Source organism: Eubalaena glacialis, chromosome 7 (genome assembly GCF_028564815.1).
Source record: "Eubalaena glacialis isolate mEubGla1 chromosome 7, mEubGla1.1.hap2.+ XY, whole genome shotgun sequence".
Taxonomy (NCBI): domain Eukaryota; kingdom Metazoa; phylum Chordata; class Mammalia; order Artiodactyla; family Balaenidae; genus Eubalaena; species Eubalaena glacialis.
Genome location: NC_083722.1, coordinates 2,583,342 through 2,655,430, shown reverse-complemented (window position 1 = coordinate 2,655,430; position 72,089 = coordinate 2,583,342). Strand labels below are relative to the sequence as shown.

The 72,089-nt window shown below is 47.9% G+C and overlaps 1 protein-coding gene across 1 annotated transcript; it reads right to left on the bottom strand.

Annotated features, from left to right (window-relative positions):
• Positions 1-39,509: 39,509 nt before the first annotated feature.
• On the bottom strand, positions 39,510-66,995 carry FAM50B (family with sequence similarity 50 member B). Its single transcript, XM_061195649.1, is given in 5 exon segments — positions 39,510-39,833; positions 39,896-40,161; positions 40,164-40,280; positions 40,283-40,388; positions 66,753-66,995. Coding segments are annotated over 5 exon segments (1,056 nt in total).
• Positions 66,996-72,089: the final 5,094 nt, after the last annotated feature.

Sequence of the window (72,089 nt, the reverse complement as noted above, 5' to 3'; positions counted from 1 at the left end):
TATCCAACCTTTTTACATGTATACATTCCCTGTGGATTATTTTGAAGCAAATCTCAGCTATCACATTTTGTCTATAAGCACTTCACTATGGCCCTCTAAAATAGTAAAACTCTTCAAAAAAAATAAAATTTATGACAATATCACACCTAAAATAATTGACAATTACTTAGCATCATCAAATATCCATTCATTTAAAATATTTTTCAGATTGTCTCATATTTTTTTATAGTTCTTTCAAATCAGGATCCAAAGAAGGTCAAATCACTGTGATTGACTGATATGCCGCTTAAGTCTCTTCTAATCTAATCTCTAATTTCTCTCTTCCCCCCCCCCCCAACTTTGTATTTGTTGAAGAAACCAAATTATTTGTCCTGTAGGTCTGGGTTTTGCTAATTGCATTCCCATGGTATCTTTTAGCCTGTAGCTCTGTCCTCTGGATTTCTGGAGGTTAGAGCTTGGGTTCGATTGTTTGGTCAAGACTACTTCACAGGTGGTGTTGTGTGCCTCAACTGGGGGCCGCGGAACGCCTGGTTTTTCACGATCATTGCCGGGATTATGCTGTCATGCCGATTATGCAAAAAGGTGGTTTTCTAATTTTTAAAATCCTTTTTTCCTCATTTTGTTCACTGGAATGCTTCTATAAAGAAGCTTTCCCTCGTCGACTCTTTGATTACCTAAGGTACGTTTCATACAGGAAAGGCCAGATCCATGCTCCACTCTTTTCCCTTATTTACAAAATATTATATAGTATTATATACAAATATCCCTTATTTAATATTTTCAAAATATGTAGTTGGTTTCCTAGTATCTTCCAACCAGCGAATTGTCATTGCTGCTGTTGTTTCGAGTATCGGAACGAACACGTGGATTTGAACGTGGAGGTGTGTTTCCGTCCATTGCTGTTTTTATTCATATTGATGCTCAGATGGTCACATCTTTGCAAGTGGCAGCCCTGGAGATATAACATTAAGGCTGCCTTCCGTTTGTGTAGCTACGAAGTTACGTGCTGTTGTGTAGACGTTACCCAAGCTTGTCTCACTCAGAAGGGCCTGTCACACGGTGCACTGAGCGACTGTCTCTTGCGTGTAATGGACTGGCCAGATCCCACGCCACCGGGAACTGCCTTGTGGCCTCACTGCGTGTGTGTCTGCTTCCTTCACACAGGTGTGGTTCTGGGGAGGAATAAATGGAGGACCAAACCTCTGTGGGCCATTAGGCTGAAAGTCACATGACGTCCACTGCTCCTGAATGTATCTTGGGTTAGAACCGTTTATAGTCTTAATGAGGCACGAGGCCAGGGCAGTGAGAGGGAAGCAGCAGGCAGGAAGTTGGCAAAAGTATTTATCGAGCGCCTGTTTTATGTCAGGTAGGGTTCTAGTCACTTAAGGTATATGTGAATAAAACAAAGCCTAACTCTCATGGAACCTGCATTTCTTGCTGGGGAGACGCTCAACAAACCGTAAACATGATAAATAAAGCAGAGAGTGTTAGAGGAAGCTTGTGCTATGACGTGCTGTGGAGAATAGGACAACTAGAGTAAGGCAAGAGGGATGTGGATGTGGGGAGCTGCAGCTGTAAACAGAAGGGTCAGGGTGACGGCTTAGAAGGCCCTGAAGGAGGCGAGGGGGTGAGCTTTGCCGAATCTGGGTGGGGGTGTGTCGCACGCAGAGCCGGGGATCAGAGCCCCCGCTCTCGGGTGGGAGGTGCCGCCTCTGGGTGTCAGAGAAAGTGCTGTCACATTGTGTGTCAGTGCTTGGGACCCACTTCTGCATTCAACATTACGTTTCTAAAATTCACCCGTATTTGTGGATGTAGCTATGGCTCATTAATTCTCACTGCTGTTTAATATTCCATTATATGAATATACCATGATTTATTTAACCATTAATATTTGGGTGTCTTCTAGGTTTTTGCTATTATACAAAATGCTGCTATGCGCATCTTTTATCCGAGGGCACATGAGCAAGAGATTCTCTAGAGCAGGGCTATCTAGCTTTTTTCACATCGTGGTACAAGTAGAAAATGTACAAGTAGAAAGTGTACAATCTGCGTCACACACGGGGGTAAACTGAGGTGATACGAAGCCATCTACAGGGGTTTGGTAAAAAAAAATTCATTACATTTTTCAAATATTATCTAATTTCAATACATAATTATCTCCCTCTTCTCCTCGTCTGAGTTCTTCCTTCCTCTTTTCACCCTTTCCTTATCTTCACCAATAAAATTTCTGTTCCCAGGATGTCTGATCACAGGTAAGATGCTTGGTACAAAGTGACCTAAACAGGTGTTTCTTTGAGCGTGGTCTGTGGGCACCAACCAGCTCTACATTCATGCTCACTGGCTGATGGGAAAGGAACAGATGTAGACCTCGGTCACGCCGGCCAGACACTGAGGGGCATCACGGTCCCAAGGATGAGCAAAGCCCACACTAGTACGAGTGAAGGAGCGGTGGGGGGAGAGTTGGGTTTTTGTAGGACACACACTTCTGTCACAGTTGCTATAGCAACTTATTCGTGTTGGGCGTAGCTATTGGTTTCAGTAAAATGACGTCATTTGTCTGTTGCCTTAAGTTAATTTTAACAGTTAACTTTCATTGGTTTTGTAACTTTGTTCATAATTTATAAATTGGTTTTAGTTTTATAGGTGTAGAAGAACTATACACAGAAGAATATTATAATAAAAAGAAGTTCACATCCATTTAGGAATCTTTTTTTGGTTTTGTTTAGAAGAAGTTGACCATTACTGAAGTTTGAGAGAAAGTGACATAGTGGCCGACCCGGCATCTGTGACCTGTCCCTCTGTGCTTCCTCATGGGCCCGACTCGGTTTAGAGCTCCTGCCTCTCCCAGGCAGCTCATGTTTAGGGGAGACTTCACCACCCCAAGGTCCGGGTGGGTCTGAGCCAATCGAGGACCTCAGGAACCTGCCAGTGATTGGTTTAAACATGAGCAGGGGATGTAATTTTGTTCAATCTGAGACGCAAGGGATAGTCTGGCTTCCAAGATTTCTTCACTCTTAACCAGAGACACAGGGAAGAGGCGGCCCCCCTCTTGTTCCCGTGAAATAGTTGTGTCTGGACATCTCACTTGACACTGCTGCAGCCACCCTTCGAGCACACGGGGGACAGCCAGTGCCAGGGGAAGCAGACACGCCCAGGTGGAGGAGCCGAAGGAGGAGGGGACCCGAGTCCCGGGCGACCCTCTTAAACTCCTGCACCAGGAGCCCGTCCTCTTGACTTCTTGTTTCAGGAGATGATCCGTCTTCCCTGCCATGGATCCGTCAAGGGTGGGTTTCTGTCACCTGCACCTGAAAGCGTCCTCCCCAGGACAGGGACCTGAGGGGACCACACGAGGGTGGACGGCTCCAGGGTCAGTGGCTTTCCTGGCCCATCGTCCCCCCCAGGCCAAGGGCTCGTGCAGGTCCGTTTTCCCGGCACCAGGCATGGGTGTGGGAGGCAGTGGGGGCTTAAGAAATAGTCGCATGATGTGGGGATGAGTAATGGCATCAGAGAAGGGGCCTAACCTGTGGGCCACCCAGGACCTGGGCAGCCGAGGCCATTGCTATGTCCCCTTGAGCGGCGGAAGAGATGCGGGCGTCTGTCTTCTCACGCTGCGCCAGCCTGGACGAAGCTGCATCTCGGCACAAGTTACTAAACACTGGAAACCAGCAGAGTGGAGGCCCGGCAGTGAGTGGCAAGGCGTTGGCACCGCGAGGGGCAAATGAGAACGATTTATAAGGATGCGATTTCTGCAGGAATAATGGAGAGTAACGGATCAGAAATGAAGGACGGGGTGGAGCTGTGGGGAGGGTTACAGCCCAGCAGGCAGCCCACTAGATCACCGGTCATATCAACAGTAGTCTGAGAAAATGGGTGTGATTTTACAAAACAATGGACCTAAGTAAGCAGGCGTGTTCGTTTTCTTCATAAAAGGGAGAGGGAAGCCACAGCTGAGGAAGATGACTGACACTCTCCACTTCAGCAGAAGACTTCAGAATGAGGCCCAAACGAATTTTTATCATTTTCTTGTTAACTTGGTAAAATTTGCTTTTATTCCCTAAGCGGGGTGAGAACTATGATAGAAGGTGTTACAACTGTAACCAAAGGCATTATAAGAACTGCTTAAGAAGTTTCATAAAGCAGTGAGCAGGCAATTGATATTATTATTTTCCTTTCAGATAATACATGCAAAGAGAATGTGTGAAAGTCCAGCCGATGAGCCTATGGCTTTGTCACCATCATAAAACCCCGGTAGGGCCCTGAGATGAATCGTCAAACACCAGGGCCTCAGCCTCCATGCCGGCTTATGGAATGAAGCTCAACAAGGGGAAGAATCAAGAGCTTCCTCCTCGCTATACTGGGTCTTTTTAGTTTAAAAATAAATGATAGAGGCAAGTTTGCACAAGATACATCTGGAGAGTTGCAGACAAGACTTTGGGAGGAGCCCTGGATGAGGGCGGCCCTGGACCCTGGTCCCAATCATGTGTCCTGCTTCCAACCAGCCCCCGCGCAACCAACTGAAGGGAGGCGGGGTCCTGCCCTGTCCCTGAACGAGTCCAGCTGGCTGGGGGCTAAACACCAGACATTTAGTCCCTCACAATCTGGAAGCTGGAGGTCCAAGATCAAGGTGTCGGCAGCACTGGTTTCTCCTGAGGTCTCTCTCCTTGGCTGGTAGATGCTGCCTCTTCCCTGTGTCCTCACAGGGTCATCCCTCTGTGTCTGCGTCCTCATCTCCTTTTAAAAATTTTTACTTTATATTGGAGTATAGTTGATTAACAGTGTTGTGTTAGTTTCAGGTGTATAGCAAAGTGATTTAGTTATACATATACATGTATCTATTCTTTTTCAAATTCTCTTCACATTCAGGTTATTACAGAATACTGAGTAGAGCTCCCTGTGCTATACAGTAAGTCCTTGTTGGTTATCTATTTTAAATGTAGCAGTGTGTACATGTCACTCCCAAACTCCTAATCTATCCGTCCCCCCACCCCGCCCCACCCTTTTCCCCTGGTAACCGTAAGTTCGTTCGTTAAGTTTGTGCTAATCTCCTCTTATAAGGTCACCACTCATGTAGGATCAGAGCCCACCTGTATGACCTCACTGTACCTTAATCAGCTCTGTTAAGGCCCCGTCTCTGAGTACAGTCAGATTCTGAGGTGCTGGGGGTTAGGACTTCAGCATATTAATTTGGGGGACACAATTCAGTCCACGACCCACTCTCAAGGTTGATTCAGGTGGGGGTCTCCTCTAATGTGGTGCAGGTAGCGCAGTGGGCTGTGCTTTGGCTTCTGGTGATGGCAGCTGAGGTAACTGGCCCAACCCTCCCAGAAAAGCAAGACAGAAATCTTCTCTGTTTAAGACATCAGGGAGGAGATTGGTTCAAGATAGCAGAGTAGAAGGACGTGTGCTCACTCCCTCTTGCGAGAGCACCGGAAACACAACTAACTGCTGAACAATCATCCACAGGAAGACACTGGAACTCACCAAAAAAGATACCCCACATCCAAAGACAAAGGAGAAGCCGCAATGAGATGGTAGGAGGGGCGCAATCACAATAAAATCAAATCCCATAACTGCTGGGTGGGTGACTCACAAACTGGAGAACACTTATACCACAGAAGTCCACCCACTGGAGTGAAGGTTCTGAGCCCCACATCAGGCTTCCCGACCTGGGGGTCCAGCAATGGGAGGAGGAATTCCTAGAGAATCAGACTTTGAAGGCTAGCGGGATTTGATTGCAGGACTTCAACAGGACTGGGGGAAACAGAGACTCCACTCTTGGAGGGCGCACACAAAATAGTGTGCGCATCAGGACCCAGGGGAAGGAGCAGTGACCCCATAGGAGACTGAACCAGACCTCCCTGCTAGTGTTGGAGGGTCTCCTGCAGAGGCGGGGGGTGGCTGTGCCTCACTGTGAGGACAAGGACACTGGCAGCAGAAGTTCTGGGAAGTACTCCTTGGCTTGAGCCCTCCCAGAGTCTGCCATTAGCCCCACCAAAGAGCCAGGTAGGCTCCAGTGCTGCGTCGCCTCAGGCCAAACAACCAACAGGGAGGGAACCCAGCCCCACCCATCAGCAGACAAGCAGATTAAAGTTTTACTGAGCTCTGCCCACCAGAGCAACACCCAGCTCTACCCACCACCAGTCCCTCCCATCAGGAAGCTTGCACAAGCCTCTTAGATAGCCTCATCCACCAGGGGGCAGACAGCAGAAGCAAGAAGAACTACAATTCTGCAGCTTGTGGAACAAAAACCACATTCACAGAAAGACAGACAAAATGAAAAAGCAGAGGACTATGTACCAGATGAAGGAACAAGATAAAACCCCAGAAAACAACTAAATGAAGTGGAGATAGGCAACCTTCCAGGAAAAGAATTCAGAATAATGATAGTGAAGATGATCCAGGACCTTGGAAAAAGAATGGAGGCAAAGATCGAGAAGATGCAAGAAATGTTTAACAAAGACTTAGAAGAATTAAAGAACAAACCCCTAGAAGAATTAAAGAACAAACAAACAGAGATGAACAATACAATAGCTGAAATGAAAAATACACTGGATGGAATCAATAGCAGAATAACTGAGGCAGAAGAACGGATAAGCGACCTGGAAGACAGAATGGTGGAATTCACAGCCATGGAACAGAATAAAGAATGGAAAGAAATGAAGACAGCCTAAGAGACCTCTGGGACAACATTAAATGCAACAACATTCGCATTATCGGGATCCCAGAAGGAGAAGAGAGAGAGAAAGGACCCGAGAAAATATTTGAAGAGATTATAGTCAAAAACTTCCCTAACATGGGAAAGGAAATAGCCACCCAAGTCCAGGAAGTACAGAGAGTCCCAGGCAGGATAAACCCAAGGAGAAACATGCCAAGACACAGAATAATCAAATTAACAAAAACTAAAGACAAAGAAAAATTATTGAAAGCAACAAGGGAAAAACGACAAATAACATACAAGGGAACTCCCATAAGGTTAACAGCTGATTTCTCAGCAGAAACTCTACAAGCCAGAAGGGAGTGGCATGATATACTTAAAGTGATGAAAAGGAAGAACCTACAACCAAGATTACTCTACCCGGCAATGATCTCATTCAGATTCGACAGAGAAATTAAAAACTTTACAGACAAGCAAAAGCTAAGAGAATTCAGCACCACCAAACCAGCTCTACAACAAATGCTAAAGGAACTTCTCTAAGTGGGAAACACAAGAGAAGAAAAGGACCTACAAAAACAAACCCATAACAATTAAGAAAATGGTACTAGGAACATACATATCGATAATTACCTTAAATGTGAATGGATTAAATGCTCCCACCAAAAGACACAGGCTCGCTGAATGGATACAAAAACAAGACCCATATATATGCTGTCTACCAGAGACCCACTTCAGACCTAGGGACACATAAAGACTGAAAGTGAGGGGATGGAAAAAGATACTCCATGCAAATGGAAATCAAACGAAAGCTGGAGTAGCAATACTCATATCAGATAAAATAGACTTTAAAATAAAGAATGTTACAAGAGACAAGGAAGGACACTACATAATGATCAAGGGATCAATCTGAGATGAAGACATAACAATTATAAATATATATGCACCCAACATAGGAGCACCTCAATACATAAGGCAACTGTTAATAGCTTTAAAAGAGGAAATCAACAGTAACACAATAATAGTGGGGGACTTTAACACCTCACTTACACCAATGGACAGATCATCCAGACAGAAAATTAATAAGGAAACACAAGCTTTAAATGACACAATAGACCAGATAGATTTAATTGATATTTATAGGACATTCCATCCAAAAACAGCAGATTACACTTTCTTCTCAAGTGCACACAGAACATTCTCCAGGATAGATCACTTCTTGGGTCACAAATCAAGCCTCAGTAAATTTAAGAAAATTGAAGTCATGTCAAGCATCTTTTCTGACCACAATGCTATGAGATTAGAAATCCATTACAGGGAAGAAAAACATAAAAAGCACAAACACGTGGAGGCTAAACATATACGTTAATAAGAGGAAATCAAAAAATACCTAGAGACAAATTACAATGAAAACATGACAATCCAAAACTTATGGGATGCAGCAAAAGCAGTTCTAAGAGGGAAGTTTATAGCAATACAATCAAGAAACAAGAAAAATCTCAAATAAACAATCTAACCTTACACCTAAAGGAAAGAGAGATAGAAGAACAAACAAAACCCAAAGTTAGTAGAAGGAAAGAAATCCTAAAAATCAGAGCAGAAATAGATAAAATAGAAGCAAAGAAAACAATAGCAAAGATCAATAAAATTAAAAGCTGGTTCTTTAAGAAGATAAACAAAATTGATAAACCTTTAGCCAGACTCATCAAGAAAAAGAGGGAGAGGACTCAAATCAATAAAATTAGAAATGAAAAAGGAGAAGTTACAACAGACACTGCAGAAATACAAAGCATCCTAAGAGACTACTACAAGCAACTCTATGCCTGGAAGAAATGGACAAATTCTTAGAAAGGTATAACCTTCCAAGACTGAACCAGGAAGAAGTAGAAAATATGAACAGACCGATCACAAGTAATGAACTTGAAACTGCGATTAAAAATCTTCCAACATACAAAAGTCCAGGACCAGATGGCTTCACAGGTGAATTCTGTCAAACATTTAGAGAAGAGCTAACACCCATCCTCCTCAAACTCTTCCAAAAAATTGCAGAGGAAGGAACACTCCCAAACTCATTCTACAAGGCCACATTCACCCTGACACCAAAACCAGACAGAGATACTACAAAAAAAGAAAATTACAGACCAATATCACTGATGAATATAGATGCAAAAATCCTCAACAAAATACTAGCAAACAGAATCCAACCACACATTAAAAGGATCATACACCATGATCAAGTGGGATTTATCCCAGGGATGCAAGGATTCTTCCATATACGCAAATCAATCAATGTGATACACCATATTAACAAATTGAAGGAGAAAAACCATATGATCATCTCAATAGATGCAGAAAAAGCTTTTGACAAAATTCAACACTCATTTATGATAAAAACTCTCCAGAAAGTGGGCAAAGAGGGAACCAACCTCAACATAAGTCCATATACGACAAACCCACAGCAAACATCATTCTCAATGGTGAAAAACTGAAAGCATTTCCTCTAAGATCAGGAACGAGACAAGGATGTCCACTCTCGCCACTATTATTCAACATAGTTTTGGAAGTCCGAGCCACGGCAATCAGAGAAGAAAAAGAAATAAAAGGAATACAAATTGGAAAAGAAAAAGTAAAACTGTCACTGTTTGCAGATGACATGATACTATGCATAGAGAATCCTAAAGATGCCACCAGAAGACTACTGGAGCTAATCAATGAATTTGGTAAAGTTTCAGGATACAAAATTAATGCACGGAAATCTCTTGCATTCCTATACACTAACAATGAAAGATGAGAAAAAGAAATTAAGGAAATAATCACATTCACCATTGCAACAAAAAGAATAAAATACCTAGGAATAAACCTACCTAAGGAGGTAAAAGACCTGTACTCAGAAAACTATAAGACACTGATGAAAGAAATCAAAGACGACACAAACAGATGGAGAGATATACCATGTTCTTGGACTGGAAGAATCAACTTTAATCAATTGTGAAAATGACTATACTACCCAAAGCAATCTACAGATTCAATGCAATCCCTATCAAATTACCAATGGCATTTTCCACAGAACTAGAACAAAAAACCTTAAAATTTGTATGGAGACACAAAAGACCCCAAATAGCCAAAGCAGTCTTGAGGGGAAAAAAATGGAGCTGGAGGAATCAGGCTCCCTGACTTCAGACTATACTACAAAGCTATAGTAATCAAGACAGTGTGGTACTGGCACAAAAACAGAAACATAGATCAATGGAACAGGATAGAAAGCCCAGAGATAAACCCACGCACATATGGTCAACTAATCTATGATAAAGGAGGCAAGGATATACAGTGGAGAAAACACAGTCTCTTCAGTAAGTGGTGCTGGGAAAACTGGACAGCTACATGTAAAAGAATGAAATTAGAACACTCCCTAACACCATACACAAAAATAAACTCAAAATGGATTAAAGACCTAAATGTAAGACCAGACACTATAAAACTCTTAGAGGAAAACATAAGCAAAACACTCTATGACATAAATCACAGCAAGATCCTTTTTGACCCACCTCCTAGAGAAATGGAAATGAAAACAAAAATAAACAAATGGGACCTAATGAAACTTAAAAGCTTTTGCACAGCAAAGGAAACCATAAACAAGACGAAAAGACAACCCTCAGAATGGGAGAAAATACTTGCAAACGAAGCAACTGACAAAGGATTAATCTCCAAAATATACAAGCAGCTCATGCAGCTCAATACCAAAAAAACAAACAACCCAATCCAAAAATGGGCAGAAGACCTAAATAGACATTTCTCCAAAGAAGACATACAGATGGCCAAGAAGCACATGAAAAGCTGCTCAACATCACTAATTATTAGAAAAATGCAAATCAAAACTACAATGAGGTTATCACCTCACACCGGTTAGAATGGGCATCATCAGAAAATCTACAAACAACAAATGCTGGAGAGGTTGTGGAGGAAAGGGAACCCTCTTGCACTCTTGGTGGGAATGTAAATTGATACAGTCACTATGGAGAACAGTATGGAGGTTCCTTAAAAAGCTAAAGATAGAATAACCATTCATTTCTGAATAGAAAACCTATTCAGACTCAGGCCTTGTCCAGGACCAGCAATCCCACTACTGGGCATATACCCAGAGAAAACCATAACTGAAAAAGACACATGCACCCCAATGTTCACTGCAGCACTATTTACAATAGCCAGGTCATGGAAGCAACGTAAATGCCCATCGACAGATGAATGGATAAAGAAGATGTGGCACATATATACAATGGAATATTACTCAGCCATAAAAAGGAACGAAATTGGGTCATTTGTTGAGACGTGGATGGACCTAGAGACTGTCATACAGAGTGAAGTAAGTCAGAAATAGAAAAACAAATATCGTATGTTAACGTATATATGTGGAATCTAGAAAAATGGTACAGATGAACCAGTTTGCAGGGCAGAAATAGAGACACAGATGTAGAGAATAAATGTATGGACACCAAGGGGGGAAAGTGGCGGGGGTGGTGGTGGTGGGATGAACTGGGAGATTGGGATTGACATGTATACACTGATGTGTATAAAATGGATGACTAATAAGAACCTGCTGTATAAAAAATAAATTAATTAAATTAAATTTAAAAATTCAAAAAAAGACATCAGGGAGCTAAGAGGACATTGAAGCCAGGAGCCAGAAACCGGGGAGGTGGCCTGGAGGCGGAGGTGCTTCTCCAACTAGAGGTGCTGACTCAGCAAGGGGCACCATGGGGCCTCTGGGCGGAGGTAACGGTCTATTTCTTGACTTGCTGCTGGTTACACAGTGTGTTTACTTGGTGGAGATCCACTGAGATGGACTCATGATTTGAGTACTTTTCTCTTTATATGTTTTGCCTTAAAAAAAAAGTCATTTAAAAAAGGCTTTGGCAATTAACAAACTAGGGTTTGAAGCCCAGCTCTGCTGCTTGGAAACGTGCCCTCAAGAAAGTTCATCTTTTTTCAAAACCCAATCTCTTTAGGTGTAAAATGCAGAGTGTAAGTGACAGCCTCATGGGAGTGTTCTGAGGTGTAAATGAGAACTTGTCAAGTGTCCTGTCAGGTGCCTGGAAGCTGGTGGGGCTCAGAGAACAGCACCTCTGATGATGTGTTGCCTTTTTCTGAGAACCTGCTACGTCAGGTGCTGTATTTCTCTCTCACGCTCTGCGGTCTGTGCCGTTTCACAGAGAAGGACGTCAAGGCTCAGCGTGGTGAAGGCCTTGCTCTGGATAGTAAACAGCAAACAGCAGGGCTGAGATTCAGACTCAGGCCTTGTCCAGGACCAGGGCTGGGAACCCTTGTCTGTATGGCTGGCGGATTAGTCATTACATGGAGAATCCACTTCCAGATCCGGCCTCTGTTTCTGCTAAGTGAATACAATCTCAAGATTAACTTTTAGATTCAGCCTTGTTTCACAGTATTTCCAGTTTGCCCAGATTAAATGTACTTGTCCCAATGAACTCTGTAGAAAAGGGAGGCATTTAATCTCATCTCAAGGTGAAATTGAGAAATGCAGTAAATTAGATTGCAGATTCTATTCCAGAGTAACCAAAATAAATCTTTGCCAAGCTCAGAGGTAACTCAAATGTTCATTAGTCTTTTTTTTTTTTTTACATGTTACAATTTAATACTTGAATAATTGGAATTCATTTTTTGCAGCAAATATACATTATATTTTTGTATATTATTTATTCTCATGACTATGAAATCACACTTGTTTATGTATCCTCCATGCACCATACGAAATGCTTATGATCAGTGAATTCATATTTTTACTTTATGTAAATGTTCATTAGTCTTACAGAAGAGGGAGGAGGGGGAGGAGGGGGGAGGAGAGGGGAGGAGGGGGGGAATGGGAGGAGGAAAGGGCTTCCATTTTCCAGGGCCAGGATGGAGGGGGCTGCGGTGGAGGCTGGGGACGTGATGCCATGAGCCCATCCCAGAGCAGAGTTGAGGAAGCAGCTTCTGGAATGTGCTGCAGATCTCAGCCACGCGAGCCACGTTCTGCCTTGCCGGCCTCGCAGCCTGGAGAGGCCGAGGGGCTCGTGCGCTGAGGAGTTGCCGTAGTCAAGCCCGCCTTGCGGGAGGTTAGGTGTCTGTCCCGTCGCGATGAGGCATCTCCACTCAGCAAGCTAGTTCTTCATGTTTTTGCTTTTGTTTTTCCCTTGAGTTGCCTAGTAAACACTTCTACTGGAAAATTCCAACCTTGCCTTGGATGAACGAAGAGGAAAAGCAACGTGTCCACACCCAGGCCGGCCCAGCCAGGCAGGGCAGAGGCCCTGGGGACCAGCTTCGTCGACGTGGCCACAGCTGCAGCTCCAGCTGGAACTCGGGGGCGTCTGGACAGCGGCAGGGAGCGCGGTGGATCCCGGGGGCGTTGACATTGGCCCCAGACCCTCCCCACTGCTCTCTCCAGCCCTTTCGTACTCGTTGCTCTTGGTACAGAGTCTCAGCACTTATCACTTACACATCTGTTCTCCTGACTCAGAGCCAGAGGCCAGCCCTGCTCACTGGGCATCTCGGGGGCCTACGTGGCATTTATAGGTAATCAGCGCTTCTTGCATGAAACCAAATGGTGTGAGATTGACGTGGGGGACGGTCGGCACGAACCAGGACTGGGGGGGAGTGTCGCAGTGTGACATCCCTGGAGAGCGGGTAGGCACACAGTACCTGGGGGGCCCCCGCAGGCGAAATTAGAGTTATTCGCTTTTAAATGATTATTCTTTTGAACAAGTTGAAAGGATGTTGTCAAATATACGCTCCGATGCACTCGAATCAGATGATGGCGAAGGTTGGAGAGTTTGGCAGACGCGGGCTGGGAAGGGCTGCGGGGTGGGTGCCAGGAGGACCCTCGGGTCCGTCCACAAGGTGGCGCTCACCTCTCGTTCTCAGCTCCCATCCACCAACACTCTGTCCTTAAATCGCTGCAGGACAATTAGGATGACGCTGGTGTGTCGGTATCCGGTTTCAGGCACCACCCTCCCACCTGCTCTAGAAGATTTCAGACACTCACGTGTGGTCTCGTGTCCCCAGGAGCCTGGCCCTAGGCCGTTCCCCACCCCGCCGGCCCGGAACCGGCCCGGGTTAGCTCACGCACAGGTGTTTGGGTGGTGACAGGGTGTCTGCTTTGAGTAACTTGCTGTACTGGAACCTGTGGCCTTAGCTAGTGGGACCGTTGTCCTTAGTCTGTACGGCCGCTGAGGTGACCTGTCACACTGACCCGGTCACTGCAAACATGCCTGGGCTTTTCCCGTGCAAAAGTGTCAATTTACAAGAGAAAGAGCCTTGGTCTCTGAATTACACGAGAGGAGTTTTTAAAATGCAGACTGAACGACCCAGTATAAACAATGAGGAAAATCCTCCTTCTTTGTCGTAAACTTTCATACCATCCCCTTGGACACAAGGGGTGCGCTTGTACAATTGTTCCATTGTCAGAGAGAACGAACTTCATCAAGTTTCTTTCCTTCAAACGATCTTTCAAACTCCCCCGCAAGAAGTTGGCCAGGCATCTCACAGAACAATGAGACAAATTCCCCAGATGCTAACTCGGCCTCCTGACGAATCTCCAGATTCTTCAGGTTGAACCCAGTTTTCACCAGTTTTGAGAAAATTTGCAGTGACCATCCTTCCCCGCGTCGTGTGACAGGGCCGAGCATTGTGTGTCCTACTTGGTGCAGAAATCTCCATAAAAGGGGAAACAATTCCCAGCCCGAAAACATTTAAAACAGTGCGCCTGTGGGCAATCTTCTGAAATGTCACCAGCTAATGATAATAATCTGTCACGTTTCTGCCCTGCCTTACAGTCAATGCGCGCTTACACCCCGAGTAATCCCGTGGCACCCTGTGAGGGGTCCCGCAGATGGATTACCATCCCACCGCGGACAGGAGGAAATGAAGAGTCAGGAGGTCAGGTGATTTGCATAAGGTCACCGAACAGGTGAGTCTCAGATTCGGGACTGAGATCCACCCCGCCCTAGTCCCGGCCCCCTCTGGCTTCACATCCTTTGCTGTTTCCAGGAGCCAGGCACCTTCCTCGGTGTCAGGAACACAGCCGTGAACAAGATCAACAAAATCTCGGCTTTTGTGGACATCCTAGTGGGGGAATGTGGATGAACAAATGAGTCACAACGTAGGTGTTTTATTAAATGGTGATGGGGGCTTTGGAGAAAAAGAAAGCAAGGCAGTGGGGCACCCGGGGGCGGGGGGAAGGGGTCTGGTGCAGTTTTAAGGGGGCTCAGGCGACCTTTGAACAGAAGCCTGAAAGTGGGAGGGAGTGGGTCACGCGGAACCTGCAGGAAACACTCCCAGGCCGGGGGAACGGTGGTCACCCGGGCAGGGCCGGGGGCAGCGCAGGCGGGCTGGTGAGGTCAGAGGGGGGATGGAGGCGGCCTGCGGAGGGCGCGGGTAGGGGGCCACCGTCCTGGCTTCAGCTCGTCCCTGACCGAGATGGAGCCGTTACAGGGTTTCAAGCCAACGTGTGATACATTGCTTCCACTCTAACAGGGTCACTCTGGAAGTTTCCCTTACAACATAAATTTCCGATGAAATCCAAGAAAGCAGTGGTCCAGGTAAAGGTTGCTAGGCTTACTTTCATCGTAATCCTCCTAAATGGGATAAGGATGGGTGCCTGCTGTGGGAGTCCCTGGCAAGGGGCTCTCCTCACCCACCTGGTCTCATTCTACCCTTACAATCAGCCGCACGATGTAATGGGTATTACCCCATTTTACAGATGAAGAGACTGAGGCTCAGAGAGGCTGAGTGACCCGAGTTTGCAGGTGACCAGCGACATCCCTTGAGCTCAGACTAGACTCAGTTGCCTCTCTTGTGAACATGTGCTCATTAGTGGCTGAAAATGATCTTTGCAGTGGAAGAAAAGGTGATCCTTGCCCAAGTGCCTCATAAGAAATACACTTACAATAAAAACTGGTGAATATTTTAAGTGTTTTATTAACACAATGGCAGTGTCCCTTCATGACATTTGTATGTGCCATTCAACCTGCAAATCTTATTTTCAACAGTGAATCTAGTAATATGTAATAATTTTTAACAGAGGCCCTCTGATTAATCTTTGGTCCTATTAAGAAAACCAAAAAACATTTAAACAGCATTTGTAAATGTAATAATTTGATTTTCTTAATTATCTGATTAACAAGCAAATCATGCCAAGCACTTAAGTAATTATTCCTGGAAAAATAACAAACAAAATCTGAACACATGATGCATTTTACATTTTCTTAAAATGTGAACATAAAATGAGAATCTAAGATAACTATTTAGCTGCATGCTTTAAATTAGAATTTCAGGTTTGACCTGGCACTCCAGCACAAAATTCTCTGAAACATAACAAATGGGAAAAAAAAACAAATATTCACAGACTTTTTCTTAACCCCAATATTTCAAACATAGGTTTGATTTATCTTCATCCTTTTTACACTTAATTCTGTATCTTTTCAAGACTAAATGTCACGTGCTCACTAAGGAAATGATGATATCATTCCAAATAAATTTGGGGTTGAATTCCCAAGTGAATTCTGGAGACCCCTTACCACTGGCTGAGGTCACATGATGTGCAGGGGAATTAGTTAGGAAGTGTGGGCCAGAGGTAGGACGTCCAGGGAGAGTCTTCTTGACGGCCAAGCTGCACCTGGTTCCATACTTGCTGTGTCTGGTTCTGTACCCGCTGTGCTGGTTCTGTACTTACTGTGTCTGGTTCTGTACTTACTTGCTGTGTCTGGTTCTGTACTTGCCATGTCCACGTCTTGCGAACAGCTTGGTTTACCCCCTTGTCCCCTACATTCAGTTGCGTGTCATCTCCTTCCTGCCATTTCTCTACCCCACGTGAATGGACTTCACAATGTTATTTCTGGCTGAATTCTAGCTTCTTTTCATCTTCTGCACATTTGCTGCAGCCATAACGTACAGGCATTTAGATGATGCTGGACGGGGCTCTCTCTCTCCCCAAGGCTTGGTCTGACTCTGACCACAGTTTGCAGTCAGGCCAATGGGGAGACCAGGGCGTGTGTGACAGACAGTGACAATGAGGAAGGAGAAAGCAAATCTGAGTGACCCTGAGTGACCTTGAGGGAGGCAGAGGAGCGGGATGTGGGGAAGGTCTGTGAGGTATGTACTGGCTAGGCTGGGGCTGCAGAGAGCCGGGTCCAGGGCCGCAGGGTCCTGAGATGACGGGGGGACACAGGGGCCAGCGGGGTGGCTGTGTGGGCGTCTCTGAGCCGAGGTCCTGGGACCCCCGGGGGGAGGGAGGAGTGAGGGTGCAGCCAGGGAACCGGGAAGAAAACAGTGACCAGAGGCAACGGTGGGAGAGTGAGAGGTCAGGCGCTGAGCACACGAGGGGGCTCGAGCACACAGGGGCTGCGAGGGAGCTGCCCGACGAGGATGGGGCTCAGCGCCCTCAATGAGGCAGGCTGGGCTGGACGGTGCTGGAGAAGAGGCCATGTGTGTGCATGTGTGCGTGTGTCTGTGCGTGTACGTGTGTGTGAGTGTGCGTGTGTGTGTGGGTTATGCGTGTGTGTGTGTGCCTATGTGTGTGAGTGTGTCTGTGCATGTGTGTGTGCCTGTGTGTGAGTGTGCATATCTGTGTGTGTGTGCATGTGTGTCTGTGAGTTATGCGTGTGTGCGTGTACGTGTGTGTGTCTGTGCGTGTACATATGTGTGTGTGAGTGTGTGTGTCTGTGCGTGTACATGTGTGTGTGCCTGCGTGTACATATTGTGTGAGTGTGTGTGTATGTGTGTGTGTCTGTGCATATGTGTGTGTGCCTGTGTGTGTGAGTGTGCATATCTGTGTGTGTGCATGTGTGTCTGTGTGTGTGCATGTCTGTGTGTGTGTGTGCATGTGTGTCTGTGTATGAGTGCATATCTGTGTGTGTGCATGTGTGTGTGTGAGTGTGCATATGTGTGTGTTATGTGTGTGTGCATGTGCGTGTACATATGTGTGTGTGAGTGTGTGTGTCTGTGCGTGTACGTGTGTGTGCCTGCGTGTACATATGTGTGTGAGTGTGTGTGTGTGTCTGTGCGTATGTGTGTGTGCCTGTGTGTGTGAGTGTGCATATCTGTGTGTGTGCATGTGTGTCTGTGTGTGTGCATATCTGTGTGTGTGTGTGTGCATGTGTGTCTGTGTGTGAGTGTGCATGTACTCGCAGTCCTGGGTCGGGCACAGCTTGCTGAAGCTGCCGTGGCTCGTCCTCCTACTTGCCTTTGGGACACAGAGGAAATGGTCTGACCAGGATGTGTGTCCATCTGAATGGCTGCGTCCTCAGAAAGATCTGGCCAACGCAGTGACATCATGACACTGGAATTCCTTTCACTCTGGAAGACGTGGAAACAGCTGCACACGATTCTGTAGGGTCTGATAGCTGTAATTCTCCATGTTTATGGAATTTTCTTTTACCTTAAAGTACATTAAAAATACTGACGTGGCAATATAAATAACCTCTATTCTTTTTTTTTTTAAAGCAAGAAGTCTCTTGAATTTGTATTTGTTTTTCTATTCAAAACCAAATCCCCAAGGAAAGCCCAAGCACACACAAGTTCCTCAGTGCTCCACGCACCTCTGTGGTCCCCAGCAGAGACAGCAGCTTCCCCGGGGTCCCCCAGGGTACAGGCAGCCCCCTGGACCCCTCCGCTCAGCTCTGCAGACAGTGGGGAACAGAGCTGGTGCCGCAGCCCTGCAGTGTGTCCAGATGGGAAGCCCATATTCGGCTGTGTTGCCGTGTCTTGCACCCCCCGGCCGGGCTTACCACATGCACGATGGGCTTCTGGACACAGGAATAATTCAAAAGCAGAAGCCTTTGGCACAATCGCTCTTACTCTGTTTGCAGAAGAGAGTTGCCATCCGCACAGAAAATTATAGTTTCTATGCATGTGGGTTTGGAATTTGAACAAGAAGTGGCTTTGTCCTGGAAACGCTTTATCATAGCTGAAAATTACGACTTCTTTCTTTGCCACATCACCAGCTGCACAGAAGGCTCAGCGAGAGGAAAGCTCTGTGTTCACTGCTTGCAAAATGCAACAGCCACATCAGGGACGTGGCCGTCATCTGAACCAGCATCTTGTCTGGAAATAATTATGCCTCACGAAGAAAGCTAAGGAAATCTGCAGTGCACAAAATACAACATCCAGACCCCAACGAAGGCGACAACATTCCCTTATGCTTTGGACCAGCTGGGCCTAAGACCCTCGGGGTGTAAAAAGCAGGTTTTGCCCACAGCCCACGGCTTCAATTAGAAACAGAATCAGATAAAATAAAAATTAAAAAAAAAAAAAAGAAACCGAATCAAAGTCACATTCATTACCCTGTTAAATAATGATGTATACATGAGGAGGGAAGCTTCCAATAAACTGAAAAATCATCTTTTATTGCTCAGTTTGAGACCGGGATTCTCGTAGCACTAAAACCATTCCAGATTCTTCTAGTATGTTCCTTCTGTCTACACAAGGGGCATGTGATTAAAAAATATGTAGACTTTGCAGACCCCATTCATCAGTTGGGAAACTGAGACACAAAAGAGGCGTGAGGTTCCTCATTCGGTTTGGACTTTCCGAAATCGAAGAAACTGTCCCATCCTGCTGACCACGTGGGGAGTTTTGTGGCTAATGCACGCTGCGTCTGGGGCTGTGGGAAATGTGGGATGGGGCAGCGTGTCCTGCTTCCATGCCCTGACACGTCTCTTCCTCTGTATTCTGCCCACAAAGGGACAACGGGGTTCACAGTCCCAGCCCAGGGGGTGAGCTACACGAGTCCTGTAAAGAACAAGCCAGATGCGCATCCAGTGTTGAGTCACACAACAAACTAGGCTCTGATAAGATTGCGCCCTTAGAAGTGAGATGGGAAAGCGTGTAGGTGTACCTGGCTCGTGCTCCTGCCTCAGCTGCGTTTGAGAACACAGATGCACGGGGAGAGGGGGTGGGGAAGCCAGGGGCTGGGGGAAGGGGGCTGGGGAGTTACTGTTTGATCTGCACAGTTTCCGTTTTGAAGGATGGAAAGAGTTCTGGGGATGGAGGGTGGTGATGGGAGCCCAACAACGTGGGCTGAACGGTGAATGCCACTGAACTCACGGCACACTTACAAATGGTTTAAAAGGATACATTTTATGTTCTGTGTGTTTTACCACAATTAAAAAATACATTTAAAAAAAAGCTGGGGGGGGGGACTTCCCTGGCGGTCCAGTGGTTAAGACTCCACGCTTCCACTGCAGTGGGCACGGGTTCAATCCTTGGTCAGAGAACTAAGACCCTGCATGCCGCATGGCCTGGCCAAAAAAATAAATAAATAAAAATTAAAAAGAAATAAAAAAATAAAACCGCTAGATGACATAAAAAAAAAAAAAAGCTAGGGGGTAAGTCTAACTCAAGGAATCAGGATTCCTTCTCCTGCCCCATGCACAGTTCTGTATAATCTCCTGTCGCCTGGCAGCCAGACTTGTGAATACAATGGAATTTCACTCCTGTCTTTAAGTTGCTTATACAGTAAAGATAAAGGGATTTTATGGATGTAATTCAGGTCCCTAATCAGTTGACTTTGGGGTCATTAAAAGGAAGATCTTCCTGGGTGGGCCTGACCTAACCAGGGGAGCCCTTTAACAGAGGACTTCCTGAGAAGAGAGATTTGAAGCAGCAGCTCTCTTGTCTGCTGAGCGGCAGGGAAGGGGGGGTCCTGTAGGAGCTCTAGAGCCACACCCATACAGTCACAGGGACCTGAGTGCCACCAGCTTGGCACTCAAGTTGAGCGCTTGGAAGGGGACCCTCGATTCCAGCCAGAGGAGACCCTGCAGGGGCCCCGCTACCTTGCGTGTGGACTCCTGACCACAGGACCTGAGGGTTACTGTGTTTGTGCTATGAGTGGCTGAGTCTGTGGTGCTCTGGCGGCAGCAGCAGGAGACGAATGTAACCCTGTGGTCGCCTCACCGGGCCTCTGCTGCGGTGCACTCGCCGGGTACGGCCTCTCCCTGGAATCCCACGGCCAAAGGTGCCCACCCAGCAAGAGGGAAGCATTGCGTGGGAGACAGGTGCAGACGACCTTGCTTTATTTTGATTAAGTAAATGTGGAGCTGAAAGAATCCAGAGGAAGAGCCCAGCCGAGCTCGTGTCCTACAAACATATCGGCCTCTCAGACGAGACAAAGGCGTGGGTCTTAATAGACACACTTTCATACTTTACATCCACTCTCCCAAGTGTGGATCTGACCTTGGGGACCGCTCTCTTCTCATGTGGCTGTCCCGGGATGAGGAGAGAGCTGAGTTGTGCGTGCTTGGAGCTCGGAAGCATTGAAAGGGAAGGTGGAAACAGCAGCAAGAGGACGTGGACGACGTCTGTGGCCACAGGCGAGTCACCTGGTTCCTCATCTCTGCGTCTACAAGATGGAATAATCAGAGCGGAGCATCAGCGGGTCTCGTCCGGGCTGTGGGGAATGCGATGCATCCGGGAGCCGTGGTCCTCGCAGCCGCACTTCTATCCTGCGGACTTCGCGCCAGATCCAAGGTGTTCATGACTAAGCAAGCATGTACTGGGCCAGGAGCCGGCAGGAGGATGCTGGACCTGCAACCCCTGTGAAGTCAAGGCCATTGAGTCGCCAGCGGCCTCTCGTGTGGGACAGAAGCTGAGTGAGTGAATGAACAAACGAGTGTAGATTTAACCAGGCATCCTGGTCTCTGGAGCTGGAAGTCAGCCTTGAAATCAAGGTGCGCGGTAGCTGGTCCGGGACCCCCGGGCCCGCACGCGGCGCCCCGCCCCCGCCCAGTCTGCTTCCACTCCGGTCCTCCCACGGTCCGCCCCCATGGGAGCCCGAGCGCTATCTTGGACATCAAATCAGACCATGTCGCCCCCCTACTTAAAATCCTCCAAGGCCTTCCCACCTCCCCAGCGTAACCCACGCACCCCTTACCTGTCTGTGTCGCCGGCAGCCGCCCGCCTCTCCGCTTGGGTTCCCGAGCGTTCTGAGCCGGTTCCTGCAACGTTGCTCTCGCCTCCGCTGGAACCCTTTCCCACCCTCTCTTGTCATCCAGGCTTATCCTCAGAGAGCCCTTCCCCGGCCAAACTAAGTGCCCCCCCAGGATTCCCCCCACCCCAGGATTCTCCATCACGTACAGCTGAGCAGGGTTTACCAGCCAGGGGAGAAGGAAAGCTGGAAAGAACCTCGAGGGCTTGGACTGAAACTAGAAATATCGGTATGAACTCATGCAGTGTGTGTGCGCGCGTGTGTGCGCGCGCGTGTGTGCGTGTGCGTGCGTGCGTGTGTGTGTGTGCGTGTGTGTGTGTGCGCACACAGAATTAGACATGGAAATTTTTACAGACGTCTGTGCGTGTGAACGTGGTATATATATATATATATGTCTATTTCTGTGTATGTGTGCATATATCTGTTTTCACACACGTGTGTATGTACACACGTACATATACCTACACATATTTCCAACCTCTGTCAGCTGAAAGGGCCTAGAAGCAATGACACCCCAGTAGGAACAGGCAAACCAGCACTCAGATCTTGGTTGGAGCCAAGGCTGCTTCCAGGGCTGGAGTAGGAAAAGTACAAGATAAGCCTGAAACATCTTTTTGTGCCAAAAAGTAAGGAAGCACGCAAGAACGATGGGAACATGTCAAAAGGACACAAGAACCAGCTTGAAGGGGCTCCCACTGGCTGATTTTTAGAATAGTTTAAGCATCAAAAGAAATAATCGGATTACAACCCACTGTATGAGGTAGGAATCTGTGAGTCCATACTGATAAAAATAAGTAAGTAAATAAATAAACACATGAGGAGAAGGGAAAGCTGTTCTTACAGCAGAATGCCAACCAATAGATGTAGAAGGAACAATGGAAATAAGTACTACTACGCAACGATAAGAGTAATGGTTGACACATGTATATGTCACTGGTGGGTGGAGGTGTGATGAGAAACAGGATATTGGCAAAATATTGGACCATCTCCCCACAAAATGATTAATCAGATGCAAGGAGGGAAGGGGCAGACACAGCCTGACTCGGTGATCAAGGTCACAGCACCACAGCTGGGACAGGAGGGCACCGTGAACACAGCATCCTTGCAGTGGTGTTCCTGCTGGTGGAGGGGCCTGTGCCCTTGACGACAGTCAAGGATCCTAGAGGCGAGAAGGCTGGGAACTGGTCCAGATGGAAAGAGCCTAGTGGGGCCGAAGACCCACCGCAGTGTGTGCTCAATGTAGGAGCCTCAGTGGGGAAGGGAAAGAGAGCCTGCTGAGCCAGCCGGTGAGATGTGAGCAAGGCCTGCAGGTGGGATGGCTGTGCTGTGTGGACTTTCTGCCTTGGAGAGTCATGTGTGGCGGTGGAGGGGAGGGTCCTTGTTGCTAGGAGGTACCAGGGAGAATATTTAGGGGTGATGGGACGTGAGGTCAGGAAGACTATCAATCTACATATCATCTATCTATCTATCATCTATCCATCTATCATCTATCCATCCATCATCTATCTATCCATCATCTATCTATCCATCTGTCTCCCTATCTATCATCTATCTATCTATCATCTATCCATCGATCTATCCATCATCTCCCTATCTATCATCTATTTATCTATCTATCTATCCGTCTATCCATCTATCGTCTATCCATCTATCAGAGAGAGAAGGTGATGAAACAATGCAATAACATTAATAATTATTAACAATTAATTACATAATTGATAACCATATTAAAAATTTGGAAATCTAGGTGAAGGTAATTCTTCATACTATTCTTACTTTTCTGTGCATTGGAAACTACTTCAAAATAATACTAAAAATTGATATGGTAATGCCTTCTCTATCCACCTTCCAGGGTTTTTTAAAAGACCAGATGAAATCATGTTAAATCTCTATTAAAAGGTGTTTTAATGCAAAAATATGTAATTATGTTGATAATATATCTGCCTATTTGTTTATTACCCATTTTCCTGAACAAGAATGGCCGGTCCACATGAGATCAGGGCCCTTGTCCTCTTATTTCCTGTTGTTTCCCCTCCATGCCTAAAACACAATAAATATCTGTAGAATACATAAGCGAATCACAGAAATTAGCTCAAATTTTCACTTGTCATCATGAGAGTACCATGGTGTAAATGTTAATAAAGAGAAAATGTAATCGATTTTCTCTTAGAAACCTTTATAATCTAATAGTCTATTGATTTCCTACTCAAATAATTACTGATACGTGACTACGTAGATACTGGTATGTAATTAAGTATATTCATTTGCGTGACGGAATTTGATCTCCCTTAACACAGGGGTTGAAGATAACTGCCAGTTAAACAGAGCAGATAAAACCTGAGGAGTAAGTATGCATTTTCTACTACAGACACATACTCCAAGGGACACTGACAAGACCCGAGGAGGCCAGGGTATCGCCCTGCTCAGAACTAGGACTTGGGTTTTGTACCGTCCCACGAGCCACCACTGTGAGTCTCAGAGTAAAGAAGTGATCTATGGAGACCCTTTTCTAGCAGACAGATCCTCTCGTTGTATAACAGTTTGGGTGAATTTTCAAGGTTGGTGCAAAGTCACAGCTGGACCAGTGAGGGAGGGAAGAAGAACAAAGAAACATTGGTTCCTCTCAGAGCCAAATCAATGTGAATGATTTTCCAGTTTGTCACTCCAACTGATAGAACGTTCCAGGGAGTTGGAATTTGCCCCATTGCTCAACTGGGAGAATCTGGTCCTTTTAAAAGGACAACTTCAGCTCCTAAAGTCCTAAGATGTAGTCTGAAGACATAAGAGTGTCTGATACAAGAGCACTGTATAGCTCTTTCACTCTCTCTTATTAAAAATACACACTACAGAAATAATTCTTTCCTTTTTTCTCTATTCCTCTTCAGGGTACCTTCCTAAACCTCCACAACCCACAAGTCAAAGTCACTCCTGAGATTCTCTATTTTCTTTTTCTCTAACTAGGGAAATGCCTTATGCCACCACTTTCCGTTCCTGCCTTTCACTTTAAAACTGTTGCTTTAATCTAGGAATATAGATTTAAAATAATCTTAGAAACTGAGAAAGGATTTAGCTGTATAGGGATATAAAACCTGGAGAACACCCTCAGTATTTCAAGATTAAATAGAATCATGGATTCAGGTAGAGAATCTCCTGGACCATGAAAATTCTAACATGTGGATGAGTAACGTGACTAAAATATCTTTATTTATGTATCTGGCTCCATTTTGTTTCTATGTGTATTTGGCCTTTTCCTTCTCACCTACATCTAATTTGTGTCATTTTATTGAATTTCGCATATCTCTTTAGTTCACCTTAACTTCTATTTGTATAGGTAATACCCACGTTTCCAACCAACTTGTGAGCAATCTTTAGTTACATTTTAGTTACTGCAGAATCATCAACAGAGGCACTGTAATATCAAAATCACTTTCATAAGCCATCTGTTGACAATATTCTAGATCTTCTTGGAAGTCATATCTTGTTAAAAATGTGATTCATACAAACCAGATGTCCAATGATATGGAAATAGCTTAGTAAATGACGGTACTTCAAGATCATGGAATATTATGCTGCCATTAAAATTATAATTATATGGTCTATTTTGAAACATAGAACCATATAATAGCTTATGGAAAAAATAATACATAAAGTATATGTACACTTTGATTATAACTATGTTAAATATTTATATATCAGAGAAAGAGTTAAAGATAATATGCAAAAATGGTGCCTGGCTCATTCTAAGGCCTAAGCGGTTTTCTTATTCCTCTTTCTTTCCTTTTCGTTCTGTTCCCTCAAATAAATACTCCATGATCTGTTGGCTGGTGGATCTCTAGAACCAAACCAAGGAATAAGAATCTACAGTTCTTTGCTCCCTAGTTTTCAGTTTTCTCTCCCCTAATAAATTTCTAGGAAAATCACTGTTAGGACATAGATATTTCTAGAACTGGATAACTGGATTTAGTTACTCTAAAATCAGCAGACAATTTTGCTAATGGAATAATATACATGTTCATTGACTGTAGTAAAAAATGGAATGATATGTATTTGTTGACAATAGAAAAAAGTGGAATAATATTGATACATTTCTGTTGACTGCATTAAAAACTAAAGCTGAATAACCCTTTCAAGCCCATTGTAGCTAAAAGAGGGAAACATAGGGGGTTTAATTCGTTGTCAAATGATAATAGTATGTAAAACACACAACAACAAAAACAAAACCCCCGAGCTACCTTGCCAGAATCTCAGGGCAAACAGATCTTCAAACCAGAGCAACGGGACTGGCAAGGGCAGGGACCTCAGACTCGCTGTCCAGAGACTCACACATTTGATTTCCTTCCTGCGGGAGCAGTGCATTCACCTGTTTAGGAGCGACACATAGATTTGGTCTGTTTAACGGTGAGTGATATTCACGTCCTCCATAAGCCGTGGAGGTAGGTTAGACCCAGGTACAATCAGTCTGAATTAGCATGATTCATGGGGTGTCATTACTCCTGAGCTCACTCGGTGACCCGAGGCTGAACCAGGGACTGAGACCCGCACGTGCATTATTAATTCTTCCACAGACCTGGCCAGGCAAAGCGGGGCATGTTCCTAACAATTATAACTCACTGCTCAGAGACGGGAGATGAGTTCACCGAAACTGGGGCGTGAGAGCTGAGACTCACAGGTACGGCCAGCATCCTGGTCATCACACCCTCAGGGGCTGATGTTGTGACACATTCTCTACCCAAGACTCGAAATATTATGAAGAATTTAATTTCACCTGATAACTTTATGTAATAGGTAAACAATCGTGCTGATCTTCATTTTTCACTCTTTGACCTGAGCCCTAGGGAAATGTGCTCAGGGAAAGAAAAGGGATGTGCATACCTACTCTTCATGTAGTCAGTATTCAAACCTCAAGAATAATTGCGAAGCAAAGAAATCAACTAAGCAAGTCACCCCCAAACTTGGTGGCTTTGAAAACATAATCATTATTTATTATCTCCCCCGGTTTCCATGGATCAGGAATTTAGGGGTGGTCCATCTGGGCAGTTCCGGCTCCCATGAAGTTTGCCATCAGTTTTTGGCCAGGCCCACAGTCATCTGGTGGCTGGGCCCCTCTCCAGGCGGTTCCCCCCAGTGGATGGCAAGATGGTGCCAGCTGTTGGCCGGGGGGCCTCAGCTCCTCCCCACGTGCTCCTCTCTGCAGAGCTGCTCTCACAACACCTGGTGGCCCATTCCCCCCAGAGCCAGCAGGTCAAGAGTCTAGATCAATGGCCCTCAACTGGGGGCCGTTTTGCCCCCTCACCCCAGGGACATTCAGCAATGTCTGGAGACACTTCTGATTTTTACAACCGAGTAGGAGGTGCTACTGGCGTCTAATGGGTAGAGGCTAGTGATGCTACTAAACATCTTATATAGCACAGAACATCCCCCCACAATAAAGAATTATGTGGTCCAAAATGTTCATGGTGCCACTGTTGAGAAATCCGGGTTACAGGTGGAAGCGGCAACGTCTTTCACGGCCTGGCCTCAGAAGCCCTACCCTGTCACTTCGCTGTATTCTCTTGGTCACACAGGGCCGGCCCTGATTCCATGTGGGAGGGACTACACAGGGGTGCAGATACTGGGAGACAAGGATTATTGCGGATTCATCTTGGCGGTTCGTTAACACAGCGCCAAGTCTTGAGAGTGGTCGTCTTTCTGCAGCGGGACTTTTTTTCCCTCTCTCTGCTTGTCTATATTTTCTGAATTTATGGAATAAGAATGTACATTTATATAATAACATATACCTGTAACATTACGTAATGCAAAATAAACATCAAAAACAATGCATTAAATCCCTGTAACACTACCTAGTGTTTTGTGAGATATTATCCGCTGAGAATCACTGGGTCATTGGCCCAACATAAATGATAATCTGACATTACAGGATGTTTTTAATAAGAAGGTCAGACAGTAGCCAGGAGGGGTGGTTGGGATTCCTATTGTCCCCTTTTGGTAAGAAGATAGAGCCATTACTCCTAAGCATCTAGAGGCCACTTCTTCCTGGAAGCCTAGTACCATCCGGGCTCTGACGAGAGCTTTCCTTGGTGTCCATTTTCTCTCTAAATCCTATTTTCCTGTTTCAAAACTTCAAGTAAAGCCAAACCACCAGGCAACACTGTTATAGAAACTTTAGCTGATACTGTCCGTCCATTTTCTCTTACCTGAACAAGTTATTATTCAGATTGCCTCTGACTCAAAGGGTAAATTCCCTTCCTCCTCTGCAAGGCTGGTTGGTGGTCCAGCGGGGTGCGCTGGATTTAATCCCTCTTCCCTCATCTGGGGCCCTGCTCCATCGGTCACTCCCGTTCTCAGGTCATCATCAACTTCTCCCTCACTATTGGCCAGTTCTTCTCAGCACATAAATGCACTTAAATCTTTCCATTCATTAAAATAATAATAATAAAATGGTACACATCTTCCTTCTCTCCCACATCCACCACTGGCTAGTGTCCAATTTCTTCTCTTCCCCAACTTCCTACAGAGATGTCTATACTCCCCGCTTTCACTTCTTCACCCCCAGACCCTTCTTGTCCTCCCCAAGGTCAACACGCAGTCAAGGCAGAGATTTTTTGCTCGTATTTGCCCGTGTTTCTCAAAGACCGGCCCCACTCAGTTGCAGTAGAGTCACCTGGAGGTCGACTGAGCTGAACCTGTTGGGTAGGGGTCGGGCAGGACTTTGCAGTTTTGAGGAGCTCTCGGGACTCACGGTCACCAAAGTCTAAGAACCACCATCTGGCCTCATAGGTGAGAGACCTTCTTCCCACAAACTGTTATGTCGATGCTGCTTTCAAAGGCAGAACTGGGTCTGACTTGCAGCAGAAATTCTTGTGACGTGAAATCACATATAACGAGAAGGAAAACGACAGACTACAAACACACATTTTTGTCCTGAACAGTTTTTAAAGTTTCATCTCACTTCCTTTTTCTTTTTTCAATACCTACTTGCAATAGAAATTGAGATTAGCCTTGGCGTTTCGGTGTGAAGGCGGAGGTGGTGGAGATTTGAATCTCTGCCCAACAGCACATCTCAGAATGACCCATCTAATCCACCAGGGAGGGAATGACTGTGTAAACGTGGAAGTGGGTTTGGAAGATCAAAGTGTTTATCTTGAACTCTGTCACCTCATACCCTACAGCATCAGATTTTATCCGTGACTTTAGGTGGGTGATATGGTTAGCAATGTGCTGTCTTGAAAACCCTAACTTCTTTAAAAAGACAAAACTAAACTAACGTGTCAAACCAAATCAATACCCTAATCTACTGGTTAAATATTTGCATTTCTGAAACCTGAAAGTCGCAGACCGGCGGCTGGTGGAGCCCTGGGACGCAGTTGTGGTGGAGACTTGGAGGAGATGGCAAAGGCCCGCCAGCACCAGGAGGAAAGCGCGGACTCCTGGGGTCCCTGTTCCCCAGGGAGGAATTCCTGGGAAGCCTGCCAGGACAGCCCCTCCAAGTCCCCCTGCTTCCGAGCAGACAGGGTCCTGCGTGCACAAGGTGGAGGCTCGGGGCCGCTGCCACTGCCTGCGAACAGCCTGTCTCAGCTCATCCCCTTCTCTCTCAGGCCCCAGCACTGACCCCACAGCCCGGTCCTCTGGTGACAGGAGACAGGAAAAGTCTCCATCTGGCAGCCCCGTCAGATCAGAACATCCTTTCTGGGGAGGACACTGCTTTGCACTGGCTTTCCACGGCAGTCCCGGCCCTTGGTTCCTGGGCATCCATAGAAACACGGAAGGCAATGATCCATGTCCCCCTAGCTCACCAGGTGACAACCCCGAAGCAGCCCGCTGACTGCCTTGTTGAACACACTCGTTCAAAGCCACACAGAGGTCCAGTGTGAGTGGCATGCTGGCCTGACAGGAGCCGGATGTGGCTCAGAGGACCTTCGCGTCCTTATTTCCTCTTGCTCGCAGGCAGCCTTGTGGTGGAGAGGCCGGGCTAAAGCCGGCATCTAGGCATTTAGAGGCATTAAAGGTGGCTGGAGTGATGAAGAGAAGGAGGGATGTTATAAATGAGAAATTGGCAGCTTGTTATGTCACCAACAGGGGGAAATGAGGGATGCAGTTTCTGAGCAGGAAGGGCTCTGTCCTCGGCAGGTAGACTGGGACCAGGTCTTGGCCGGGGTTCTAATGGGCTCTTGGAAAAAGCAAAGGAGGTGTGGTTGGGGCTGGGTGGGGTGGGTTTTAATCCTCTTAAAAAAACCAGAACAATATTGTCGGTGCACTGGGTGAGATGGGCGGGGGTGAGATGGGCGGTGCACTGGGTGAGAGGGGGCGGTTTTACAATTTTCAAAAAGTTTTCTCCCTCCTCCTGCTTCCCACCCCCAAACTGAAATGAAATCAGCTGAGTCCAGAAGGATTCACAGTTAGGAGGGAGGCAGGTTCCAGAACCTCCGTTTGCAAGTTTGGAAGGCAGTGCCTCGGTTCGGTGCTGTGACAGACCGTGTCCTGTTGGTCCGAGGGAGAAACTTAACCCCACAATTACTTGATTTGAAAAGAGGCTTTGCTATCTTCTAAAGCATTCTGTGTTTAGGTTAGTAGACTTTCAACTTTTTAAAAACAGGAAAAGATTCTAGGCGTCTTTCCCAGGATATACAAATGCACATGTAAATTACCACAAAGAACACACAGGAGATGCTGCCATCGTAGAGAGAAAGCCTAGTTTGAAAGCAATTGTGGAAAAGTAGAAGTGAAGCCTGTCTTTACTTTGGCCTGTCATTACTGAGGACAATAATTTAAAGAATCTAGAACACTGAAAATTGCGTCTTCTAAATCTGTATATTTTGAAGACATATATGGAGTATACATATATTTTTTAAAAGCATGAAAAGGGATAAATGGAGATGAAAATATTTTGTGGGGTGTTTTTGAAGACAATGTGGGGAAAATGCTTCAATACAAAGGTAACTTTTAAAAGCATATTACAAAATTGCACATAAATAAATGCTCCTCTTTGTCCTGTGTGGGATAGCTGGTCCCTGACTGTCTTGAAGTTCTCCACACTCCATACACCCACAAATGAGGAACTGCACAGATGTCAGACACGGCCCATTAGGAGGAGCGAGGCGGAGCCACAACAATTTAGCCCAGGGAGGAAGAAAGAGCGTAGAAGCCACGTGCTTCTCTGGGATAACGGAGAACATCTGCCTCAGACTCACAAGGCTGGGAGGACAGCTCTAAGAACAAAGACCTTGCCATCCTCCCTGGAGCATACTTGCTGCTTCTGGCCGGAATCCCTTTCCAGGGCTGGGGTGGGACCCCGTTTCCGCCTCCCCATCTCTGGATGGAAATCTCTGTAGTGGTCCACATGCCAGCTCTGGGTGTCTGGTGGTGAGGCCGTCCAGACTCCGGGAAGCTGGCCTTCTTGAGGAAGTCAGAAGGTTCAAGGCAGAGGTATGGGCAGAGGTGGGGGGCCAGGTATGGGGATAAGAGGGTCCTGGGGCACCGCTCTGGGTCCTCGAAACAAGCCACTGCCTGAAGACCCTGCGTTGGGCACTTCTTGGAGGGGAGACCCGTCTGAGAGGACGTAGCCTTTCCTCTGCTGTTCGTTCTTTCCATCTGGACGATTGAGTCTCCCTGCGCTCCGTCTCTTCCTCTGCAAGCTTGTGTCTCTACTGGCTGGTCCAGGAGGCAACTCTGCTTTGCAGAGAGTGTTTTCAGGCCTCCCTCCTCTTTATAACATCTCGGAGAGGAGATGCAAAGAGTCTTGGCTACGGAGTGTCTTTCACACTGTGGCCTGAGACACACTAGTGCGACGAGAAATCCATTTCATGAGTTGGAGGATGAATAACAAACAAACAAAGCAAAACGGAAGGAGACAGAGAAGGAAACAGGAATGAACTGAATTGAATTGGAGCCATCAGAGTACACGGCACAGAGTCAGGGTGAGTGTCATTTCCTGGAGTCTGTATGAACCTTTTGTTCACAGTAACATCTACACCCGCGCGTCTGTGTGCGTCGTGTTTGTGTTCTTGGTTAGGATGGGAGACTTGTGTCCGGGCCGTGGCCAAACGGGTTTGGAAGCCACCGGTCCAGGTAGGTGTTGCCTCCATGGGGCTGCACAGAGGAACCTGTATTTGGTCTTCGCCCCTGCTTCCAGGCACAGACCTCCCACCAGCCCTGGAATTTCCCGAGTGATGAAGCGTGTTTGTTAGTCACGACAAGCCCTTCCACTCAACCTGAGCTTGTGTTAATGAGGTGACTCTTGGTGGCCCCTGGGCAGCTTTAGGACGGATGGAGACTGGTAGTCAGAGGAGACAACTGGGTGATTAGGGGGTTGGCACTTTCAGCCCCAGCTCTGACCTTTGGGGAGGGGAGAGGGGCTGCAGATTTCTAATCACCAGTGGCCAGTGATGTCAGCAGTCATGCCTATACAGCAAATGCCCCACAAAACCCCTGAACAGTGGGGTTCAGGGAGCTTCAGGTTGGTGAACACACTGAGGTCCTGAGGGGCATGTGCCCCTAGAAGGCGCAGAGGCTCTGCATCCCTCCCCACCTGTTGCCCTGTGCCTCTCTTCCTTTGGGTCGTCCCTGATTTGTACCCTTCGTAATAAACCAATATATGTAAGTAACGTGCTTTTCCAAGTTCTTTGAGTCACTCCAGTGAATCATCAAACCCGAGGGGGGTGGGTCACGGGAAGCCCCAGGCCTGTAGTCGGCCGGGCAAAAGGGGGGGTTGGCCTGGGCACCTCATTTGTGGTTGGAGCCTGAAGTGAGGACAGTCTTGGGGGGGTCTGTGCTCACCCCGGGTGACAGTGTCAGAACTGAATTGAGTCGCAGGACACCCAGTGGGTGTTGGAGGGCAGGTCGTGGTGTGAAGAACCCCATGCATTTGGGGTCAGAAAAAGGACCGCACGGGGCCCAGAGGCGGAACGCGGCTCCACTGTGATCTGCCCCGTGTCGCCCGCAGCAGGCGGGCAGCACCAGGCCCCTGCCCCCCGACGGTGAGCGACTTTACTCGCCCACCCGCTCAGGGCCAAAGTCCAGGCGTTTTCCTGCTTGACCTGCCGTGGAGTCTGCCTCCTCTGGCTCAGGTAAGGCACATGTTGTCTATTGTTTATTTAGCAATTGACGACACACTGCCATAATACTGGCTACTGCTTTCTCCGTGGACTTCTCAACACCTGAATAACAGGAGATGTTAGCAAAATGAGGCAAAATCTGTCCCGTCTGTCCTGATTTTCTCTACCACTGTCCCACAGAAAGCCACAGAGGTAACTTTACATTTTCTAATGACCACTATGAAAAAGCAAAAAGAAATGAGTGGAAACTAATTCTAATAATTTATTTTAGGTAATCCAAAATATCCAAAATATTATCATTTCAACGTGTAACTAACACAGAAAGATTATTGCTGAGATACTTTATATTCCTTTGTGCTGCTCCCTTTTTGATTCTTGTGTATATTTCACACTCACAGCACACCTCAGTTCAGAACTGGCCGTATTTCAGGTACTCACTAGCTACGTGTGGTGAGTGGCTATCGAGTTAGTGCAGCTCTACGTTGTCTAGCACACAGAGAGGTTAAGCCACTCTCCCAAGGCTACCCAGCTGATAAGAGGCAGAGCCACGATTCACATCTAGACAGCCTTGACCTGGGCCTGGGCCCGTGGTCCCTTTGCTGTGCTGCCCCTCTGTGCATGGCCACCACGGGCATGGCGTTCCTGATGCAAAGGGAAGGGCTCCTTGGATGGCGGAAGGGGGACCGTGGAGTGGTGACCTAAGATGCCCAGACTGCATGGAAGAGGAAACACAGCAGGGAGAGGCTGGTGTGGCAGAGACCACCCTGAGTGTGAAGGCGGGTGGGGGGGGGGTTCTGCAGAAGTTCAATGAAGGGCGACGTGAGAAGGTCATCAGTGGCTCGAAGCTGGAGATCTTGAAAGAGGAACAATAGCAGTGATGCTGATCTCTGGATGTGCTGTGAAACGGCTGAAGGGAGAGGAAAGAAAAGTCATCGGAGTCATCAGAGCTAGGAGGTCAAGGAAGGCAGTGAGGGTAGGGTGTGAGCTGGAGGTGGTCAATGACTCAGGCAGGACGCAGATGGAGAGAGACCCTGTGAGGCCAGTGGTAACGTCCTCACCTGAAGCTTAACGCAGAGACAAAACACGCTTGAAGAGAGCTGAAGAGCACAGACCGAGGAACCCATCAGCAAAGGCCAATTACGTAAGGAAACATGTGGCTGGGATACTGCGTAAAAGTCTGTGAGGTGGGGTTACAGCAAAAGCATTAAATGATGGATGGATTTTATCTGCATAAAGATGAAAAACTCCTGTACCTAGAAAAAGTTACAAACACGTTAAACATAGATGAAACACAGGATAAAATATTGCCACATGAAAGAACAAAGGTAATAAGTTGTAAAGAATTCAAAACAAAATAGAAAGGAAGGCAAATTGTAAAAGGGCAGCTTGCGGAAAAACTACATGTGGCTAAGAAAAACCAGGAGAAAGACTTAGTCTCACTAGCAGCTAAAGAAATTCAAGTCAACATTGAAATGCAATCTTCACCTATCACATTGCAAAGGTGAAAAAAAATACCACGTGTGGATATGGGTTTGGGGAAAGAAGCACTTATATAAACTACTGATGAGAATGTACATCCATCGGGGCAGTCTTTTTGGAGGGGATTTCAGTTCTATTGCTATGTAACAGAAGACCGCCAAACCGGGTGGCTTCACAGCTATTTTATTACCTCAAGGGGTTCTGTGGATCTACTGGGCTTAGCTGGGTGGTCCTGATGCTGGACCTAGAGTCACCTGGGGGCTCCTGCTGGGCTGGAGCATCCCAGGTTGCTCACGTACATGGCTGGCCTTGGAGCTGGCTGTGGGCTGGGAGCTCGGTTTGGAATGCCGATGGAAGCACCTCCACACGCCTCTGCAGGGAGACTGGCAGTTAGGTTTTAAGAGAGGGTGTCTCGGAGGCAAGTGTTTACGAGAGGCAGGAACGGAAGCCACCAGGCCAGTGAAAAGCTCTGTCTACGGGCCTAGCATCACTTCTACCATATTGCATTAGTCAAAGCAGGCCCAGGGCCCACCCACCGTGGTGGAGGAATAAACTTCACCCTTTGGTGGGGGAGGTACGTTACAGAAGAGCGTGTAGCGTGAGAGATGTTGCCACTATCTCTGGAAAATTCAGTATCCTGCAGAAGGCAATTAGACAATATTTATTAAAAATCCCTAGTGTCCGTACATCCTTTGTCCCAACAAATTCTGCTTCTGGAAATTAGTTTTAAATGCATAGTCGTAGACATTTCTGAAGACTTGGCTATTTAAAAATTGTTCTTCATAACATCAAGTTAAAAGGTATTCTCATGGGGCTTCCCTGGTGGCGCAGTGGTTGAGAATCTGCCTGCCAATGCAGGGGACACGGGTTCGAGCCCTGGTCTGGGAAGATCCCACATGCCGCGGAGCAACTGGGCCCGTGAGCCACAACTACTGAGCCTGCGTGTCTGGAGCCTGTGCTCTGCAACAAGAGAGGCCGCGACAGTGAGAGGCCTGCGCACCGCGATGAAGAGTGGCCCCCGCTCGCCGCGACTAGAGAAAGCCCTCGCACAGAAGACCCAACACAGCCAAAAATAAATAAATAAATAAATAAATTTAAAAAAAATTAATTAAAAAAAAAAAGCAAAATGCTTCAGACACAGCTTTAAAAAAAAAAAAAAAGGTATTCTCATGTCTTCAAATAGGAAATTGAGTGAGTAAATGCATGTGCAGATCTAAGCAAAGCAGCGTCCTGAGGTGGGGTTTGGGGGCTTGAAAGGAGGGGTAATGCTATTGGGTGCTGTTTTCCCCTTCCCGGCTTGGAGCCTCTCAGATACTCCTGAGCAGGGATTTGGGGGCAGCCGGGAGCTCTGCAGATGGGGTCTGTCGCCTGCTGAGCGCTAGAAGGAACTGGGGATTTTGAGGCTGCTCGAGAGCCTTCGTGGGGGGTGAGCGTGAAAATGATCTCCCCAAATTCTGAACTCTGATTTGTGGCAGTTGGAGCAGAGATTCTGCTTCGCAGAAGCCAGAGCTAGCACGGCAGGTTAAAACAAAGGGGAGGCCATTTCTACTTCCCCAGAAAGAAGGACTTTCGACGACCTGAACGGGGACCCGAGGCACACGGTGGCCGAGCCCCTCTGCGCACTGGAGACAGCCAGCCCGGTTCAGGCTGTGTGTCGGCCAGAACTTGGGGGACGTGCCCCTCCTCTGTGGCCCCTGGTGGTCCACGAGAACAGCGAGGGGTGAAGTCCAGGGCCCCCGGCACGGGGACCCAGGGCCCTGAGCCATGTCCGCAGGAGCGGAGTCCCCCTGCCTGCTTCTCCGCCCTGCCTTCCTGCGTCAGCCTCACGTCAGGCAGTCCGTCTCCGCGTAGGGCCTCCGGGAGCGGGGGACACACATCGCCCTGTACGCCGCGGCCCCAGAGGAGAGCTACTGCCAGTTACTCCCACGACTGTGCCGGGGGCATCCGCTCCTCCTGGCCCGGGTCGTTCTCAGCCCTGAACCAACCGCAGTGGCCAGAAGATGACAAAGCAGACCGCTGGGCCCGGGGGACGGTACAGCTCTACCTGAGCCACATGGGGTCAGAGCAGAGGTGACACTGTGGTCCCCCAAAAGGACACTGAGGGAATATACGCCTGGTGGGAAAACAGTATGTCCACTCCAGAAAGTTACCCAGGGTCACCAAGGTGGTTGGACCACAGCCAAGTCCAGGGCTTTGCAAAAGATGGCACCAGTGAAGTGCAGCGCTTCGAACCCCAGCTCTGCCCTCATGGCTCTATAACTTTAGCCTCTCTGCTCCTCGTCTGTAAAATGGGAATAACAGAACCCGTCTCATAGGATCCTCTTAAGGATTAAATTAGTTAAAGCAGCAGAAGTGCTCAGTCAGTTCCCAGCACTGACTAAATGTTGGCCCTCATTGTGGATGGTCCTTTACGAGGTCTGCAAAGCTCAAGAAGGGGCAGCTGGCCACTAGTAACGGTCCAGCAAGAGGGGATGCTGAGAGGCAGCACTTTGCTCAGAACACACCTTAGAGGTCATGCAATGTCGACTGCATCCCTGGGGTCTCGGCTGAGGGTCAGGAGCGGGGTGGGAGGGGGATGGGCTGTGTCTTGCGCTCTGTGGCGCCATCAGTACCACCAGAGGAGGTAGCAGCTCCCCGCCCCCCTGCCCCCAGCCGAATTCATTTGGACGGGAGCCTCTGAAACAGTGGCCCAGGCATCCTGTCTGTTTCAGGCTTGAATTCCACCCAGAAAGATTTGGGGCCAGCTGAGGTCTGGGCACGTACACTTGGTGCTGTGTTTGGAATATCCCGGAGTAAATACCGCCTTCATCCAAGTCAGTTAAACCCACAGTTCTGTGGTCCAGGCAGTCTGGGGAGACAGGAATCGTAAAGCCTTGACTCCTGGGCGTAAGGACTTTAACACGCAGACGTGAGGAAAAAGCTTCACACAACACAGAATGTAAGACAAGTGCAAAGTGCTGTGGACTTCCATCTGGGTGAAGATTTTGCAGGGAAGGGACTATGAAATCAGATGACTAGGCCAGGGAGGGCTTCCCCCTCTGAGAAGAGGCCTCTTTGATGGAGTACCAGACAGGTGGACACAGCAGCCTGGACACACAAAGGAAGGGATGGTAAGAGGTCAGGGGAAGCTGGTCTCAGCCTCTTCTCCCTGGAGGGTCTGGGATGGTCTTCCCAGGTTTGATGTGACCCCTCCTGCACACGAGTTTCTGCTCAAGGTACTAAGTGGAATAGTCAAGAAAGCAAACTATGAGACGCGGAGCAATGCCTTTGACGTCTTGACAGACAGCGATTTCCATCTGCCAAACTTTCAGTCACGTAGGAGGGTAAAATGAAGAAGTTTTAGATATTCAAGCTCTAAAAACAAATACTTCTCAAAAACCCTTGATCATAAAGCCAAGGAGGATGTGCTCCATCAAAAAGAGGAAGCAAATCAGCAAGAAGAAGACCCGAGATACAGGAAACAGGAAGTGGAACCCACGGGGCAGGTGGAGAGGGTTCCCAGGGCATCAGCCACGCATGACAGCGAGACACCAACCCCGACTTGGGCAGGTCGATGGCTGCAGGACGTGTGTATTCAAGAGTCTGGAATTATTAGAACGCTTCTGAACATCTGGGATGTGTGTTCTGGTTTCTGGTTTAGCCATGTAAGGAGCTTGGAAGTCACCACTTCACGCTAACAGCAAGTAAAAGGTCAAACAAACTGAAAAAATCAACAGCTCTCCTTAGAACGGCCAGAGAAGTAAGGTCATAGGGCAAACTGCTGCCCCCCAAAACTGGAGAGACAGACAGCTGGATACAGAGCATCACAACTTACAGCAGAAACCGGACACCTGGGCTGTAATTAGTGAATGACTTCAGCTCAGTGTGGGCAACTCTGAGATCCAAAAGCTCCAGGGGACTCAGTCACGGGCGGGGGGTTTGGGGGCGCACACTTTTGTGAGTTTTACCTCCAGGAGCTCAATCAGGTTCCCACTGTAAATATCAAAGAAAAATCCCTTCCCACTTCCAGCAGGGGGAGGGGAAAGGAGACCATCTCGAATACACCAGAACACAATGTCCCTCTCAACAAGGTCTGCTCTCAGAAGACACTAGTTAACCAGAGCCCAACCTGCTGGGCTGCTATCAGAGCCAAGCTGACCCGAGGGAAGGGACACCCCAGCTCCAGCCCCCTCTAGCCGTCCCGTCCCACATAAGCGGGGAGGGAAAAACCCTGAGAAACACCTCTGCAGCTCACAGGCCAGGGGCAGAGGTTCTAAAAGACTTTCACCTGGTGTATCATGGCCAGCTATCGAGAAAAATATTATAGGGCAGAGCAAAAGGCAAAGAACACAATTTGAAGAGACAGAGAAAACATCGGAACCAGAAATGGCAGGGGTGTTAGAACAACCATTAGATAATTCATTAGGCTAGGAGCTAAATATGCTAAGGGCTTAATGGATAAAGTAAACAGCATGTGAGAACAGATGGGTAACGTAAGCAGAGAGACAGAAATCCTAAGAAAGACCCCAAAAGAAATGCTGGAGATCAAAAACTCTGTACCCGACATGAAGAATGCCTTTGATGGGCTTATTGGTAGACTGGCCCCGGCTGAGGAAAGATGTGAGGAAAGTGCAAGCCATATGGAGCTCGAGGTGAAAGGAAAAACAGTCATCCTGACCCTCCACCACACACACACACACACACACACACACACACACACACACACACACCAGCTTTCTCTTCCCCTGACCCCTGGGGCTAAACAATCCAGCTGAGGAGCACCCAGGGCAGGGCTGCGCCCCCGACCCTGGGAAAAAAGGGATGGGCAGGTCCGCCTTTGCCCTCAGATGGTTCTGAAATGGGCCATATAAACTGCTTCAAATAAATTAACCAAGAACATAAGAATAAGAGCAGGTATTTATTGAGGTCTAAGTGTTTTACAAATACAGACTCATTTCATCTTCGCTTTGATCTCCAGTGCTATGGTTACCCCTATTTATAGGAGAGGGTATTTATAGTTTCCATCAGTTTGCCTCAAATCACACAGCAAGTAAGAAGCCGGGCTGGGACCGGAACCCCGACGGTCTGGGGGCTTGGGGACCAAATCCACACCCATGACTCTGGGCCACAACGCTGTGACCTGGGTCAGAGCAGCCTTGACCCTCACTGCCGTCCACCGCGCGCCCGGCGAGGCTTCCACCGGCCCAGCAGAGCCAGGTAACCTTAGAACCACTCCGAAACCCACCCAACGACCGAGAAGAACGCCAGCCCCAGAAGGACCACATCCGCACAGCGCCAAGCCTCGGTCGGTCTTTACTGAATTTCAGGGCAGAGGCCAAGGCCACCGGAGCGCGCCGGCGGGGGCGCGGACTTGGCGTCAGCGAACCGTGCAGCCGTCCCAGCGCTTCCCGGGGTCGTAGGGCTCCCAGCGGCGGGCGGGGAAGAGGCGCTGGTTCTTCTCGCGCCGGCTGCGCAGCGCCGCCTTGCCCGCGTGCGACTCGCCCTTCTCCAGGGGGGCGTCGCTGCGCAGCCGCACGCCGTCGTGCACGTCGAAGGCGAAGAGCGGCCCGCTGTTGCCGCGCGCCTGCGCCACCATCCGGTCGTAGGAGGTGTGGTCGTGCGGCCGGATCCGCGCAGCTCGCGGAAGGCGGGGCGCCGCGCCATCCGCGCCTCGCTGAGGAGCTGCCGCGCGGCGCCGCCCCTGTGGATGCGCGCGGCGCGCCGGGGCCCCCAGCCGTCCCAGGAGCGGGACGTCGCCTCCACCTCCGCGCGCTCGCGGTCCGGCAGGAAGCTCGTGTCCACGGCCGCGTCCTTGCCCTCGGGGTCGCCCACCTCGGGGTCCTCGTCGCCGTCGTCGGGCGAGAAGGACAGGCCGCAGATCCGGCGCCGCCGCCCCCGCCGTTCGCGCTGCGCCCGCTGCATCTCGCGCTGGCGCACCAGGGCCTCCTGCCGCGCCTTCCTGTCGTTCGGGGTCAGCAGCCCCACGGTGCTCCGCTTCAGCTCGGCCTCCGCCGCGTCGCAGTGGGCGAGAACTTCCGGCCCACCTTGGGCTTGCTGATGGTCTCCTCGGCGATGCGCTGCTTCGGGACCTCCATGTTCTCCTCCCGCTTCTCGCGCTGGCTGAGCGGGTGCAGGGCCCGGCCGGCCCGCGCATGGAGCCCTTGTACCGAGCCGTCCCGCCCGCCGGCTCCCCCGGGGCCACGCGCGCCGCGTGCTCTCGACCCCGGCCTGCGAGCTCGGAGCCACCGCGTGGACTCTGCAGCGGGGAACAGAAGCACGGAGCTCCGGAGGGGCCAGAGTGACAGCTCGGCGAACGGTCCAGATGGACGCGTTCCAACAGAATGGAATGTTCTGGAGCTGCGCTGACCCACGTGCAGCCGTACGGGGCTTATTGAGCACGAGGCGCTGGTTTTTCACTTTATTTCAATTGATCTAAATTTCAGTAACCACATGTGACTGTGGCCCCCATGCTGGACGGTGCAAGTCTGGGAGCTGCACGTGGACAGGGTTGGTCTGCCCAGCAAACTCTTACCTGTCCGGGTACCCACTCAAGCACGGACATGCAAGAGTCAGAGCAGCCGGAGAGCCGACCTGCACCGGACCGGAGCCTGGCTTCGTGTGTGCCGACCGCAGGAAGACAGAGTGTGAGCGAAAAACCCCTCTCTCCTCAGCCAGGTACATGGCTCCGCTCGGGCACACAAGCCAGTGAGGGGAGAAGGGTCAGACCGAAGCATCTTCCAGTACCTCCCTGGAGGCCGTTGATGTCAGTTGAGCTCCCATCAGTCTGTTACGGGCGGGGCGGGGCCGTGCTAGTTGCTGTTCCTACGCCTCCCTTAAGAGTCATTCCTGCAGTATCTGTCTGTCCCCCTGGTGCCCAGCGCTCAAGTTCCCAGAAGCAGTGTGGGCACAGCCCTTGCTGGGGGAGCCGTAGGGGACAGAGGGGATCTGAGCACAAAACTGGCTTCTTGGCGTTTTAACCAAAGCAGAGTGAGGCCCCCCCTAATTCACTGACCTCAACCTGAGCCAACCGCCCTCCCTTGGGACCAGACCTGTCCTGCCTCGGGCACCACGGCTCCATCCCCCACTGGACCCCACCCCCATAAGCTCTGGACGTTGTCTCATCCAGCCATCCTGCCCCACTGTGACCCCCTGGAATGCAGCAGCTCATTGAACAGACTCCCAAACCCTCGGCTGCCTCTGGGAAGCTTCCCATTGCCTTCTTGCCCCACCCTGAAACCTGCTGTTCCCCAAGAACCACTTACTTCTCCCTGCGGCCCCCGAAAGGAGAGATGTTCTCCTCATCATCTCAAAGTCTGAAAGTGGGTTGAGCATCCTTGCTGTTTCAAAAACATTTCTTCTGTTTCCCTTAAAAACTCCCAGCTCCCCTGAAGCTCATGCAACCCAGCGATACTCTCCCTGCTGTGGCTGACCTCTCTGGAGTGCCCTGTCCTCCTGAATCCTTGAGGATTGGCACCTGGCTTACCTGCCTTCTTCCTCCATCCCCATCCCGCATCGTCCTGGATGCCGTCCGCATCACCTACCCACCACCCTGACCTCCTTCCTCTCTTCCACACCCAGTTCTTATCACTACCCGTCAGTGCCCATCTCCAAAATCTTAACCTCCAAAATCCCCTCCTTTCCTGTCACTTAACTCTAGTACCCAAACTCTAACTGCCCTCTGAGAGCTCGAGACCCCCCATCCAAAGACCCCGTCACCTCTCCAGTGTCACCATACACTCGTATGCCTCCTCGCTCCTTGCCCACCAGAGAGTCACAGATTCCTGACTCTCTCATGCTCCTTTCCGTCCTGTAATTCTCACCTGAAAGAACTCTGATCCTGGTTAAACCTCGCCTGTCTTCTCGTCCCCTAAACCCAGGCAGCTGAATATTGCTGGAGAAAGTGACATGGCTGCTGCTGGCTCGTCCCACTTTAAATTCAGGACCGTAGCTCTCCAAAGGGGACTCAAAACTGCCTAGAGAGTCTCCTACTGCCCCAGAAAGGCCGTTCCGTTCCCCCAGACAGCTACTTCTTACTTCCTTCTGTCCCTCCTCACCCTCCAGCACTCTCCCGCCTCTCCCCACCCCCAAGCTGCCTGGTCAAATTTATCACTGGAGGAAAACGCACAGGTGGTCTGGATAATAGAATCCTCCCCGCTCCCAGATTTTATGACACAGAAACTGTACTCGGCCTGGTTAGATCTCTTCTGTACAGCAGTTTCCCCCAAATACATGTTCTGCGAAGAAGGGTTGTGAGTCTTTGATACGCTTGTTCCCGCTGTGCCTCCCCAAGGGTGGGTAGAGTATTTCATGTTCCCCAGAAGTTTTGGATCATTAAATGTTTCTCGCCCTACAGAGTACCCGTTAACATTTCCCAAACCAGCGCTTCCTGGCATCTTGTCTGGAGAAGATGGCTGTGAAATACATGCCAGCTTCTCCGCCTGGCCCTTCTAGAAGCAGCAGTGCCTGTGAGCACAGCCTCAGCGAGAAACCCCGTATCACATGAGGGTCGAACATGGCACCTACGTGCCCAGAAGAAAGTAGGGCGGTGGTACTGCTCACCAAATTGGCCAAACGAGAAATCTAGGTGATTTCCTAGACTGCTATCCTTCACACGTAGTCAGTGACCGCTCCCCACCACCCCCCTGCCAGATCGTTTATAGGTTTTCCTTTTCTCTCCTTTCCCACCACTTGCCTTAACCCAGGCGTTGTGCTTTTTCCCCACCTAAAGCCCACAGGTGCCCTGTCGGCATCTTCTCAATCTCGTCCCTCTTGTGTACGCTGTCCTGGGATCCTCGTAAGAAGGGAACCTGGTAATGTCACTCTGCTCCTTGAAAATCTCCTCCAACTCTCCCTTTAAGATCAAATGGGAGTCCTTCCTTTTCCTCCCAGGTCTCTAAACAGGCCCCCCCCACCAATCTCCCAATGCCCCACACCACCCAGCATCCAGCAGCCACCCGGAACTTTCCACTGTTCCTGAACAGAGCTGTTCCCTTTGGGGACACTCTTTCTACAAGTCCTGCTCCCGCCGGGGGTCCCTCAGGACCTCCCACAGACAACCTGCAGCTCCCAGCACAGCCCCTCCGAGATGCACAAAGCTACCAACTCCCTCCTGTCTCCAGGCTCCCCGAATCATAACCTTTCTTAGACATAATACAAATCGGACTGCTTGGCGGCCTCCTTTCTCAATTAGATAAGCCAACCAGTCACACTTTAATCCAATCAACTCCAGTATGGCCACAGCCACTGTGACTGCCCTTCCTCCCACCTAATCACAGTCTGAATGTCAGTGTCGTCCCCAGACCTCATCATCCCGCTTCCGATTAGCCGGCATCCGTCCTCTCAACTCAATCACAGTCTCCGTACACCATAGCCAGCCGGCCCGCAGAATTAACAAGGTTACTCTCAAACTCCTCGAAAAGGTTGGCAGGAGGAAGCAGATCTATCTTAAGAGTCTGAAATCCTGATTTTAAGAATATTCCCCACACGTTCCCAGATGCTAACCGCTTGTGACCTCAGTCCTCAATGAAAAGCAAAACGCTACTGCCTTAAACTCTTTTCAACTTTATCTACAGATAACAGTAACAGAAGAGGGGCCGGAACAGCAGTCCGCTTCAGTGAATCTGAAATGCCGATTAAATAAGCAAATTTTAATTCAGAGAAAATGTAATCTACTCCAGGCTTAGTTACAAGGTGAAACAAACATGCAAACGAACAGCAGCAAATTTTTAAAATTCCACAAAACTAAAAGCTACTGCCTTAACTATTTTAACAGAAAAAAACCCCTCAGTTTCCATTGCAAACAACAACAACCAATCCAAACAGGACACCTTTGGTCATGCTTGCTTTTCAGCTTACCTCCCACCGGTCTGAATTCTGATCTTAGGTGATAATCCTACAAGTGGCCGGTATCCTCCCCTCCCCAGAGTCAGCCCTGCGTGAACACTGATGGTGGCCCAGCGTCTGCAGGGGCCCGGGTTGGGTCCAGGCTGTGTCTCCTGATGGCCTCATCACTCAGGGAGCCCTCCAGCAGCCATCACCGTATTGCGAACTAGTTGTTCAAGCAAAGCTGCAGGACCTGTCGACCAGACGCCAAAAGGAGCTTCAACCATATACATGTGTTAGCATACGGTATTTGTTTTTCTCTTTCTGATTTACTTCACTCTGTATGACAGTCTCTAGGTCCATCCACCTCGCTACAAATAACTCAATTTCGTTTCTTTTTATGGCTGAGTAATATTCCAGTGTATATATGTGACACATCTTCTTTATCCATTCTTCTGTCGATGGACATGTCCTGGCTATTGTAAATAGAGCTGCAATGAACATTGTGGTACATGACTCTTTTTGAATTATGGTTTTCTCAGAGTCTATGCCCAGGAGTGGGATTGCTGGGTGGTATGGTAGTTCTATTTTTAGTATTTTAAGGAACCTCCATACTGTTCTCCAGAGTGGCTGTATCTAAAAAAAAAAAAATGGTTCTGACGAACCTAGGGGCAGGACAGGAATAAAGACGCAGACGTAGAGAATGGACTTGAGGACACAGGGAGGGGGAAGGGTAAGCTGGGACGAAGTGAGAGAGCGGCATGGATATATATACACTATCAAATGTAAAATAGATAGCTAGTGGGAAGCAGCCGCATAGCACAGGGAGATCAGCTCGGTGCTTTGTGACCACCTAGAGGGGTGGGATAGGGAGGGTGCGAGGGAAACACAAGAGGGGGGGGGATATGGGGATATATGTATATGTATAGCTGATTCACTTTGTTATACAGCAGAAACTAACACACCATTGTAAAGCAATTATACTCCAATAAAGATGTTAAAAAAAAAAAAAGAAAAAGAAAAGAAATACAAAAGGAGCTCCAACCAACCAGTGCCTGACCTCTACAGACCAAAAATCCTTTATAGGTGTTTAGAAATGAGTACAAAGATGATTGTATTGCATACTTTCTAATCGGGGCTAAAAAATGTCTTCCAGCATTTGCTGGAGAGAAATCCAGTATTTGGGGAAGCTGCAAGTCACGGGAAGAACCCTCACATGTTCAGAGACGGGGAAGTAAATACAAAATACATCAGATGGAAAAAGCTTGGACAGACAACCCATGACTTCTACTGTACATGTATTCACTGGGGAAAAATCATTTAAAAAAAACTTATAGAAGGTGCCACAGACTTCAAAATAGATTCTGCACCATAAATGTCTCTTGAGTTTTGTGAGATTTAAATTTTTTCTTTAGTCTTTTTCAAAGTAATACATACGTGTGGTTTAAAAAGGAAAGTCGTGCTAAAAGGATTATTGTAACAAACAGAGCAACAGCACAGAGTTCCCAGTTTGTCACTCTTTTCCCTGGAGGCAACCGCTTTTAATCCTTCCAGATGTTTTTTTCTCATGTTTACCTTCTTTTTTTTCAATTCTTATGCTGCTGTTTTGTGACTGATCAATTTTACTTTATCTATTGACTTCTTCTTATGGTAGATGAAGAGTAGTTTTTCCCTACAATAGATTCAAATGTCCAGCCAACTCATGTGAAGCAGAGAGTGTTATGGAGGTAGTTAGTATTCAAGCCAGATAAGAAAAATGCAAGGACTTAAATTATGTACCAATCTTAATTATAAATATAGTGGCAAAAGTCTCAGATAAAATATTGGCAAATTGAATCTAGCAGTTTATGAATATATATGTATGAATGGACAAAATAAGCTTTATTCAAACATAGCTCAACACTAGAATCTGTACCTTCATTTTTTTTTTACTGCATTAATAACATCTCAGTACCTGCAGATAAAATTCAAAAAAAAAGAAAAAAAAAATAGCAAACTAGAAGAGAACTTCCTTAACTTGATAAAAGGAATTTTGGAAAGACCTGTGGCAAAGGTCATATGTAGTAGCATACTTTTAGGGCTTTTACATTTTTCTCAAAACTAGAATTATGGGGAGTTTTAGTCTGTACCCAGATGGCTGCAGACGGGGGGAGGTAACAGGTTCCCTGGGCACTTGGTGCGTGAAGGGCGGGAGCAGAGGAAGCTCTGACCCTCCTTCTGGTTCTAAACGTGATACATCTTTTGCTTCTCATCGCAAAGCACCACCTGAAGCCCTGCTTTTGGAAGTATCGCCAGAGAAGTGAGGGAACGAGACAGAGAACAGATGAACAACGGTGGCAAGGAGCTCACAGAGAAAAAGAAGAAGCCAGAGGTCTGCCTAGAAGAGAAGGTATTCTAGACCACTCAGGGCTGCCCTCCGCCCCCTGCACGCTTGCAGGGACCCAGAAGAGGGAAACACGTAGGAAGCATTCCGACACCACACTGGCACCCTTTTCCCCAGGTCACCCTTTTGGAAAGTGCAGTGAGTGTGGCTTTTTTTACGCTGTGTCTGAGAAGGCGGCACCCAGTCAGGGCCCCCAGGTGGGGGGCTGAGGTCAACTCTGGCCCTGGGTCAGCCAGGGCCGCCTCTTGCTCTGTTGTTGTCCCCGACGAAGATTATTGGTACCTGAATGCCACCTGCTCTTCTGGCTTTGCTGAAGGCAGACAGTTCAGCTCAGGGCAGAGGGACAGCAGTGGGACAGATCAGTTTACCCCAGACCTTTATTTTCTCCCTCCTGGCGTGATCATGGGTAGAGAACTCATCAGCAGGAGTGGGGCCTGCTGCTTTTCTGGACCCTTGGCCAGGCCCAGGGACAGCCAGGACTGACCCACTCCCAGACGGCACTGAGCCCCCAGCGCGGGAGGACGGTGGGGTCACAGCAGGAACACCTGTCTCTGGGGTTGCTTCTCGGAAGGCCCCTGTAAGGTTCATGGATCATGAGACCAGAGCGGGGAGATTACCCCGAGATGCCAACTTCATGGCCCTGGAGGTGGATGGGAGCCCAGTACACTCAGAAAATTGAATTCTGAGATAAGAAAATGTCTGAACCTAGAGCTGGCTTTGGGTGAGCAGGGAAGGACCAGGCGCTTTTGGGGGCTTCCCAAAGGTAAAGCCAGAACAGTGCGGCCATGACTGCCGTGTCAAATGGAGAAATCTCATTCACGGTGTGAATATGCTCACCGGGTCTTTTACAGGGTCCCTGACCACATCCCTGCAACCAAGACAGATGTACTGTCTTACTCTACCCGAACTTGTACCTGAACTTTCATTTTCTAGAAAACTCCTTCACACCAGCCAGCGCTCCTGGACGTCTGCCCTGTGCCTGCCCAGGGGCCACTGCCCCACAGCACCTGGAGCTTTTGATGAAACCACTCACGCTCCAAGCCAGCTACCCAGGCGGTGGGTCTGTATCTCACGGGAAGCCAGCCTGGTTAATAATCTTCCTGAGGCCATCACGACCCTCCAGGGATCCGCCAGCCCCGGGGGAGTTTTGATATCACCTGTGGTCACTGTTATGTGTTTCACTTGGTCCATCACCATTAGGGTTTATTTTTCAAACGGATTGTAAACATGGAAGATACTCCCCCATTGACAGGATGGCTGTTCAATGTATGGACAGGACAATTAATGCTCAGGCCCCGGACAGGTCACAACTGACACACACACACCCTTCCCCTGCTGTTGGTTTCGACCCCTCTGCTGACTTGTATCTTCTGCCAGGAGTACCACTGTTTGTGGTAACAAATCACAAAAGAAGAAGCAACCTCATGGGTATCTGTTCTTGCCACCCATCACTTTAATTTGGGTCCAAATAAATAAAAGACATGAGCTAATTACTAAAAATTTATCTTTAGTTATAATTTGAGATAGGCTTCTCCCAAAGCTTTTTAAAATTTATTTTAAAATTGACATTCAGTACAATTCTTTTTGGTGTACAGTATGTGAGTTTAAAAAATTTTTAATACATCCTTTGTTACAGATTTTTTAAATTGAAATATAGTTGACTTATAATATTGTGTTAGTTTCAGGTGTACAGCAAAGTGATTCAGTTGTATATATATTTTTCACATTGTTTTCCATTATTGGTTATTAGAAGATGTTGAATATTGTTCCCTGTGTTATACAGTAAATCCTTGTTGCTCATCTATTTTATGTATAGTAGTTTGTGTCTGTTAATCCCATACTCCTAATTTATCCATCCTCCTTCCTTTTCATAACCGTAGTTTGTTTTCTATGTCCATGAGTCTGTTTCTGTTTTGTATATAGATTCATTTGTATTAATTTTTTAGATTCCACATATAAATGATATCATATGATATTTGTCTTTCCCTGTCTGGCTTACTTCACTTAGTATGATAATCTTTAAGTCCGTTCATGTTGCTGCAAAATGGCATTATTTCATTCTTTTTTATGGCTTAGTAATACTCCATTGTGTGTGTGTGTGTGTGTGTGTGTGTGTGTGTGTGTGTGTGTATATGTATATACACCACATCTTCTTTATCCATTCATCTGTCAATGGACACTTAGGTTGCTTCCATGTCTTGGCTATTGTAAATAGTGCTGCTATGAATGCTGGTGTGCATGTATCTTTTCAAATTAAGAGTTTTCGTCTTTTCTGGATTTATGCCCAGGAGTGGGATTGCTGGATCATATTTATTTATTTATTTTTGGCTGTGTTGGGTCTTCGTTTCATGCGAGGGCTTTCTCTAGTTGCGGCCAGCGGGGGCCACTCTTCATCGCGGTGCGCGGGCCTCTCACTATCGCGGCCTCTCTTATTGCGGAGCACGGGCTCCAGACGCGCAGGCTCAGTAGTTGTGGCTCACGGGCCCAGTTGCTCCGCGGCATGTGGGATCTTCCCAGACCAGGGCTCGAACCCGTGTCCCCTGCATTGGCAGGCAGATTCTCAACCAGTGCGCCAGCAGGGAAGCCCTATTTTTAGCTTTTTAAGGAACTTCTATACTGTTTTCCATAGTGGCTGCACCAATTTACTTTCCCACCAACAGTGCAGGATGGTTCCCTTTTCTCCACACCCTCTCCAGCATTTATTATTTGTAGACTTTTTGATGATAGCCATTGGAAGATGTACATTTTAACCCCTTTCACCCACGTTGCCCCTACCTTCCCCACTTATGGTAACCACCATTCTGTTCTCTGTATCCATGAGCTTGGTGTTCTTTGTTTTTGTTTTTTGTTTTTTTACATTCCACACGTAAGTGAGATCATACAGTATTTGTCTTTCTCTGTCTGACTTACTTCACTTAACATAATGCTCTCAAAGTCTGTGTTGTCACGAATAGCAGGATTTCCTTCTTTTTTATGGCTAAATGCTATTCTATTGTATACGTATACCACATTTTCTTTATCCATTTGTCCATCTTGTATCCATGTCTTGGTTATTGTAAACAATGCTGCAATGAACATAAGGGCACAGACATCTTTTCAAGACAGTGATTTCCTTTCCTTCAGATAAATACCCAGAAGAGGAACTGCTGGATCATACGGTAGTTCTATTTTTAATTTTTTGAGGAACCTCCATACTGTTTTCCATAGTGGCTGCACCAATTTACATTCCCACCAGCAGTGCACAGGGGTTCCCATTTCTCCACATCTTTGCCAATACTTGTTATTTCTTGTCTTTTTTGTAATAGCCATTCTGACAGGTGTGAGATATCTTATTGTGGTTTTGATTTGCATCGCCCTGATGATCAATGATTAGTGATGTTGAGCACCTTTTCATGTACCTGTTGGTCATCTGTATGTCTTCTTTGGAAAAATGTCTATTCAGGTCTCCTGCCCATTTTTTAATCAGTTTGTTTGTTTGTTTTGCTATTGAGTTGTTTGAGTTCTTTATGTATTATGGATATTAACCCCTTATCGGATATATGATTTGCAATTTTTTTCTCCCATTCTGTAGACTGTCTTTTCATCTTGTTGATGGTTTCCTTTGCTGTGCAGAAGCTTTTTAGTATGATGTAGTCCCACTTGTTTATTTTTGCTTTTGTTGCCTTACCTTTTAGTGTCAAATTCAAAAAATCATCGCCAAAACTAATGTCAAGGAGCTTATAGCCTATGCTTTCTTCTAGGAGTTTTATGGTTTCAGGTCTTAAGTTCAAATCTTTGATCCATTTGAGTTAATTTGTGTGTATGTTGTAAGATAGTGGTCCAATTTCATTCTTTTGCACAAGGCCGTCCAGTTTTCCCAACACCATTTATTGAAGAGACTATCCTTCTTCCATTGTAAATTCTTGGCTGTTTTGTTGTAAATTAATTGACTATGTATGCACGGGTTTATTTCTAGGTCCACTATTCTTTTCCATTGGTTTGTGTATCTATTTTTATGCCAATACCATATACTTTTGATTACTTCTGTAAAAAATGCCACTGAAATTTTGATAGAGATTGGATTGAATATGTAGATTGCTTTGAGTAGTATGGACGTTTAAACAATATTAATTCTTTCAGTCCATGAGCATAGAATATCTTTCCATTTATTTATGCCTTCTTCAATTTCTTTTATCAAGTGTCTTATAGTTTTCAGTGTACAAGTTCTTCACTCCTTTGGTTAAATTTTTTTTTTTTGTATTTTATTCTTGGTGATGCAATTGTAAATGGAATTATTTTCTTAATCTCTCTTTCTGCTAGTTCATTACTGTGTATGGAAATGCAACACATTTTTGTAAGTTGATTTTGTATCCTGCATCTTTATTGAATTTGATATGTTGTGTTTTCATTTTCATTCAATTCAAAATATTTTCTAATTTCCCTGGAGATTTCTTTTTTGACCTATGGGTTATTTATTTAGATGTGTGTTTTTAAATTTATAGGTATTTGGAAATATTCCAGTCATGTTTTTGTTACTGATCTCTAGTTTAATTGCATTATGATCAGAGAACATACTTTGCATGATTTTTATTCTCTTAAATCTGTAAGGATTATCCCATAACCCAGGATATGGTCTGTCAGTGAATTTCCCATGTGCCCTTGAAAAGACTGTGTTCTGCTATTATGGATTGGGGTGCTCTAAAAGTGTCAGATCAGTTGGTTCAGTTCTATACCTTGCTAATTTTCTATATACTTGTTTTATCAATTACTGAGAAAGAAGTATTGAAGCCTCCAGTTATAGATTTTTCCATTTTTCCATTCTTTATTATTCATTTTTGCTTCATGTATTTTGAAGCTCTGTTGTTAGGTACATGTGCATTTAGGATTGTTATGTTCTATTGATAGGTTGACCCATTATCATAATGTCTCACTTCATCCCTAGTAATTTTCCTTACTTTTTGAGTTACCCCAGTTTTCTTTTTTTTTTTTTTTAAATTATTAGCACCTTTAATTATTATTTATTTATTTATTTATTTGGCTGTGTTGGGTCTTCGTTTCTGTGCGAGGGCTTCCTCTAGCTGCGGCAAGCGGGGGCCACTCTTCATCGCGGTGCGCGGGCCTCTCACTATCGTGGCCTCTCTTGTTGCGGAGCACAGGCTCCAGACGTGCAGGCTCAGTAGTTGTGGCTCACGGGCCCAGTTGCTCCGCGGCATATGGGATCTTCCCAGACCAGGGCTCGAACCCGTGTCCCCTGCATTAGCAGGCAGATTCTCAACCACTGCACCACCAGGGAAGCCCAACCCCAGTTTTCTTTTGATTAGTGTTTGCGTGGCATATCTTTTCCATCTCCTTGCTTTTAACCTACCTCTGTAAATATATTTAAAGTAGGTTTCTTGTAGACAGCATATAGTTGGGGCTTTTTTTTAACCACTGTGACAATCCCTGTCTTTTTTATTGGTTCAGAACCATTTACATTTATTATTGATATGTTAGGATTTACATCTGCCCTTTTATTATTTATTGTCTATTTTTCCCTATTTTCATTCCTGTGTTTCCCCTTTACTGCATTCTTTTCAATGACTTGATTAGTTTTTAGTATTCAATTTTAATTTATCTATTGAGGTTTTTACTGTATCTTTTTGTGGATTTTTAGTGGTTGTTCTGGGGATTACAGCATGTATTCTTAATTTTTCAGTTTACTTAGATTAGTATTTTACTACTTTAAGAGTCATGTAAAAACCTTACCACCATCTAAGTCCCTTATCCCTCCCGTATATATGGTAGTTATTGTATGTGTTACATCTACATGCATTGAAACCCCATCGGACGATGTTAGGATTTTTGCTCTCAACCATCACTCGCAGTTTAAAGAACTCAAGAAAAGGAGCCAATTGCCTATATTTTCCCAGGTATTTGCCATTTCCTTTTCTCTTCATTCCTGAAGTTGCGTGTTTCTCTCCAGTATCATTTCCCTTCCATCTAAAGAACTTCTTTCATCATTCTTGGTTTTAAGTGACCAATTTTGTCTCCTAGATTTAAAAAAAATCAGACTGCACCTTCTCTTTATAATGCGAATATATGGTGAAGACAGGACTTTGGCCTTCGGTGAAGGTGATTTCAGGGGCCGACTGCCTAAAATAAAGGCGAGGGCACCACACGGGATATCTCCTGTGTCTCTGGCTTCCGTGCACGTGCTCCTCGGCACGTGGTCGGACACTGGCCGTCAGTGGTGTCCATCATCAGGATTCCGGGGTGGCTCCCTCTGCAGCCCCTCAATACATGCACAGGTGGCCATTCTGACACAAGGGAAGCCCGTTCTCAGACACACCATAAGATGTGGTGGTTTGCGAGTCTACTAACACAGCATCCCCACCCTTTTTGGCACCAGGGCCTGGTTCCGTGGAAGACAATTTTTCCACGGACGGGGTGGGGCGTTGCTGGGATGGTTCAGGCGGAAATGCGAGCGATGGGGGGCAGGGGATGAAGCTTCGCTCGCTCACCTGCCCGCCGCTCGCCTCCTGCTGTGTGGCCCGGTTCCTAACGGGCTGCGGACCGCCAGGGGTTGGGGAACCCTGTACTAACATATAGCCACCCTTTCCGTGTAGCTAAAATTAACTGTTGGGATCTTTGCTGAGCCAATGGAATTATCCATGATGGTCCCAGGGGTAGGACTGGGTCTTGGGTCTTGGTGATGCAGCTTGTCCTACCTGGCAGGGCTCACCACGAGTGCTTTAAAGGATGCTGAGATTCCAGTGGTGGGTGAAAAGTAAGAGGTGAAAGCTTCTTCACTTCCTGGCTCTCTGAGAGTCCCGTCAGACCACCATCCACGGGGGCTGCATCCCAGAGCTGATTGCTGGTGTGTTTTGCACTTGTGTATTAGTTCTTTGTACCAGGGTAGCCATGGCCAAAGGCCAAGAATCTACTGGGCTGATTGTGTGAGGAAGTACGGCTTAACATTATTGCTAGGCTGCCTGGCCTCTTGCTACTGCTCTGTGTTTTCGTTGTCCTGTTCCAGGGCCTGGCATATTGTATATGCTCAGTAAATGTTTGACGAATGAATGAATGAATGAACAAATGTCACATTGTTTGATTATATGACTTTGAGGCACTACTGATATTAGCAACACTGGGCATTACAATAAAAGTGTTCAGTCTTCATTTTCAATTCTCTCGTTAGAGTGAAAGTGTAAAAGTTCACTCTTTAAAAATGCCTGAAACTCTGAAACCCTGGAATTGTGGCAGCCTGAGATGTAGATGGCAGAGTGGAAATCGTGCCACGTAAGGAGGGCTGGGTTCTCATGTCGGCTGTATAATTTGTTATGGCCTCGAGGAAAGTCGAATAATTCTCCACGCTTCAGTTTTCTCATCTGAAAAATTACAAACTGGATTATCGGGTCCTTTTGAGTTGTACAGGTCTAGGGTTCAATCAAGAGAACTTGCTCATAGCTCATGTAAGTTGATCACAGGGCTTCCCTGGTGGCGCAGTGGTTGAGAGTCCGCCTGCCAATGCAGGGGACGCGGGTTCGAGCCCTGGTCTGGGAAAATCCCACATGCCGCGGAGCAACTGGGCCCGTGAGCCACAGCTACTGAGCCTGCGCGTCTGGAGCCTGTGCTCCGCAACAAGAGAGGCCCCGATAGAGAGAGGCCCGCGCACCGCGATGAAGAGTGGCCCCCGCTTGCCGCAACTAGAGAAAGCCCTTGCACAGAAACGAAGACCCAACACAGCTAAAAATAATAAAATAAATAAATAAATTAAAAAAAAAAAAAAAAAAAACTAAGTTGATCACAAGCCACGGCTCAGGGAGCCTGGAGCTTGTTTGCTTGGGTAATTCCTACTGGCTGCTGGTTATCTAGAAATCCAAATTTCTCTGGGTGGGGTGGGGAGATGCCAGCTCAGCCAAAGGCATTAGCTCATAGACCATATCAGACTTTGGTTGGCCACAGCTGGGCTGACGTGTTATCAAATTAGTCCAAAGGTAAATCCAAAGGGCTGGGAAAGGAGTAGATTAAGTCCAAGAAACTACTGATTTGGTGGCAGAGGAGTTGGGGCAGCCTCTGGCCTTCACGGCCAGAACCTGGCAAATGGGTGCTTCTCAGACTTTTCAAGGACCCAATTGTGAACATCTTCACTAGTAGCTTAGTCTAGGGGAATGAACATAAGGAACCAGATCCCTTTCGTTCACTTGGAGGTGATTGTGAGATTTTTCCATTCCTAGTTTCCTGGTTGGGGACGTTCTTCACTTCCCTGAGAAGCCCTTCCCTATGCCCTTGCCAACCCTGCAAAGCCACTCCATGCACTGCTTTGAGAGGGTGGGGTGTGTAGGTCTCACTCGGCCCCTTCTCCTTCCTTCCATCCTTCCCAGACTTCACAGTCCTGTCACCTGCCACATGCTTCATCAGTGCTCAGAAGCCGGGGACAAGAGGGATGAATTGCACTGTCAAGGTGGCCCCAGATTACCCAACCCAGATTGCTCTCTGATTTCTGTTCATTTAATTTTTTGAAATAAAAATGTTTTTATACTACATGAATTTTGTAAAAACTTTATATAAAATGGTCTTTATGTAACCCAAGCCTGAGAGAGAATCATTATTCGTAGTTGGCATTTACTTCCAGACTTCAAATGCGTATGTAAATATGTATTTTAATATAAATGAGATCATTGTGTACATTGATAACTTCAAATGATATGTCATACTTCTTTCCATTCTAACACTTAAAGGCCTATCAGATACTTTTCAGTGGCCTCAGTGTATTTCAATACAGGAAAGTATTACAGTTTACCAATTTTCTATTGCTTGACATTTAAATTTTTTTAACTCTACAATGATCATTCTTAAAACTACATATCTGTGAGAGAACTCTTATAGTGCCTGGCATTTAATATCTATTGTTATTATAATTATTAGTAATCCTTTTTAACCTGATAGCCCTTGACTTTCTTTGATTTTAAGTTGAGCATCTTGTGTTCTTTAAATTTCATGACAAAATTTTTAACCTACTTTTCTATTGAGGAAATTTCTTCTTTTCTTATTGATTTATAAGAACTCTTTATATATGGAGAATACCAACCCTTTATCTGTCATATAAGTTCCAAACATTTCCACCAGTTTGTTCTTTGCATTTTAACTTTGTTTAGGGTTTTGTTTTTGTTTTTGTTTTTTTTGCCACATAGCATTGTTTTGTATTTTCATTTTTATGTAGCCAAAAGACAGTCTTTTTTTTTTGACTTGTGAGTTTAATATATATTTTAAAACTCACTCAGTTTTGTAGCATTGTTTTATGATCTGGGATCTTATTTCTGAACATAATGTAAGGCAGTGATTTAGATTTTTTCCCAAAAGGTACTAAATTAAAATGAAAACTTAGGAATATTTCTCAGCCTTCTCCATGGACCATAGGTATTTTTTCTTACTAGTAGTAAGAAAAACAATAAAAATGAAATTTTTAGTAGGGATTTGCAACGTAAAAAGCTTGTTTACATACTGTATCAGCTAGGAATCTTTCTGTTCCAGGTAAGAGAAGCCTGACTCAAACTGGCTTACATAAGAGATTCAATGACCCACTTATCTGGAAAGACCAGGCATCATGTGGGCTTTGGATGTAGCTGGATTCAGAAGGTCAGTAAGCTCACCCTCCTTTCTGCCTCATTCTTAGGCTGACACTTGTTAGGGTCATAAGATGATGTCCAGCAATTTCCAGGAATTACCTGCTGTCTCATCCATATCCAGGGCAAAGAGAGATTGTTCTTTTGATTGCTCTCAGAAGAGTGAGGGAGTTTCTTTCCCAGATCCCATAATAAATTTCTTCTTGCTTTGTCCAGCCATGGTGTCCAGGAAAATAATAAATGGTCTCTTTCGATTTAGTCAATCAGAGCCTTCTCTAGAGCAGGGGACGGGGTGGTGGGGGGCAGCGGTGGGATGTGTTGGGGAAAGGTGACTATCCATCCAAGCAAAAATTGGGGTCACGTCACTGAGAGGCTGGGAGGATGGAAGCTGAGTGCTCAAATTAGCAAACCCCTACCATGCATACACCATCCTGTTTGTTACTTATAAGAACTCTGTGCAGGCAGGTAGTTACTAACTTCCCTATTTTATGGATGAGAATACCAAAGGCTAGAAGAGTGACATGATTTGCCTTGACCGCTCGCCTAGATGGTGGCAAAGCTCAAATCATATGACTCTAAACTCTCCGCTCAAATCATACGACCCTAAACTCTCCGCTCTGCCCAGTACTCAAATGACCTCCCTTCAAGCTTAACATCACCATTTAGTACGTGGGACTGCATCAGTTCTACAAATGAGTTTAAAGAATTAAAAGGTCAAAAGGAGATATTAGCTGTTAGCCGAGTCGATGCTCGTAATAGGGGCAGAGCATTATGTGAGGTTCCACCATGGTGACTTCAGAAGAACTGGACATGAGGATCCTGGTCTACCTCAGCCGGGTTCCCCCAAAGAGGAGCATATGGTACCAAGGCTTATGCGTGGGTGGTTTATTTGGCAATGTGGCCACAGGGAACAGGAGGGAGAGTCCGGGTGAGACGGGAGGCTGAGGAGGACAGCCAGGACAGTCAAGGCAGCCACCTCTGTAGGGGACTGCCTGACCCCACAGGAACTTTTGGAAGCTCTAGAAGTGGGTCATCACGGGGTGGGGAGAAAAGGGGAAGCATTTATCCTGCAGCTCACGTCCCCAGTCATCCCTGGTTGTTCTCAGGGTGTCAACAGCCTTGCATTTCTGAGCTGTGCATAAGTGAGTGCCCGGTGGGTTGGTTGGACATCCCAGCTGGTCACTGCAGTGGCCAGAAGGAGATGGGACAAGAGGATTTTAAGTGGGGCACCAGGGGTCTTCAACATGTGATCCATTATAAGCCAATAATACAAAGCTTGAGTTAACGAAATGATACACAAACAAGCCTGAATTCCTGTTTCCCTAGCTAACATCTGATAAGTTCATGCCTGGATAATTACAACCACATCCTGAAAAGGTCTTCCTGGTTTTTCTCTGTTCGACTACTGCAGTAATCTTCCTAAAACACACTAAAAATTTCCATTTTGTCACACTTTACTGAAAGGGTTCATTCCTCTGCACTGCTTGCAGGATTATGTACAAATGTTTTTGCTTGGCATTCAGTATTCTTCACCGTCAGTTTTACCACCATTAAACAGCTGTACTCCCCCCATCACTGCCCCAGCTGGGCTCAAGCCAGTCTAATTTCCTTACCGTTTGGTAAGCAGGCCAAGATTATTCCTTCTCTGTGCCTTTGCTAATATTGTTTCCTCTAACTGACAGGGATGACATGCAAAACATTTACCAACTGCCAAGGCAGGCACTGGCCAATGGGCATTAGGTCTGAGCCAGTCAGAACTGATGGCAGGTGTAACTGACAAACGGGTCGACCAGTTGGCTCAGCTGCCATTCTCCTTGTGTCTGTTGGACCCCATCTCTCCCTGTCCTCCATGAAGATTTCCTGGATTGCTGTTACTTACGTTGTTCTTTCCTTCTTCCTGCCTTGTGTCCTGAGTATTCTTAAAGCTGTTCATGTGATGACGTAACAGCCTAAAACACCTGCACTTGTGGGCGGCACTTTACTGCCTTTTCATATGGGAACAATTTCATGATATTTTCTGTAGAGAGAATAGAAAGATATAATTCAGTCTTTCCTATAACATGGCTGATCAAAAATAGTTATTGATATTTTAGAAAAGTTTCAGCTTCAAAAATTTATGACTGATGACACCCACTCTTAGAAGTTTTGTCATATATGAGGAAACCTCTACTAAGGTTCCTTCATGTCTGAGCTGTAAAATTTCAGGAGATTTAAATTTCTGTGGGATGCTCTTTGAATTGCCTTTGGATAAATTCCTGAAAGCCATTCCAGCACCAGGATAGCCAATGATATTTTATCTGTGTGATGGCTTCAAGACATGGCCCCCAAATTCTTTGACACTCCTCTCATTGAGAGATGGGATCTATGTCTCCTCCCCCCTTGAATCTAGGTAGACTTGTGATTTGGTTGTAACCAACAGATAGCTAGATCAGGAAAAGCAACACAACTGCTGCTTTGTTCTCTGGGATTCGCGCCTTTGGAGCCTCGATCCATCATGTAAGAAGCTGAGCTCCTCCAAGGCTACCATCCTTGGGAAGGAAGCCTGGGTCACATTTAGGAGCTGAGATCCCAGCTGACAGCCAGCACCAACCAGCAAACGTGATTCTGGCCCCAGCGATAGAGTCACCCCTTCCACGGGGTCTTCCAGCTGAGGCCCTGGACATTGTGGGGCAGAGACATGCTGTGCCCTGTCTGAATTTCTGTCCCAGAGAATCCATGAGCGCAATAAGATGGTTGTTTATAGCACTAGGTAACACAGTGCTAGTGACCAAAACAACCGTGGACAAAAGTAACTGTGACCTAGGTACACTCCCAAGGTTGTGGGGTGCCAGGCTTGAGCACAAATGGAGGTCTGTATATCACACGTGTAAATATCTGAAGTTTTCTAAATTAAATATTATAAATCATGCTAATAAACTATTAAATAAAGGTGCTGTCTCCTCCTTCATTGAAAAATATCCTTCATGGTGACCGGGAAGGCCAGGTTTGGATTTAGAATTCCCATCGGAGCCCCCTCCCCTTCTTCAGACCCCCCCCCCCGACTCCACCCAGCACCTGTGGCATATGCACGCCACGCTCCATCCATACCTCCTGAAAACAGCCCCATCGTACCCTTTCTTGGCCCTACACGGGCACAGCCAGCAGTGGGGCTTGTCATCCACACGAGGGTGGGTTCAGAGGAGACCCCCGGTGCAGGGCAGGATGTTGCAGGATCCCAGGTCTGGTGTAGAGTCAGTCTGGGGGGTGGGCTCTGGGGTGCATCCAACAACGTGGACCCGCAAACTTCTCACCAGTGGTTGGGGCGGAGTCAGTCTTGTACAGCCCAAAGGCATTACTTGTGCCAACTACAGAAATGAATCTCTCTCAACTCAGACCTCAATTTTCAATTCGACTTCCCCTTTGCCATTTCCCAAGAATATCCCCGGCCAGTTCAGTGCCACCTGAGAGAAGGGGAAGTGTGACGGAGGGCAAGTCACTGTGGAAAGAGACAGCCATACTGTCACTTGTGGTTGGAGCTTCTCACTTTGGGAAACACTCCAGGAGCATGGGGCGCAGAGAAGAAGCCCAGGCAAGCAAGGGGCTGGGAAGCTATAGCTCCATTCGCTTCATGGAAACCCACCTCCATCCCATTTCTTGGCTCGCTCATGCCCTCTTGAAAGACGCCCTGCGGAAACCAAGATGTACGTCAGATTTGGCCTCTGAGACCCGGGAAAGAATTGCAGCTGGAGCAGAGGTTGACGTTAGTGACCCACGGGCTACATTTGACCCGCAAATGTGTTTTTATTTGGCCTGTACAGTGTTTTAAATGTTTTTCTGAATAAGGGGCTAGCCTTTATAAACTGGAAGATATCACATGAAATTCTCGATTTCTTGCTTTTCCTAGAAATTAGAATGATCTGGAACATGGGGCCTGCATTCCCCCGGAGCAACAAGCAGCCACCCCTTAGATAGGACACAGGCTCCTGGGGCCTCCAGGCCTCACCACCACACTCGTCTCCGACTGGGTCTACTTCCTGGGGCGTTTGTGTGTCCAGTGCGTGGGTTAGAGCAGCTGGACACAGACACCTGCAGAAGATGGTACCTGCTGATGGACGGCCCTGCAGAAGATGGTACCTGCTGATGGATGGCCCTGCAGATGGTACCTGCTGATGGACGGCCCTGCAGATGGTACCTGCTGATGGACGGCCCTGCAGATGGCAAAGGGCTTAACATCTGCTGAATGAGTAAACGTCTGGAAAAGTGAAAGGTTATAGTTGAGGTTAGTAAACACATTCAGGAGGAAAGAGAGCAAAACAAGAATCTTAACTGTGTCCAGTCCCCTTTAAAGAGTAAATCTAGTAGCGCTAGGGTTATTGATTTTATGTTATAACGCTGACTATATGTTACTAATAATAGATTCTAATTCCATCCGATCCTTAAAGAGAAGGAAGCTTGTAACACTTCTCAAAGTGGATAAACCAAAAGCAAAAGGCCACATGGCAGCCCCATCAGCGAACTACTTCAAATCTGTCGTGAAACCTAAGTTTATCATGCTCTTTCTTTAAAAAATTTAATTAAAAAAAATTACCTGCCCACCTTATGTAGCCCTTTAAAAAAAAACACACAACAGTATGGCAGTTCCTCAAAAGATTAACATAGAATTACCATATAATCTAGCAATCTCACTTCTGGGTATGCACCCAAAAGACATGAAAATAGTCTTGAAGAGATATCTGTGTACCCATGTTCACAGCAGTATCATTCACAACAGCCAAGAGGTGGAAGCAGCCCAGGTGTCCATCAAAGAATAAATGGGTAAGCAAAATGTGGTCCATGCATAAAATGGAATACGATTCAGCCTTACAAAGGAAGGAATTCTGACACATGCTGTAATATGGATGAACCTTGAAGACATTATACTCAGTGAAAAAAGCCAGTGACAAAAAGCCATATACCGTGTGATTCTAAAGAGGTTCCTAGACTCGTCAAGATCAGAGACAGAAAGTAGGATGGTGGTCTCAAGGGGCTGAAGGGGGGCATGGGGAGTTAGTGTTTAATGGGGACAGAGTTTCTGTTTGGGAAGATGAAAGAGTTCTGTGGATGGACGGGGGTCGCACAACAATGTGAATGTACTTAATGTCACCGACTGTAAATTTAAATACAGTTAAAATGGTAAACACAAAAGATACACTTGTGATCATCAGCTTCTCTTCTGAAGTCAAAATTAGGTTCAGCTTGCTTCCCCCGAGAGGGTGCAGAACAGCTGTCAGAGAGGGTGCCAGAGCAGAGGATGAAGCGGGGCTCACGAGCCGAATGGGCCAGTGGAGGGGCCTCGCGGTCCTGGGTTAAAGGAGGCCACCGTCCGAGCCCTACAGCTTCCCGGCCGGCAGACACCTCCGCCTCCTCGTTAGACAAGTGCTGGGGGGATCAGAGCTCAGCTTTCTTTCAAAATAACTGTTATCCAAAGAAGATGCAGGAAAGCCAATTAAATGTGGACAAGCCCAGCCTAAGGTCTCCAGGAAAAGGTTATCACCCGGTCAAAGTAGCCTTGCAGCCCAAGAGGACCCACGTTTGGAATCAAACCAGGGATAAAGGACCTTGCCTGCTCCCCACGTGCAGCCCCGGTGGCTGTGGAACCAGCCAGGCAGGACACAGACCTGAGCCTGGGATGCACAGGCTCCCGAGTGTCAGATGATATTGCTATTCCCACTGTACGTGTACTAGATTGTATGTTTTCACCCCACGGCAACGTGGCGCAGTAAATACGAATGTCACATCTCATTACACCAAATATGTTACACTAAAATATACCTGGAATTTCTGAAATGTGTACATGAGTTTTACAAACTGCAATTCTCAGCTGTAATATTATACTCCTATCACACAGCACCCGTGGACCCATAGGCGCTCAGAATCCTCCCATCCACCCAGGCTTGGACACTCGCCAGCCATGCGACCTTAGCCAAGGTGCCTCCCAGCCCTCAGCTTCCTCATCTGTAAAATGGTGACAACAGTTAGTATTTACCTCAGAGGGTCGGGCGGTAAGTGCCTGACCAGTTCAGCAGTGGGTGTTTGTGAGGAGGTAAAGCTCACCTTCCAGGTAGTGGAGTATCTGGGTAACTCCTGCCTCTGACCCTGAGACCCTCCTCATATTTACGGGTCATTGATGTTTTAGTTTCAAACTCACCAGCTGAAATTTTTTTTCTTTTTTTAAAAATTATTTTATTGAAGTGTAGTTGATTTACAATGTTGTGTTAATGTCTGCTGTACAGCAAAGTGACTCAGTTATACATATATATACATTCTTTTTAATGTTCTTTTCCATTATGGTTTATCCCAGGACATTGAATATAGTTCCCTGTGCTGTACAGTAGACCTTGTTTCACTTTTCTATCAACACTGTTACCCGAGGGCAGAGATGTGAGATGCAGAAGGAGAGACACTGGGGAAACGTCGAGGGGGACGGGGAGACGTGATCTCTAAACACAATCACAGCCTGCGTCTGAGTGCCTCAAAGTCTGGAACACTCGACTGGGTTCACTGTTATGACGCCCGTAGTGTGCCCGCCCCTTGAGGACCAAGACTGGATGCGCCCAAGGGCCCTGCCGCCACTTTGGCTGGGACCCTGCCCGCCTCGGCCCTGGGAGCCTCCAGCTTTTCGGATGAGATCACCACTGAACCCGGGAGCAGAGCGCTTGGCCAGAATGCTCCAAATTAAGCCAGACACTGTGCTGCTTTTTTCTGAGGCGGGCGAGCACGCGTTCGAGTTTGTAAGAAAACAACTACTCAGGCTTCGTGTTTTGATGACACTTGGCTCCGACCTCCTGTAAGTCCAAACGTCTGTGCAACAGGGAAGTGAGCCCTGAGTTGAATGATAAAGCTGATATGATTCATGAGTTTGTCGGGAGGAAAAGAACAGGAAACGGAGGGGCTGGTGCCAGGGCTGTGACATCATCACTTTGGCATCCCGTCCCGTCCTGGAAAAATGCAGCCTGCGCCGCCCTGAAGAGTTTGAGACACAGGAGACAGAAGCTATTTGGTGGCTTGGCCAACTCCTGAGAGCAGGGAACTGGATTTTGGAAGTCTTATCCCCCAGAGCGCATGAAGGGTGAAATGTCAGTATGTGGACGGCCGCCAAGAACTCCAGGAGAAACCAAAGAAGAAACAAAACCCTTCATTTAAAACACCAGTGGAATACACACATATATACACATATATCTACACATACACATATACATATATATCTAATCCTATGTGTATATACACATGTACCAACACACACACACACGCAGACACGTATATATTTAATCCTATGTCCTCTAACAGACTTCTTAGTGAGGAGGGAAGGCCAGTGCGGGGGAGTTGGTGATGGGAGGAGGAGGAGATGGGATTTTCATCTCCTTTCACGGAGGAGGAGTAAGGGTACAGGGCTCGTGCCGTGCCCACACAGTGACTATACCTAAGGCTCTTCCGCCTGGTCCACAAAGGGAAAGTATTTCACCTTCACAGAACAAGTTTACTGACCCCCTGGTCCAAAGCAAGAGAACTGCCAGGAGAGGGAGGGCCCCTCTGGTCTCCCAGAACCAGAGGTATGAGCCCTCCCCCCTCCCACACTGCCGACCTCGCTGCCTCAGGGCCGTCGGGCTAAACGATGCACTGGCTGGGCCGCCTCTGTTCCGGACTTTCCCGCGGACTTTGCTGGTCGTGCGGCCGGGCTGGACCTCACTTCAGCCCTGCAGTCCCTTCCAACCCCCCGTGATGTGGTTCCCTTCTCTCTCTGTGCTCTGTGAGGGCAGGCGAGGCTCACTCATTTTGCATTCTCAGTACCTACGATATAATAGGTGTTCAATACACTGATTTTAATTAATAAGTGCGCAATGGATTAAAATTTTAAATTAAGAAATGAGTTGAGGCCCTTATTGCATGCAGACAGCCTCCATCCAGCAGGAAGGAACCCAGACATGACAGTTTCTGGACAGCTACAAATGTAGCCCCACTTCAAGCCAGTATTTTTTTTACTATGTAGTCCACATTTATTTCCTGAGAAGAAATAAATTTTCTTTTGGTGAAAATTGTATCTATCTTCCACCTAGGGGTTTATGAGAGACATTGAATATAACGTAGCATCGAAACTGACTGTATTTGGAGTTGTCTTTCATTTCACTCTTTCCATCACTTGTGACTGGATTACAATGAGTCACTCATATACACAAAGAATTGAAATAACACAGAGCCTTATTCCAAATGGATTTTAAGTTTATTTTTCTTGGCTTTCATTACCCCAAAAACATTTTCCATTTTTCTGGAGTCTTTATTATCTCTTGGGTTTTCTTCTGCAATTTTCTGAACACAACTTCTTGTTTACACACTAAACAGTCTGCAATTTGTGCAGTAAAACAAACCACTCAGTCTCGGGAAGCTCCCTCTTCAGTGTGTTATCTGGTTTCAGAACCTCGCTTGACGTGGGATCAGCCTCAGCTGATGGAGACCAGCGGCTGCACCTTCGGTGTTCACTCAGCTGGGAAGATGAGCGAATCCAAGGGGCTTCGTCTCACTCTCCACTTGGGGGAATGGACCATGTGGGTGGGGAGAGGACCAATTTATAACAAGCCATGTATCTAAAGAGTCATCCATGGAAACCTGCACTAACCAAGGCCCCATTTGTGACTGGCTCCAGTAAGGCCTGAGCACATGGGGGGCCTGGGGCCCAGAGAAGGTGCCTGGTATCTCACACCAGGCACCTTAATTCCAGCCTGGGCCCGTCGCTCACTTCCATCAGAAGGCAAAATCAACGTACAGCCTTATGGTGACTGATGGCCATGAAATAATAAGGATAGTAACGACAGCTCCCCCCCAAGCGTGAGCCCCACCCAGGTGGGTGTGTTTGCCGTGCGGCTGGTTCCCGGGCCATGGGAAGCAGGGTCCAGTGAGGCAGCATGTTGGGTGCTAGAAACAGGCGCTCAGTGAATAGTTGCGACTCGGTGAATTTGCTGAAACATCGCTCCGGGTAAAGTTCCCTCTGTGTCCTTTTATTGAACCCTCACGACGTGACTGTGGGTGGAGCATTGCTGTGTCCATTTGACAGGTGAGAAAACTGAGGCTCAGAGGCAGACTTGTCCCCATACTTACAGCCGGTGAAAGGGACAGCTGATCTGAGCTCAGGCCTGCTTGACCTCAGGATCTGTGCTCCTTCCACAATCCCACGTGGTCCCTGGGGCCCTGGAGCCAGTTCTATCAGAGGACTCACTGGTGTGTGCTGCCTGGCAAGGCACAAAGAATACCCACTGGAGTATCCACTGCCCACCAAATACTAATCACCAGGGGGCAGAGGTTCAAGGCCGTTTGCAGGGCAGCAGAGCCTTATCTACTGCCAACTGCAGATAAAGCCCAGCCGGAACTTCCAGCGTGTCACTGCCACGAGGCGTGGCTTTATTTGACTGCATGGGGGCAGATTTTGTGAGGTAGAGAGGGGTCGAAGTCCGGGACGGCAGAAAGCAACCCACGAGCCTGTTCTTGCAGAAAATGCTGGGTTTGTGATGGACGGGCCATGGGTCGGGGCTCCGTGGGCAGGCTGGGAGCGCTGCACACACTCTGTGGTGTGGTCCTGCCTCTCTGTGTGTGTGTGTGTGTGTGTTCTGTGCGTGTTTTCCACGTCACAGAGCACGCTTATGTGTTGTATGCGTGTGTGTGCATCAGTGAAGGAGGGGCACGTGCCTGTGACCAGCCCCAGCACCTGGGCCTGGGGCAGAATCCCCGGCAGAGGGTGCGGGAGCTGGCTGAGCGGGGAGCTTCTCAGACCCGCTCCAGAGCCAGTAAATCACCCGCTCTGGGCCTGGGTCCCGGTTATACGTGCTTTTTAACATGTTTCCTAGGCGGTTCTTATACTGAAAGATGAGAACCACTGTTCGAGGGATTGGGAAGAAAGATGGATGTCCACTTTCTCCTTTTAGACGTGTGCGGTATTTGATACTTCTGTAATTTAAAAAAATACAGGTTTGAGGGAAGAAAGAAAAGGAAGGAGAACAGAAAAAAATCAGCATAGTTTGGGGTGGGGCTTGGATGTAGGAACCCCGTTTCCCAGACTCTGGATTCTGGACCGTGCTGTTTACAATCTGCCATCACACTGTCCCCTCTTCTCTGCTTTTCCTTCTCTCTCTCTCTCTCTCTCCCTCTCAGACACTGTCACTCCCCACCAAGCAAATACCACTACAACACCCCCTCCCAGAAAACCCCCAAACAGCCCCAAACTAGTATCTGCAAGGTGGCGGCTGCTGGAATTGTTTGTCCTGCCCAGGAGACCGGCGTTACTATTTTCCGAGCTGTACAGCGCAGACAAGCCGCCCAAGAATTGCTTACAAAGTTGCCTTCTCATCATGAGCAAATACGCCCACCATCTCCCGGCTTCCCGTTGACGTGGGGTTTATTCCACACACTCGGTTATAAAATGAAGGTTGTTTGAGTTCAGTTTTTGAAAATGAGTTTCTTTCACTTCAAAACGCAGAAAAAGTCCATTCCAAAGAGCACCTTCAATTCTAAAATTTTTAGTTTTTCACTGTTGGAGTCTTTAAAGGGAAGCCATTCAGGCCCTGGCTCCCTGGCAGGTCCTGGCAGGTGTAAGTCATACGTTGCACCAAGGGCAGGCAGTGCAAAGGGCCTGCGCTCACTGCAGGGGCCTTCCAGCCTGGGTACCGCATGTTGGCAAACACTGACCTGAGCTCTCAGCCCTCTCAAGTCCTCTGCCGCTGGTTGTGCAGGCCTCTTGCCACTGCGCTTGTGAATAAGAGCATCCAGTTACCGGGTCTCTCCCCGAACCGGGTACTTGACATAAGTTGCCCCAGATCGGCCTGCCAACCCGCAGGGTGGCCTGAGACCCGCTGCACAGGGGAGGGGAGGGTGAGAGCCGCCTGGGGCCCCGACCCAGGTCCACAGCTGCCAGCACATCTATGCGTGAACCCTGCTCTCTGCTACACTTGGTGGTGCCCGGGGCCTCACAGCAGCCCTCGCCCTGGCTCCAACCACGCGGAAGGAAGTGGTAATGGGGATCTTTATGGGGGTGAGGCCAGGTCTTCACCGGGTGGGCAGGAGCCGGCGGCATGGGTGGAAGAGCCACAGCCAGTGGACCAGTCCGTTCATGCAGGGCATCCTCGACCCGGGCCACATGTTGGAATCACTGAGGAACGTCAGGAGATCCCATCCCAGGCTACACCCAGACCTAGGAGATCAGAGTTTCTGGAACTATCTGTGAAGTTCCACAGGGATGCACAGCTGAGGTGGAGACCCCTGGGTTCCAGGCGGGTCAGCCTGGCTCCCCTACTGCTCCCTCGCATGGTTGGTTGTGGGCCTGCAGCCCTGGGTCACCCGGGGCATCAGAAAGGCCCAGCCTGGACCTCTCAGTAGGAACCTGGGTTTTAACAAGGCCCCTGGGTGATTCGCTTGTGCATTAAAGTCCCAGAAGTTCGGCTTCAGATGACTACCTCAGATGCCCCAGCATGTGAGAACCTCGGCAGACACCCTGGCATCCAGACCTGGGGAGGGGTCTCGCCTTGAGCTCCCATCAGCAACACGGTGGGAGGTGGTGACTCCCTCGAGGAGCCTTGGGGCTCTGGCAGCCATGGCGCAGGAGCGGGCGTCAGTGAAATCGTCCCTGCTGACAGCTGCATCGTGGTTCAGTGCAGTTTTGGAAAATAGATCACCACTGCGATGATAACGGGTTATTTTCTTGTGTCTAATGATCTTTATCATGAAACAAAGCATCCCATAACTTAGTAGCTTAAAACAGCAACTATTTGCTCAAATAACAACTACTGCTCAAATCAATAACTGTTTATTTGTTCAAATTCAACTGTTTATTTGGTTCAGCAATTTAGGCTGAGGCCAGCTGGGAGGTTCTCCTGCCGATCTCGCCTGGGGTCACTCTCGCAGCTGTGGCCACCTGGTGCATCAACGAGCCGGGGATGGTCTGAGACAGACACAGTGGGCTGTGAGCCGCACGGTTGCCTGGGGGCCTTGGTTCTCCTGCACATGGCCAGGTGAGCCCGGGCTTGTTACACGGTGGCGGCAGCAGTAGGAGAGCAGGACGTGGCCGCTGAAAGATCTCTGCTGGCCTTGCTCAGAATTTGCACGTCACTTCCAGCACATTCTATCAGTTAAAGCAGGTTGCAAGGCCAGGCCAGATTCCAGGAATGGGGAAAGAAGCTACATCTCTTGCTGGGGGCAACTGCAGAGATTTTGCAGCCATTTTTACTCCACCCCATCTTATCCTTCGGCCACAATTATTTGCATCGTTCCCACGTGCAAAGTGCACTCACCCAGCCCAAGGCCCCCGCAGTCGCATCCCACCAGGAGAAGCACAGCAGACACTGGGGTGGCTCCGCGTGGGCTTGTGTTTGAGCAGAGCCTCGCTGCCTGCGTGCCGGGATCGGGGAGGCTGGGCGCAGCACGAGGCCCTCAGAGCTGGGTGCTTGGGCAAGTTCCCAAGGTCAGAGCTGGAGGTGAAGACCGGCCGGAAAATTACCTCTGTCTCTCCCCTCTCTTTCTCTCTCCGTGTCTGTCTCTCATTTTCTTTTGTTCATCCCCCGCCCTCTTCTCTGCACTGCAGTTTGTACCTACCTTCCGTCCACCCATCCATTTGTGTATCAATATCTGTCTATTATATCTACTATCTATCTATCTATCTGTAATCTATCTAAGGGATAGCATTTGAGTGCCTCATATAGTCCAGGGATTATCTCTTCAACCCTCACGCCAGCCCTGGAAGGTAGACATCTGTTATAGGCTGAATGTTTATATCCTCCCCAAATTCCTGTGTTGAAGCCCTAACCCCCCATGGTGTTCGGAGATGGGGCCTTTGGGAGGTAATTAGGGTTACATGAGGTCATGAGGGTGGACCCTCACGATGGGCAAAGTGCTCTCTCTCTATTTCTTTCTCTCCCTCCCTCCACACACAAGGGCACCCAGAGGAAAGGCCACGTGGGGACACACTGGGAAGGCGGCTGTCTGCAAGCTGAGAACAGAGCTCGCACGGGAACCCGGCCTGGCTGGCCCCCTGAGCTCAGACTTCCAGCCTCCAGGACTGTGAGAAGATACATTTCCGCTGTTGAAGCCCCCCGGTCGCGGTGCTTGTCACAGCGGCTGAGCAGACGTCTGCAAACCCTTCCTCCATCTTACAGATGGGGGTGTGGAGGGTCCCAGGAGCTCAGTCACTGGACTAAGGTCAAACCCTGGAGAGGGTGGAGCCGGTCTTAGTCCGGGTGCGTGTCCCACACGCCGGGGCCCTGCCACACTGCTGCCTGCTTCGTAGTCACCTTGAATTCTGGACCGTTCCTCAGTGATGCCACATTGCACATGGTTCTGAAAGTAAGGGCACAAGTCGAGGCGTGGGGAGGGCAGGGCAGCCTTTGCCGGCCTTGGACTCTGCTCGGAGGCTCCTGTTTACACCCTGGCCCCGCTGTGGGCCACAGGAGCCTCTCCGTCCCTCGCCAGCCCTGCAGGGCCCTCCGGGTCCCCTTCGTGCTCCTGTCTGTCCTTCAGGCCTTGAGAAATTGGGTTCTGCCTAAGCCGTCCTGGTTAAGGGAGAAGAAGAAGGGTGTGTAGAGTCCCGGGGATGGGAGCCGCGATGGAGCCCTCGTCAACACGCCCTCGGCAGGTGTATCTGAAGGAAGGTACTCACCAGCGAGGAAGGAAAGCACAGGCCCTCTGTGTGTGACGACCCAAAGCTGCTCGTGGAGAATCTCACTGTAAATCTGTGCTCGGCGGGGAAGCATTTCAGAAATGCATTGATGTGCCGGGTGTCCCCCTTGTCCCGGAGGCCCCCGCACACTGCCTGCCGCAGCGGGCGAAGAGGCGGGGGGCGGGCTGAGGGCCGGTAAGGCAAGGGGACCAGGTGAAAGAAGGCCTTACTGTTCACTCTGTTCTGGCCCCAAGAGGGTGCGTGACCAGCAGGACAGAGTCTCGAGAGCCAAGCTGTGCTGAGACAAGTGATCTCACGAGGCAGGCCTGGCACTTTTCCCTCGGGGGTTTGGGTTTGTCACGTGGCTGACTTTGTACGGATATTACTCCAGCGATGAACAAATACGAACACGTTTAATCCCCCTTATAGACCTAGGAAGTAAGTATCGCTTGTATCTTTATTTTAAAGATAAAGAAACCGAAGTGCCATGAGGGACAGAGGCAGTGACTCAGCCGGGCCGGGAGCAGAGCATCACGTGAGGAGCGCTCAGCCTGGGGGGTGGGCGTGGGGCGGGGGGCGGGGGTGGGCGTGGGGCGGGGGCACGGGCAGAGCAGATCTCCTTGGTGGGCGGATGCACTGGACGGCCGAGGGAAGCTGGGCAGAGGGGCTTCCGCTCACCTGCCAGCTCCAGCCCAAGCTCAAAGGAGCCTGCCCGGCCGAGCGCCCATGCCACCAGGCAGGGCTGGGCACGTGGCTTGGCAGAAGTTACTGCCTCACTGTCCCCTCAGGCTCCTGCCGCATCCTCAGGTCCCGAACTGGCCTGCGGGGGACCCAGACGGAGCCAAGTTGAGGACCAGCCCCCTTGGTGCTGACGGTGTGGCCTGCGACAGAGGCTGCAGTGCAGACAGTCCTGGCCCGGGGCCACCGGGAGGGTGTGATGGGTCTGGTCCCCGGGGAGGGCGGCTGACCCAAGGGGGCAGATGGTGAGAATTCAGGAGAACAGGCAGCCCCACAGGCCATAAGAGAGAGCCAGGGCCGGGGGCAAGTAGAGGCAGCAGGGGACTGGAGGGGCCGGGAAAGCCTGGCCCAGGCGAAGCCGGTCCTGGGAAGGCTGCTCGGGAGAGCCGGACAAGCAGAGGGGAACACTTTCCACCCTGGGGCCGCAGAGAGGGGCAAACGTCATCAGGTCTCAGCCAATAGAACCGGTGTAAGAACCGGGCAGGACTCAGCTACGCACATCGGGGCCCAGGTTCTGAAAGGGCCCAGCATCAGGGCTGCCCTGTCCTGAGTCACGGAGCTCCTGACCTACGGCTCCTGCAGTCCCCCCGCCCGAGGTCAGACCTCAGGCTCAGACCTGCAGGGGACGTCAAGGGCAGCTCTAAGGGCTTGTGGAGGCAGTTAGGCCAAGGGGGCCCTCCCCGGCCCACTCCCGGCCCTAGACTCTGACCTCCAGCCACCCCTCCTGCTGTGACACGTTTGCAGTCAGCTTTGTTCCACCTGTGTCTCGCCCGCCTGGCTTCCGCGTGGCTGCCCTCTGGAAAAGCTTTTCTTTCACTAATACATCCCTCAGAGGTGCTGCTGCTTCCAGACTTTCTTATTATTGTAAACAATTTGAGGAATTCCTTCTTCGTTTTTTTTTTTTTTTACGGAACAGTTAAAAACAACAGTGTAGATTATAGATGACAGAGACTTGGAACCTTCTCCAGGACATCTTGTGAGATGAAAATTCAAGTTGCAGGAAAATATTTTTATCTAGCATGATTTCAATGCTATTATTTTTATGTTTGTCCGTGTAAAGATATATTTCTTTTTTGTTCGACATTTGTATGTGTTTGGTATTTGTATATATTGCAAAATGATCACCACGATAAATCTAGTTAACATTCTTCACCTTACTTAGTCACACATTTTTTTCTTGGGATGAGAAACTTTCAAATGTGCCATAAGTATTATTTATTAGCTATAGTCACCCTGCTGTACATCATCATTTTGGCAAACTTTAGGGGTAATCTCTGTGGTGATTTCTTCCATGAAGAAAGATCTGCTCTCACAAAAATGTATCTGAACGAGAAGAAAAATTCATGTTTTTCTTCCTTGTGCAAAGTGTCCCATCATGGGGGCGGGGAGGGAGGGGAGCAGGTGAGAGGAGGGGCGCCTGTGAGCTGGGCCCTGAGGGGCAGGAGGAAGGATCTTCCCCACCGGGTCCCAGGGACCCTGAAACACCGCTGCTAAAATGTCCACATGAAGTCCTGGTGGATTATGTTTAAAAGTCTGTGAGGAATAGTTTGGAACTGGGAGAGCATTTTTCGGTGGCAACAGTACCATCAGTGGAGGATTCACTTTGCAAACAAATCCACACAAATGCATTTAATCCATGTGGGCCTCGCTGGCTGTGTCCCGTAGGGCGTTGGTGCGCGTCTGCCCATCTGTGAGGCCAGGGGTCCTGTCTCAGAGGGTCTCTGGGAGGAGTCCACGGGTTTCTAGTTGTGAAGTACTTGGAACAGTGACTGGCACATAACT